The sequence below is a fragment of the Mobula birostris genome, chromosome 4, assembly GCF_030028105.1.
Source record: "Mobula birostris isolate sMobBir1 chromosome 4, sMobBir1.hap1, whole genome shotgun sequence".
Classification (NCBI taxonomy): Eukaryota; Metazoa; Chordata; class Chondrichthyes; order Myliobatiformes; family Myliobatidae; genus Mobula; species Mobula birostris.
Genome location: NC_092373.1, coordinates 116123544 through 116195632, shown reverse-complemented (window position 1 = coordinate 116195632; position 72089 = coordinate 116123544). Strand labels below are relative to the sequence as shown.

At 42.2% G+C, this 72089-nt stretch overlaps 1 protein-coding gene across 1 annotated transcript; it reads left to right on the top strand.

The window, feature by feature from the left end:
- The first annotated feature begins 14068 nt into the window (after positions 1-14068).
- On the top strand, positions 14069-55017 carry htra3b (HtrA serine peptidase 3b). Its single transcript, XM_072254689.1, has 10 exons — positions 14069-14244; positions 14414-14896; positions 20623-20722; positions 24450-24675; positions 26236-26430; positions 33162-33194; positions 33413-33527; positions 42137-42194; positions 51587-51682; positions 53316-55017. Exons 2-10 carry the CDS (start codon positions 14449-14451, stop codon positions 53479-53481), a joined length of 1437 nt encoding a protein of 478 aa, XP_072110790.1. The 5' UTR covers positions 14069-14244; positions 14414-14448; the 3' UTR covers positions 53482-55017.
- Positions 55018-72089: the final 17072 nt, after the last annotated feature.

The following is a 72089-nucleotide window of genomic DNA, read 5'->3' as shown; positions in this document are numbered from 1 at the left end:
AAGGAAGGCGCGGAGAGTCCAATATGTGGGTGTATACAGCATCTGAACTTTAAGCAAGGCGCGCACGAATCACATGGGATAGTGTGGTTTCTTTATGCAGTTAATGTATTTTTCCATATAACCCGCAACAAATTATTTAAACAAACAAGAATATTTGATCAAACAATATATGTACAATACTATTGAAATATTAAATACACAACAGTTATGATTTAAGAAGATGCAGAAATGGACAATGCTGGTGCCTCATAGTTCCAACACCTATTTCCTTGCTGTTTCTATGTTTTCATTCTTTTATTTGCATCTTCTCTAGAGAAATCAGCTGTGACTCTCTCAGCCAGCGTCACCACCCTTCTGTCATTTAGTTTCTCTTGATCGCTCTCTCATCGCCGCATTGCTTTTATTCTCTCCGTCCCTTTCCTTCCTCTGCAATTTAGGACATGATCGATTTGTAACTTTTTGTATGAATACGCGGTCATTAATCTGAAACCATACCCCTGCTCCTGTTTCCACACCTACTGTATGATCTGTTGAGTTATTTGTTCATTTTCTGTCCTTATTTCGGAATTCCAGCATCTGCAGAACTTTGCTGTAGGCATGATCTGACATTGGTAGATTTCTTAGTACTTTTTATTTTCAGCATACCTTGCTTTTTTTAAAAATTATTCTTTCAGTTAGTCCTGATGAAGGGTCTCGGCCTGAAACGTCGACTGTGCTTCTTCCTATGGAAGTTGTCTGGCCTGCTGTGTTCCATCAGCATTTTGTGTGTGTTGCTTTCTCTTAACTGATATCCTTTATAAACCTATTGGTTATCTCGACTATACCTCCTCCCACCCTATCATCTGTAAAAATGCTGTTCCCTTTTCTCAGTTTTTTACCCCTGCCACATCTGTTCCCAGGATGAGGCTTTCAGTTCCAGGAGATAAAAGATGTCCTCCTTCTTTAAAGAATGGGGTTTCCCTTCCTCCAAAACTGATGCTGCCCTCACCCGTATCTCCTCCATTTCCCATCTATCCACGCTCACCCCATCTTCCCGCCGCCTTAACAGTGATAGAGTTCCTCTTGTCCTTACCTACCACCCTATCAGCTTCTGCATCCAACACGTTATCCTTCACAACCTTAGGCATCTCCAAAGGGATCCTACTCCTAAACATATCCTTATCTCCCCCCTTCTCTGCTCTCCACAGGGATTGCTCCCTCCACAATTCCATTGTCCATTCGTCCCTCCCCACTAATCTCCCTCCTGACACCTATCCCTGCAAGTGGCCAAAGTGCTACACCTGCCCCTACACCTCCTCCCTCACCTCCATTTAGGACCACAAGCAGTCCTCCTAGCTGAGGCACCGCTTCACCTGTGAATCTGCCAGGGTCATCTATTGTGTTCAGGTGCTCCCGTTGTGGCCTCCTCTACAATGAAGAGACCCGTTGTAAATTGAGAGATCACTTTGTTGAGCACCTCTGCACCATCTGTCACAAGTGGGACTTTCTGGTGGCCAAACATTTTAATTCCGATTCCCATTCCCGTTCCAACATGTTAATTCATTGCCTCCTTTTGTGCCAAGGTGAGGCCACCCTCAGGGCAGAGGAACAACACCTTATATTCCCTCTGAATATCGATTTTTCCTTCTGTTAAACAAACATTCCCCTTCCCCTCTTCCTCTGTTCTCCATCCTGATCTTTTACCTCTTCTCATCTGCCTATTACTTCCTCCCAGGTGCCCTCCTCCTTCCCTTTCTCATATTGTCCACTCTCCTGTCCTATCAGATCCCTTCTTCTCCAGTCTCTGGCCAATCCCAGCCACCTGGCTTCACCCATCACCTTCCAGCTAGCCTCCATCCCCTGCCCCCCAACTTTTTATTCTGGCATCTTCCCCTTCCTTCTCAGCCCTGAAGAAGGGTCTCAGCCTGAAATGTCAACTACCTATTCATTTCCAGAGATGCTGCCTGACCTGCTGAGCTGATCCTGCCTTGATTGTACAAATAGGCATATAGTTCACACTATGACTTTCACATTTGGTTAGCTTTTCAATTATTTCATAGATGGAGAATTTTGGATAGCAGAATTAATGATAACTCCAGCAGCTTGTCATTGCAATGTGAGTTGGAAGATGGAATATCTAACATACAGGTCTGTGATTTACAGAATGCATTCCATTTCCTAAGCATAATATTAAAAAGGAAACTATAAAATTGTACTATAATAATATATTTGCTGTAACACAATAGCTCTGTGGTTTAGTATTCCAACATACTGAATCCAGGATTATTCGGAGATAACTGTAACCAGGTTCAGCGCTCTTCCTGCAGTCCAAAGAAAGCATTAAATGAAAGGTGTGCTCCATATATGTTCGAAACGCTTAAAGATTCTTTTTTGATAGGTAAGTTACCTCCCACATTTAATGAAGCTTCTATTTCTTTAATTCTTAAGAAAGATAAAGACCTTACTGACTGTGCTTCATATAGACCTATTTCATTATTAAATGTGGATGCTAAAATTCTTTCAAAAATAATGGCTAATTGACTGGAGAATATCCTAGCTAAAATTATCTCTCAGGACCAAACAGGTTTTGTAAAGGGCCGTTATTCCTTCTCTAATACTCGGAGACTGTTAAATGTTATATACTTATCCCTTTCTAAGACTCCCCAATGTGTTGTTTCTCTCAATGCTGAAAAGGCATTTTACGGAGTTGAATGGAAATACTTATTTAACGTTTTAGAGAAATTCAACTTTGGTATTAATTTTAGTAAGTGGATTGGAATGATATACAAAAGCTCTATTGCTACTGTTATTACTAATAATTGCAGATCTCTTTTTTTTGACTCTTGCGGGGTACGAGACAAGGATGTCGGTTAAGTCCCTTGTTATTTAATTTGTGTTGGAACCCTTGGCCATTGCACTTCATGAAGCTAAAGATATCCATGGAATTTTCATAAATGGGACTATTCATAAGATCTCCCTTTATGCTGACGATCTCTTAGTTTATGTTTCAAATCCTGAAGTATCCATTCCCAGTTTATTGAAATTATTAAATGAATTTGGAAAGTTTTCGGGATATAAACTAAACCTTCATAAAAGTGAATTATTTCCTCTAAATGATTCTGCTTCTATATATGATGACATTCCTTTTAAAGTTGACCCTTTTAAATATTACGTATTATTATCACTAAAAATCACAGAGACCTTTATAGAGCTAATTTGGTTCCTTTAGTGGATTTTATGAAGCAATTATTTTGTGGATGGAATCCACTTACACTTTCGATAGTCGGCCGAATTCATGCAGTTAACATGATGATTTTACCAAAATTTTTATATGTATTTCAAAATATTCCTTTTTTTTAACTAAGAAGTTTTTTGATCAGGTTGATTCTATTATTTCATCTTTTGTTTGGAATAATAAAAGACCAAGAATTAGAAAATATCATTTACAAAACTTAAAAAATGATGGAAGTATTGCCCTGCCTAATTTAAGAATATACTATTAGGCTGATGTTATATGTTATATGTGTTCTTGGTTATATTGCACTGATAAAAATGAATAACCACCTTGGGCTGATTTGGAATTGAAAGCTGTGAAACAGTTTTACTTAACCTCATTATTAGGAGCTTCTTTACTTGTACAACTGGCCAAAATTTCTAATCTAAATGTATATCCTATGATTAAGCAGTCATTACAAATTTGGTACCAGTTTCATAATTCTTTTAATCTCAAAAAATTTAACCTTCTTAGTTTAATTTATCAAAATTATTTATTTAAACCTTCATTAAGTGATCCTACCTTTCTTCTTTGAAGGAATAAAGGAGTCTATTCCTTCATAGCTCTGTTCCAAGAAGGCCGATTGATGTCTTTTGAGAAATTAGTAACTAAATACTCTCTCTCGTATTCACATTTCCTGCAATATCTTCAGGTCAGACATTTCTTACAAGAATATTTAAGTAATTTTCCATATATACAGGATTCTGACCTGTTAGATATTATTTTAAAAATGAACCCCTTAGTGAAAGGTTTTATTGGGAAAATTTATAATTTACTGTTACAACAGTACAATTACCCTTCACTTAAGATTAAGCAAGATTGGGAGAGAGAGCTTAACATGACTTTGATAACAGAGGATTGGTTGCGAATTTTGAGGTTGGATAATTCTTCGATCTGTGCCAGTTACTCTTTAATTCAATTTAAAATTGTGTATCATTACTATTTGACAAAGGAGAGACTGTCTAAAATGTTTCCTAATGTTGTTAGTCAGTGTGATAGATGTAAAACCGAGACAGCTACATTGACACATATGTTTTGGTCGTGTTCTGTATTGAAACATTTTTAGAAATCTATTTTCTCTACAATTTCTAAAGCTTTAAAAATTAATTTACAACCTAATAAATTGACAGTTTTGTTCGGTATAATCCCTCAATATATTCATGGTATTTCTATATCCGACCAACATGTAATTGTATTTGTTACATTATTGGCCAGAAGGGCTATTTTACTGAAATGGACAGAAGCCTCTGCTCCCACTTCGATACAATGGTTCTCTTAGGTGATGCTATGTCTTAGTTTGGAGAAAATTAGAAGTGGAACTTTTGATCCTTGATTTGACTTTGAGAAAAGGTGAGGTTCATTTGCCCGCTACTATCATCTGATTTGAGTTAATTAAGATGGTTTCCTTCTGATTCTTGTTTAAATGGATTTGAGTTGGCGGATTGGTGTTTTTCTTTTATGGAAGCTTGTATGGCGTATAGCTCTGGGGTTGTGCTCCCAATGGGTTTTTCTTTCTTTTTTTTTGTTAGCAGGGTTTTTTTGTTTTAGTTAGTAGGGTTCTTTTTTTCCTTCTTTTTTCCTTAAAAAATTCTTAACCCTTTATTTTTTCTCCTTATTATTGATATATTGTCTTTGTTAATCAGTTATTTGGTAATTTAATTCTTCATTGTACATATTGACACGTTGACTTGATTACCTTAATGTATTTTTTTGGTTGATCTTTAATAATAATTAATAAAAAAGATTTTTTAAATTAAGCATATGGTGTTTTGAAAAGAGTACTCAGCACCCAACCCTTTGTACACATAAATGACTATTACGACTAGGGATTTTTGATCAATTTAACTGAGAATTTTATTTGTGAATATCTCACTCACTTTTTTCACAGTAGAGTGTAAAAAACAGGGAAAATTGTAAAGCGTGAAGATCTAAAAATTCAAAAACTGAAATGTCAGCAGTTAAAAAGTATTCAACCTCCTTCGCTTAGAATTTAGTTGAACCACCTCTCACAGCTATTACAGCCAGTAGTCTTTTTGGTTAAGTCTCTATTCACTTAGCACAACATGATAGAACAAGATTTGCCTATTCCTCTTTGCAAGATTGCTCAAGCTGTGCCATATTAGTAGGGGAGTGATGGTGGACAGCTATCTGAAGTCTTGCCAGAGCTGTACAATCAGGTTAAGGTCAGGACTCTTACTGGGCAAATCAAGGGCATCAATTTTCTTTATTTGAAACTCTGGTTGCTCTGTCAGTATGCTTTTAGTCATTGTCCTGCTGAAAGATGAAATTTCTCCCCAGTTTAAGCTTCCAGGCAGAGGCTAGCAGGTTTTTACCCAGGATCTTTCTGTATTTAGCAGCATTCACCTTTCCATCAATTCTGATCAGATTTCCAGTCCGTGCTGCTGGAAGTGTCCCCATAGCATGATGCTACCTCCACCATACTTTACAGTGGGGATGGCGTTATCTGGCTGATGCACAGTATTAGATTTATGCCACATATACTGCTTGGTGTTGAGGCCAAAAAGTTCCACTTTAGCCTCATCCGACCACAAGGTCTTCTTCCATGTCTTTACAGTATCTTGTAAGTGACGCTTTGCAAAGTCTTTACAGGCAAGGATATGCTTTTTAAAGCCAGGGTTGCTTCTTTGCCATTCTTCCATATATACCCATTTTGTGCAAGGCCTTAGAGATTGTGGAGCCATGAACTCCATCTCCAATGGCAGTCACTGACCTTTGCAGCTCACACAGAGTGACTGTTGCCATCACAGTAGCCTCCCTTACAAGTGCTATTCTGCTCTGGTGATGAAGTTCAGAGAGGCGTCCTGACCTAGACAGTGTGGCTTTTTCCACTTCTTCCCGATGGACTGCACTGACCTCTGAGGTATGTTCAGCGCCTTTGAGATGGTCTTGCAACCTTCCCAGATTTGTGCTTCTCTGTTATCATTTCCTGACTTGCCTTGAATGTTCTTTTGTTTTCATTTTGAGTTGGTCTGTTGAAAATCTACCGTACTGTTGGACCTTACAGGGAGCAGGGGGTATTTATTCTTACGAATTCATTGAAAACAGGTGATCCTCCAATTTTCTACATCAACAAATTGGGTGAGTTGGTAAGGTAATATACAGTATTGCCCTTGAGGAGAGTTAGCGTAGTAATTACAAAGAGGATGAATTCTTTCTCAGGCTCACAAATTTGATTTTTAAGTTTTAGTAAATTGTTGAGAAGTTTTGGTATTTTCCTTCTGAATTGACATGATGCTTTGTAGTTTAGCTCAAAAAAATCCTACTTCAATTTATTTTAAATTTAGAAATTGAGACAGTAAAATGTGAAAATAGTTGTGGGGGCTGAATAGTTTTTGAAGGCACTGTACTTAATGACCAGTTGCAGGTTGTTGCAATTCACTGACAGAAGTCTTTGAAAACCACAAACTACCAAAGTTTATGATAAAGAAGGAGAGGAAAAATAGCATGAAAATAAACATAAAATTAAAATACTTATCTTGTATCTTTACTTATCAATGTACACATAAAGTTGGGAGAAACTTTCCTATTAATTATATTCATTAACACATTCAATAAGGAATATGCTTATGGATTGGTTGTGTAAAAGCCAGAGAGTACTTCTTCATGTTCTAAGCAATATTAAACAAAAATCTTAAATCAATATTCCTTTTATAGGATGAAGAAGAAACAGGTTTAAATAAACAGTAGTATCTTTGTAAATATAATCCAAATGCCCTAAATAAACAATGTAATACTTAACCAGAAGATGTAATGAATGCCTTCCTTTCAGTCTAACCACTTTTTTCTCTATTACTGGTATATTGTGTGATCCACCAGAAACTGTCTATATTGATTCTAACCTCAACATCCTCTGACCTGTCACTGTCTGAAAGTTCGAGCTGAAATTCGCATTTCTATGTTATAAGTAAGGGAAAATTCCACCTACATATTGAGTCCACGCTCACCACTTCGTAGAGTTTATTTTCCAATAGTAGAAATATATGTAAAGAAAATGACAGAAATTTGTCTGATCAGTTCCACCAAAGAGGTCAGGTTTTGAATTTATATCAAACATCTGCAAATAAATTTTACATTTTCAACAGATCGTTTTACATGTTTTACAAGATAGTTTTAAGAGTTTTGATCATTAACAATAATTGTTCATCCCTATTGTTGATTTTACAAAACTGGGTATTCTCCACCACTTTTTCTGCTTTAAGTCTGTAGGAAATCAATGTTAAACGAAGTCATTCACTTGAGTCACAAACAAGAGAAAATCTGCAGATGCTGGAAATGCAAGTAACACATACAAACTTTTCGGTGTGTTGCTCTCATTCAATTTATTGTTTCTTTCCGAGCACTCTTGTGATATATTTCACAAGAAGTGGGCAATAGCTTCCACAAAACTTGGCTGTCTGTTGTAACAATTGCAGAGCATTCATTAATATACGTTTGCACTTTGCTCATTTTGAGACAAGAGTCAAATTTCCCCACAGTCCCCTCCTCAGTGCATCGAACCATTTTGGGATCAAAGGGGTAGTCTTTGAATACATAGGAGATGACCTCATCAGATGCCAGTGTATTTTCAACATTGTGGGCATGTTGCCTCTATTTCATTTCTGCCAGTGATTTCAACGGACTGGAAGCCCCCAAAAAATCGTTTTTCAATATGCATTCCAGCCAAATCAAACCTTCTGTTGCAGCCTGTGCTTGAAAATTTACTACCGGGCTCTCTTTGAGATTTCTTTCTGATTTTATTCCCAGGGTCCAAAAACAATGGAGCTTTATGCTTCCTTCACTGTTTCCTTTGTTTTTAATTGTAGATAAATTTGATGTTTTCTGATCAAAATGCTTTGCTTTACATTTTATATTTTCCTAATCTTGGTAATGTCAATCTGTGGCTCTTTAGCTTTCCTTCTCAGTGATTACTGAAATTGTCAAAAGATCAAATTATTCTGCAATTTTACGAGCAACCATTGATCTACTCTAGATACGACTTAATGAGGAATATCTACTTATAATTTATAAATTAATATCATTGCTAAAAATTATACAATGTCATTTCATTCAGTCCAATTGGAATGCTAACATTTCTCAAAACAACCTATATTTCATTAGGAGTTTGAGGAGATTTGGTATGTCACCAAAGTCACTCACAAATTTCTACAGATATGCCGTGGACAGCATTCTGACTGGCTGCATTACTATCTGGTATGGCGGGGGGAGCGGCTCCTGCTCAGCATTGAAATAAGCTGAAAAATTGTAAACTTAGTCAACTCTATCATGGACACGAACATCCGTAGTATCCAGGACATCTTCAAGGAGTGATGTCTCAAAAAAGTGGCTTCCATCATTAAGGACCCCCATCATCCAGGACATGTCCTGTTATTATTGCTACCATCGGGAAGGAGGTACACGAGCCTGAAGGCACACACACAATGATTCAGGAATCACTTCTTCCCCTCTGCCATCCGATTCCTGAATGGATATATATATATACACACACAGTGTTTCTAGTAGCATATGAATTTTAAATCTAGCATATTAAGCAGAAAATGTCGATATGATAAAAGCATGCTTGTATAAAGAAACACCATGTTAGTATTTTCTTGCGTAAGATATAACATATAATTTTACAACTTTTCTATACACGAAACTTAAAATTCAGATAATATTCCTTCTGCCATTAGCATTTGCAAAAGAAATCATGATCTTGATTTGACAGGAGAAATTTCATCTTCACCCTGTGGATAACATCTGGTTTCATATTCAGTTATATATTCACATAATACTTTTTTTAAATGACACATGGAAGCTTCATGCAAATATATAGTTGAGAATTGATATAAGAGAAGAGAAAATGAAAGTATAGGATGATTCTATGTGAAATTAGAGGCACAATCAGATGCATGACAGGCCAGCTGTGGCAGGTTTTGCATGCCAATATTTCCAAAAAGGCAAAACTGAACAGCATCAATGCCAGTATTGCTTCATCCCCAAATGGGCTGAATACCATTTCTACATACTTTGAAAGGGAGAGTAATACTACACCTGTGCAAATCCCCATAGCCGCTGGCAACCCTGTGATCTCTGTCTCAGGGGCAACGTCAGAATATCTTTCAAGAGACTAAACCTTTGCAAGGCCACAAGCCACAGTGGTATACCTAGCCAGGTACTGAAAGCTGGTGTGGAGCATGGTGAGCTCCCTTACTGACTACTGACAGGTAGTACATACATCCAATGTAAAGAAGTGCTTTAAAGTGTTGATGCCAGCTAGAATTAACTCCTGCCTGGGCAAGGGCACTAGGCCTGATGCCATTCAGCTACTGCTGCACAGGTCTGCAGCAGACACAGTCTCACTAGCTCACTGCTCCGCTTTAGTGCACCTAAACAATAGCAACGCATACAGACGTTAGGCTGCTGTTTATCAGATGCAGCTTTTTGTTCAATAGCATCATCCTCTCAGCGGTAATCCCAGAATTTTTAAAATTGGTCTTCTGTCTGCAACTGGATCCTCAGCCTCCTTGCTGGGAATGACATATCCTCCTCGCTGATAATGAAGGATGTGTATTTAGCCCACTGCTTTGTCTGGAAGACTGGATGGCGTCTACTCTATGAACTAAGAAGTATTTTGAAGCAAACAAAATAGCTGATGAAAAATGAGTGCCAGTGTTGCTGCATGCAATGGGTGGAAAAACATGCAGTTTGATGAGAAGTTTAACTGCTCCAACCAAACCAGCCAAATGAGATATACTCATATTGTAAATGCAATGCAGGAACATTTAGAACCAAAACCATTGTTGATTGCAGAATGCTTTAGGTTTCATAAATGGAATCAAAAGGAAGTGGAGTCAATTTCAGCTTATGTGGCTGAATTGAAGAAATTGTCCAAGTATTCAGTTCAATGTTGGGCTTAATGATGCACTGAGAGATTGTTTAGTTTGTCAAATCTTACAGAAAGCATTCAAAAATGGTTCCTAACTAAAACACAACCCACATTTTAAAGAGCAGTCACTGTATCAATGGAAACAGTAGCCAGAGTTACAGTCAGGAATGAAAGTGAGCGTGAACAAAATTGCAACGTCTAAACAGAAATCTGCCCGAATCTGTCTCCACTTGGCTGAACAAATTGCAAATTGTGTTACCACTGTTGCAGGCACTCACATACACCAAATCAGTGCAGTTTTAAAGGTGAAACCTGCAGAAAGCACAACAAAGTAAGACACATACATAGAACATGTCAGGCAAACAAAAATAAATGGACTGCAGTGGAAAGAGAATAAAGGTAGTTTCTGGAGGTACAAAACATAACAATATTACTTACTGATACTTAGTCTCATTCAGAATCAATATACTGTCACACAGCATGGAAACAGACTTTTCAGACCATTGAGATTAATCCTTTGTTAATCCCATGTTTAAAAATGTTCCCATATTCTTTGCAACCTCCTCCAGATTTGACCAATCAAATAGAAACTGAGTCCTATGAAGGTTCTCAGCCTGAAACATCGACTGCTTATTCATTTTCATAGACGCTGCCTGACCTGCTGAGTTCCTCCTGAATTTTGTGTGTGTCAGAATCAGAATCAGGTTTAATATCACCAGTGTATGTTGTGAAATTTGTTGTCTTTGCGGCAGCAGTACAAAGCAATGCATAATAATAGAAAAAATGTGAATTGCAGTCAGTATATATGTATTAACTAGTTAAATTAAATAAGTAGTGCAAGAATAGAAATAAAAGAGTGGTGAGGTAGTGTTCACAGGTTCAATGTCCATTCAGAAATCGACTGGTAGAGGGGAAGAAGCTGTTCCTGAATCATTGAACATGTGCCTTCAGACTTCGGTATCTCCTTCCTGATGGTTTCAATGAGACACGGGTGTGTCCTAGGTGATGGGCTTCTTAATGATGGACATCGCCTTTATAAGGCATCGCTCCTTGAAGATGTCCTGAATACTATGGAGGCTAGTGCCCAAGATGGAGCTGAGTACGTTTACAAGTCTCTGCAGCTTATTTTGATCCAGTACAGTAGCCCCCCCCCATCCCCTCCCATACCAGATGGTGATGCAGCCAGTTAAAATGTTCTCCACGGTGCATCTGTAGAGAGTTGTGAGCGTTTTTGGTAACATACTAAATCTCCTTAAACTTCAAATGAAATATAGCCACTGTTTTGCCTTCCTTTTTGCTGCATCAATGGATTGAATCCAGGTTAGATCCTCAGAGATATTGACACCCAGGAACTTGAAATTGCTCACTCGATCCCTCAAACAGGACTAGTGTGTGTTCCCTCATTTTACCCTTCCTGAAGTCCACAATCAGCTCTTTGGTCTTACTGACGTTGAGTGCCAGGTTGTTGTTGCAACACCACTCAACCAGCTGATCTGTCTCACTCCTGTACACCCTCTCGTCACCATCTGAAATTCTGCCAACAATAGTTGTGACATCAGCAAATTTATAGATGGTGTTTGAGCTGTGCCTAGCCACACAGTCGTGCGTGTAGAAAGAGTAGAGCAGTGGGTTAAGCACACATCCCTGAGGCGTACCGGTGTTGATTGTCAGCAAGGTGGAGATGTTACTTCCGATCTGCACAGATTGTGCTGGATTTCCAGCATCTGCGAGATCTGTGGCATTTAAAATAAACACTAAAGGCAATTTATAGTGGCCACTGAATCTACTTTAGAATATGGGAGATAATTGAAGGGCCCAGGGAAAACTTGCAGACTTCATACACAGTCAGGATTGAGGATTGAACCCAGGTCTCTGGTAGCTGCTCTACTCCATTGCCCTGCAGTTTCTGGTTTTAAGTATTTTGCTGCTTGTGCGAGTTTGCCATCTAGAAAAAGACTGCTGTGTTCCTACATTAGCCTCAAAACATTTTGGGACATCCTAAACTCTGAAAAGCTTGACCAAAATGGAAGTCTTTTTCCTGGAGCTGGCAGTGGTGGGAATTAGTTCATTTCTGAATTTTCTATCTATCTGAATAGTAAATCCATTTTCAATAAGTTGCTTCTGGCTGTGATCACCAACTGTGTATTCAATATCAAAGCCTTAAGATTTAAAATTATGCTGCTGAAGTTTTTTTTATTCTGCATATGACGAACAAAGAAACTGCTTGAATTATTTCCATGTGGTTGCACAAAATGTGTCAATTTGAGTTAAACTGTGTGATCACGCATGTGGTAATGTTATCTTAGTAAACGATATCTGCATTTGGGATTCCCTTTCTCTCTCTCTGACTGTCAGAGCCTACAACCTTGTCCCTTGCAAGTGGAGTTTAGAATCAGTTTCTATCTTCTTGTGGGCGGACAGAAAAATATTTTCCAGCATTTAAACTATAATCTTGAAGATCCCCAGGAATCTGTCCTTGCAACACTCTCCCCATTCCTTTTTCTCATCTCTAAATGTAACATTGTTCAACTCTCCCTCTGCCCAGATTCACTTGTTGCTGAAATATTCATTCATGCCTTTCTTAATTCTAGACAGCATGTAGGCAAAGGCACAGAAGTTATTTCTGTTACAAGTAGAAGTAAATGCAAGTTGTAAGAATTTCTTTGGTAATTCTTGGGAAGACCCTCAAGTTGTTTAATGATGCTAAAATACAAGTTGTTGTAATATATTTGCATGGAAAATCAAAAATTTTGGTGCTTATATTGTATTCTGGGATATCTAGAACTGATTTCTTTTATTAATTTGCTTTAAAGACCCAGGAGATACGGTAAATAATGCATTACTCCATGTGCAGTTTAAAGGAGCTTTGGTAGTTGTCCGTCGTGTCCAACAATGACAGAACCTCTGTGGGAGAATTTTTAAAGTGGGGAAGTCACTCTCTTTACCCAGAAGTCCAAGTCCAGTGGTACAAACAAGCATCACAAACTGGGGTCTTCCTCGGTTGCAGCAGATGACCATGATGTCTTCTGTGCCTTGTTGTGCTCTTCGCCCTCCGCGGAGCGCTGCAGAACCGCCTTCCTGGCCATTGGATGGTACCGTAGATCTCTTCCGCCCAGTCCACCAGAGCTGACTTTGCGTGCTGGGACAGGCATGTCCCTAACTCACCAGGGTAAGAGGCCATCGGCTGCCCTCTCCTGGTTTAGCCCACCTGGTGAAGCAGTGTACCGGGGTGTGGCTGCGGTCACATGCAAACAGCTACCTGGAACCACAGGTGAGGGCTGTGTCCGGGGGGGGGGGGGGGGAACCAAAGGTGAGAGAGCTGCCCCAGAATGGATACGAAAAGCCCCTTCACCAGAGGTGGCACCCCTTCCTGTTCACCCCACACAAGCTAAAAGCAGTAATAAACTGCATATAATAATTTCATTCAGTTACATGTGTAATCCAGATATACTTGCTGCCTAACTTTGGCATTCACTTTCCAAGTTGTTTTGCTCAGTGAACCAGTTTGTATACTAAAATAAGTACAATCAGTATATCAGATTTCTGAATGGAGAATGAACCTCATTATTTTTGCCCACTTTTTAAAATTATATATAATTGTCTTTTGTGTATAAACCTTCCCGAAATTGGTCAAATCTTTAAATGAAAGTTGCATATAAGAGTTGAGCAGTTGGTTTGAGAATTACTTACATATCAGAATTACGCGGATAAATAAAGAGCATGTTCAAGATTATAATTAGATACAAATACTGTATTTGGTATGAGTGTGTTATTGTAGGTTGGGTCAGTCCAGCTGCTGGGATCTGGAATAACGCTCCAATTTCATAAACATTGGCTAAAACTTGGTGAGTCAGCCGGAAATCCCATCAAGGCTTCTTTATTACTACTTGCTTTCAAGGCTTGTACATCATTTTCAGCAGCGGCTCGGAGGCTGATTCCACCCTCGGATAACTGCTTTTTACTTCTGGGGGAGATTAACATTTTACAATTAGAAAAGTTTCTAATGCTTCGAGTTCTCGTTCCGTGTAATTGTTTTGGGTGCAGCGGTTTGACGTCCTTTGTTTACTCGTGCAAATTTTAAATACTGTACTTCTAAAACGCTCAGGTTTTAAACTTTTTTTCAGTCTTTTGCATTATCTTCCACTTTGTAACAACCATTCTTATAGTGTATTTTTAAAGCGTAGTTTGTAATTCGTCGTTTTATCTCAGAAGAATCAATGAAAATATACTTTTGTGAAGTATCTTTTCAGATCAGTCTCCTGTTTTTGTTTCAGCTCTCCCAGTGCACGCAGTAAAGTTTGCTGCTACAATGGCCAGCTACCTTTGGCCTCTGCTGCTGGGCACCTGCTTGCTCCCGTCCAGCTGCAGGGCCGCCCCCGAACCCGTGCACTTCCCGGACACGGACCAGCCCGCGTGCCCGCAGCGCTGCGACGTGTCCACGTGCCCGAGCCCCAGCTGTTTCCATGGTTACGTGCACGACGCCTGCCGCTGCTGCCTGGTGTGCGCCGCCGCCGAGGGACAAGTCTGCGGGAGCGCGCGCGATGTGGCTTGCGGCGACGGTATGGAGTGCAAACCGCTTTTCGGCAAGCGGGCGGCAAAGGGTCCGGGTGTGTGCCGGTGCAAGTTCAACTACAGAGTGTGCGGCAGCGACGGCAAAACCTACGATAACGTATGCAGACTCAAGTCAGCCAGCAGGAGAGCCGTGCAGCTACGGCTGCAGGCGATAGTGCAGGTTAAGAAAGGCGAATGTGAACCAGGTGAGCTCTGCTTTTATATCCCGCAGCCACTGGCTCTGTTAAAGCACCGCTTCCTACCTCCAGCAATTTTTTAAAATGTTCTTAACAGATATCATTTATTAGTGTATTATAATCTTTCAATATCAAATCATTGCATGTAAATAATAAACGGTTCACAATTTGGAACGCCCAGAATAAACCTATGCAAACTTTCATACAAATTTAGGGATGGTTCAAAGCTCATGAAATACCTGTCACTTATTCTGAAGCACTGATCAATTAATCAAAACTACAGCTTGAATTTCCTATGTATTTACTATAATTGGTTAATTTGAAAATAGTATAGGGTATGGTTTATCTAATGGACATTTTTAACAAATGAAAGATGTTAAATTTGCATTAAATGTTTTTGTTCACTGCTATGTATTAGATCTGCTGCCAGTTTCCTATAAATACTAAATACATATTGAAACTCTCCATATTTGAGATCCTTTTATTGTTAGGTTCTGTCAGTTTAATGATATTTCCTCATTTGCTACTTGATTGAAATGCAGCTGTTTACTACATTAAAGTGCATCATTGTTGTAATACCAGATGTTGTAAGTAGTTTATAACGTCTTCAGCAGGAATGCCAAAGTGGGAATGTAATTGGCACAGCAAAATGTTCTCGCTCTCTACAGTGCGATTCCGTAATTCCTAAAACAGTTGTGCCTAAATGGATTTATTATGGAATTCTGAAGGAACTTTATACTGATTGCAAGAAGTCGCCGTGGGTTATTATTTTTTGCAGAATGTAATCCATTGTTGTGTGAGGAAGGTTTTTTGCTCATAGGTAGTTATTATTGGAGTAAGGTTGCTTCCTGTTTCTTTCAGGGCCAAGATAATGCTAAGAAAGGATCTCTTCAGTGAGAGAAAATTGATGCATTTTCCCACCGACTTTGACACTTAGCATTAAAATATTGGAATTCCTTGCTCTCACAGTGATAGAAGAATATTAGTACACTAAAACTCTTGCTTCTGATTAATGAAAAATGTTAAACTCCTATCAATTTACCAAAAACTTTACATCTACCACCAGACAGGTAAATAAGTAGCCAGCTGTAATTCATACGCACAAATTGCTGGAGGAGCTCAGCAGGTTAGGTAGCGTCTTTCGGGGGAAATAAACAGTCAAAGTTTTGGGCTGAGACCTGTTATCGGGACTGGAAAGGAAGGGGGCAGAAACCAGAATGAGAAGGTGGGGGAGGGGTTGAAGTGGGAGGTGATAGATGAGACCAGGTGAAGGTTGGTGGAGGGTGGGAGAGAGGGGGATATGATCCAAGAAGCTGGGAGGTGATAGGTTCAATGGTTAAAGGGCTGCTGAATAAGAAGCAATCTGAAAGGTTAGGACAATGGACCAAAGGGAGGTGATGGGCAGGTCATGAAGGCAAGGGAGGGGAAGAGAAGAGGTGAGAGGCCCCCAGAATTGGAAAAGAAAAAGTGGAAGTGGGAGAAGAGGGGAATGGTGACTGGAACTTGGGAAGGTCAACCTTTCTGCCATGAGTTTATTAATAAATGATTGAATTTCACAATGAAAGTGGAGGTGGATTCACCATGAAGGCAAAATCCAATACTTGAAAGGTGTAATTGAGCTTGTTGCCTTGAAGGCTGTGAAATTAATTCCATAATGGAACAGAATTTCAGAAGCAGAATAGCATGCAGCTGTTGTTGTAATATGCACTTAGCAGACGGACAAAGAATGATTATCTACCCCAGGATAAGTTGTGTTTTGACGATTATCCGTAGAGGTTGCAGAATGCTCTTCGGAAAGTAGATCATCTTACAAACTTGGAATTGTGTTATATTGGTGTTTCAGTGAAGCTGCATTTTTAGGAGACAGCTCATTCAAGTGGTGTTCCCAGGTGGTATAATGTCTCCGTTACATTTGAAGAACTGTATATAAGGCAGCAACTGGAATGTTATAGCTGATGTTCGGACCTTTGATAAAGAGTGGGTTTTTATTTCCAGTCACCATTCCTGGTCCCTCTCCTGGAAGTACAAGCATGCTCATAACAGTGAATTGATTTGATTTGGCTTTTATAGTCCACTTCTTTGGCAAGAATTCCCCACCCTACTTGAGGACTTCTCCAGTCTCCAGCCTTCCTCCTCCTCTTGGACACCCCACACCAGATCTTTTCGTCTCGACTTGCCAACGAGACATTAACCTTCGGCACTTCTCCGCCCTCGTTGAAACTTACCCCCTCTAGATGCTCTGCCCCCCTACTCTCTCTGCACCGATACCAACCTTACCATCAAACCCACAAACAAAGGGGGAGTTGTTGTAATGTGGCGGACTGACCTCTACCTTGTTGAGGCCAGGCGGCAGCTCTCAGACACCTCCTCTTCCTTGCCCCTTGAAAAGGACCTCACTCTGGACCGTCAGGCCACTGTCACTTAGCTCATCAAATCAGGAGATCTCCCATCCACTGCCACCAAACTCATAACTCCCTTACCCACAATATTCCTTGCTAGCTCCTACCCAAAATCAGTAAACCTGATTGTCTATGTAGACCTATTGTCTGTGCTGGTTCCTGCTCCTCTGAACTGATGTCTTCATAACTTGACTCCATTCTACCCCCCCTTGAATCAGTCCCTTCCCAGCTACATACATTCGTGGTGCCTCACGTGCTCTCGATCTCTTTTAACAACCTTCAATTCCCTGGCTCTGCCTTTCACTGTGGATGTCCAGTCCCTTTGCTATTTTATCCCCCACCAAGAAGGGCTTAAAGCTCTCTGCTTCTTTCTCAACAAAAGACCCAACCAGTTCCCCAGCACCACCCTCCTCCATCTGGCAGAACTGGTCCTCACCCTCATCAATTTCTTCAGCTCCTCCCACTTTCTCCTGACTCACGGGGTAGCCATGGGCACCCCTAAGGGCCCCAGCTATGCCTGCCTTTTCATTGGCTAGGTAGAACAGCCCATGTTCCAAGCCTTTCCTGGTTTTGCTCCTCAACACTTCCTCCACTACATCGATGACTGCATTGGTGCTGCTTCATACACCCATGCTGAGCTCATCAATTTCATCAATTTTGCCTCCAGCTTCCACCCTGCCCTTAAATACACCAGTCCATTTCTGACACCTCCCTTTCCTGTCTAGATCTCTTTGGTCTCCATCTCTGGAGACAAACTGTCGATTGACATCTTTCATAAACCTACTTATTCTCATGGTTATCTTGTCACCCTGTCTCCTGTAAAAATGCTATTCCATTTTCTCAGTTCCTTCACCTCTGCTGCATCAGTTCCCAGGATGAGGCTTTCCTTTCCAGGATATCAGAGATGTCTTCTTTCTTCAGATAAAAGGGCTTCCCTTCTCCCAGCATTGATGCTGCCCTCACCTGCATCTCCTCCGGATGTCAGCGCTCACCCCATCTTCCCACCGCCTTAGCAGAGATAGAGTTCCTCTTGTCCTCACCTACCACCCCAAGAGCCTCTGCATCAAACACATCATTCTCCACAATTTCCGCCACCTTCGATGGGATCCTACCATCAAACACATCTTTACTTCTTCCACTCTCCGCGTTTTTTCTATAGATTGCTCCATCGTTGATTCCCTTGTCCATTCGTCCCTCCCCACTAATCTCCCTCCCAGTACTTATCCTTGCACATGGGAGAAATGCCACACCTGCCTATTTATCTACTCCCTCAGCTCCATTCTGGGCCCCAAACAATCCTTCCAAGTGGGGCAACACTTCACCTGCGAATCCGTTGGGGTCAACTATTCTATCTGGTGCTCCTGATGTGGTCTCCTCTACATTGATAACACTCAACATAAACTGGGGACAGTTTTGTTGAGCACCTCTGCTCTATCCATCAAAAGTGTTATTTCCCAGTGGCCTAATTCATATCCCCATTCCCATTTTGATCTGTGGTCCATGGCCCTCTCTTGTGCCACGATGAGGACACTCTCCGGGAGGAGGATCAACACCATCTAGCCTCCATTCTGATGGCATGAATATTGATTTCTCCTTCTGGTAGTCTTTTTCCTTTTTTTTCTTTCGCCTGCCCCTTCCCTCAGCTTCTACTCCCCACTCTGCCTCTTACCTCTTATCCATACCTTCCTATTGCCTCTCCCTGGTGCCACTCCTTTTTCTTTTCTCCCATAGTCCACTCTTGTCTCCTATCAGACTTTTTTTCTCCAGCCCTTTACCTTTCCTACCAGCAGTCACATCTGTCACCTTCCAGCCTATCCTCTTCTCCCCTGCCCCCAAACCTTCTTATTTGGGCTTCTTTCCCCTTCCTCTCCAGTCCTGATGATGGGCCTCGGCCCAATATGTCAACAATTCATTCATTTCCATGGATGCTGCCTGACCTGCTGAGTTCCTCCTGCATTTGGTGTGTGTTGCTCTGGATTTCCAGCATCTGCAGAATCTCCTGTGTCCCTGATGTATTGTCCAGCTTTTCTGCTCCAGTGAAGTGCATTCATATTTCCAATCAAGACTAAAGAGGCAGAGTTTTCGATGCTAAACTCCAAAATATTCACTGCACCCTTTCCTTTATTCCAAATATTTTCCTGTAGTGGAGAGTGACTAGAGCCAAACTCGGAATGTTCACTTGGCTACTAAAAGTAACTGGGTGAAACTCCAGGATGCAAGTTCAATATTTCCAGGAATACTCAGTCCTGACCATCTGCATTGCATGAGTGATCCTTTCTCAGTCTGAACAGTACTAGGAAATTGATCCTTTAATTATCTGTGATCAGCTGTTCTTTTACCCTCCCGTTTGAATTCCAAATCAGATACAGTATTTAGTAGCACTTGAAGGTTACACTGAGCTATTATCTCAGAAAAATAAATTGTGATATTTCAGATCCAAACCACCCAGTGGAAAGAAAGCATATTTTCTCAATGTTGTCACTCTTGAGAACTACCAATTTACTCTCATCTTTTGGTTGTGTATGTACCCTTTTGGCAAATGATCTTCCCTAATGGACTATACAGCATACCGCTGCATCACAGAGGGTTTGCGGTCCTTGAAAATTGTCTGTATTGTAATTTTCCGTGATGCAAATATTTACAAAATTTTATGTTTCTTTTTTACTTTGTGTTTAAACATTGTAAGAGTAGACTGTCAGTCTGTATTTCAAATTTTTTTGGTAGTGATTTAGATTTCTTTAAGGCTGAATTTCTCTTGTATGAACTGCAGTAATGCAAGGGATTACTTACCGCCTGTTACAGCACTGGTGTTTAGGGCAGCAATGAAGGTCCCCCATCTCTAGCGGTGTTCAGGGCTTCCTTCATCCCATCAGTAGCTTTCTCTCAGTTTTCACTGTTGTCGGCCATTCAAATCCCAGGTGGAGTCTCAGGAATACCGTCACACTCAGATCTAGAAGGAATCTTCATTGCTGTTTCCATAACAATTTTGTTTTACCAGTCAGCGTTGTTAGCCCTGAACTGAACCCCTGAACCTGGAGGACTGATGGTCTGTCCTTTACCCTTTGACCTGCCTGGTATGGGTTACCAAGAGCCAAAGCATAAAGCCCTGACTCCAGCCAGCATCGCTCGCTGGGTCATTGAGGCACAGAAGCCTCCAAACTACGACAAGGCTGTGGTCCTCCTGGAGGACTGCAGTGGGTACATTCCCAGAAAAGTGTCATCTTAGCATATAGACAGTAGCTCCTCTTGCTACTTAAATGGGTGTGTCTGACTTTAGATGTCAGGATTATTGCGAATTTCAGAAATAATATCCAACATTTCTTCTGATTAGTATAGATCATTCACATCCAAACAGTCCAAGATATAAATTCAATTTTATCGCGGATGTTGTGGAAAAGATCGCACCTGCAGTTGTTCACATTGAACTAGTTTTAAGGTAAGCATCATGAGAATAAAGTGCTTTGAAACTGGCATATGAAGGTATGATAGAGGAACAATGGCAGTAATTTCTGGGAGTAATTCAGAATACACAGGATCATTTCATCCCAGAGAAGCATTCTAAAGCGAGGATGATGTCGTTGTGGCTGATAAGAGAGGTCAAGGACAGTACAAAAACAAAAAAGAAGCATGCAATATTGCAAAAACTAGAGGGAAGCTAGAGGGTTGGGAAGCACTTAAAAGCCATGAGAAAGCAACTAAAAGACACTAAGGGAAGTAAAGATAAATTATGAAGGTAAGCTGGCCAATAGTATGAGATACCAAGAGTTTTCTCAGATATATAAAGTTAAAGAGAGGCAAGGGTGAACATCAGATCACTGGAATTGGACGCTGAAGAGGTAGTAATGGGGAACAAAGAAATGGCATAGGAACCGAATAAGTATTTTGTGTCAGTGTTCAGTGTGGAAGACACCAGCTGTATGCCAGAAATTCCGGTGGTGGTGGGGGGCGGGGGGGGGGGAGCGCAGAAGTGAGTGTAGTCACTATTATTAAGAAGAAGGTGCTTGGGAAGTTGAAAGGTCTGAAGGTAGATTAGTCCCCTGGACCAGATGGACTACACCCCAGGGTTCTGAAAGAGGTAGCTGAAGAGATTGTGAAGGCATTAGTAGTGGTCTTTCAAGAATCATTACTCAAGAATGGATCCAGAGGACTGGAGAATGTGAATGTCACTCCATTCTTTAAGCAGGGAGGGAGGTAAAAGACAAGGAATTATAGGCCAATTAGCCTGACTTCAGTAATTGGTTAGATGTTAGAATCCATTATTGAAGATGAATTTTCAAGGTACTTTGAGGCACAAAATAAAGTAGGCTGAAGTCAGCATAGTTTCCTTAAGGGGAAATCTTTCCTGATAAATCTGTTGGAATTATTTCAGGAAATAACAGGTAGGACGGATAAAGGTGCATCAGTGGATTTTGTTTACTAGGATTTTCAGAAGGCCTTTGACAAGGTTGCTAAAGGAGAAAGGGACCCTGAGCATTACACGAAAGGTACCAGTATGGATAGAAGATTGGCTGATTAGCAGGAGGCAAAGAGTGGAACTAAAGCGGGCCTTTTGGCTGATGGTGACCAATGTTGTTCCATGGAGTCGGTGTTGGGTCCACTACTTTTCACACTTTATGTTAACGATCTGAATGATAGAGCTGATGGTATTGCAGCCAAGTTTGCAGATGATAAAAAAAAGTGGAGGGGCAAGTAACACTGGGGAAATGGAGTTTGCAGATCAACCTGGACAACTTGAGAGAATGGGCAATGAAGTGACAAATGGAATACACCTTGGGAAATGTAAGGTCATAGACTTTGCTCGATGAAATAAAGGTATAATCTGCTTTCTAAATGGGGAGGGAATTCAGAAATCACAGGTACAAATCAAGGACTTGATAAGAATTTATAAGCCATTGGCCAAACATTTGGAGTATGGTGAGCATTTTTGGACCTTGTATATTTTTGGACCCTGTATATATAAAGAAGAATGTGTTGGTGTTGGAGAGGGTCCAGAGATGGTTGACCAGAATGATCCCAGACACGAAAGGGTTAATGTATGAGGAGCGTTTGATAGCTCTGGGCCTGTGTTCACTGGAGTTTAGAAGAATGAGGGGGGAATCTCATTGGACGATACTGAACATTGAATGGATTGAAGATGGAGAGGATGTTTCCAGTAGTGGGAGTTCCTATGACCAGAGGGTGCAGCCTCTAAGTACTTCTTTTAGAACAGAGATGAGGAGGAATTTATTTAGCCAGATGTTGGTAAATTCATTAATGCTTTTAACTGTGGAGACCAAGTCTTTGGATCTACTTAAAGCAGAGGCGAACCTTATGGGGAGAAGGGAGGAACCAAGTTGCTGTCTGTAAAGAGTTTGCACGTTCTCCCAGTGACCGCACAGGTTTCCTCCAGTTACTCTGGTTTCCTCCCACTGTTCCAAAGACCTGTGGGTTAGTAGGTTAGTTGGTCAGATGGGTTTAATAGGTTGGTGTGGACTCGCTGGACTAGAAGGCCCTGTTACCGTGCTGTCCCTATAAATGATAAATACATCATAGAATGCTGTTGAGATGGAACGATCAAATGACAGAGCAGACTTGATGGGCAAAATGGCCTGATTTTGGTCCCGTGTTTTATGCTCTTACCCAAGGCACAGTATACTTGATTAAATTCATTAATACCTTTTTTCTCCTGGGACATGAGAATACCTTGAAAGAGCGAAGTTCTGTTCTGTTTCCATTTCCAGGTGCCCAAAGGAGGGGGTTGATAGATAAATGTTAAACATTATAACCTTTTGGATAGCCTTCTAAGTTATGTTAGTGCATTGTTCATGAATATAATCTGAGTTTTAGTATGAAGTGGACTTGAATTCAGCACCACTAATTATTACTCCTATTAGCATTTATTGCACTTATTGTAATGTCTTCCCACTTTCCCAGTTTTTCCAGTTGTCAGCTCTGTAGAAATTGAAATGTCTCTCCCCATGCACATCAGTGGGAGCTCAAGGTGATCCAATTAAAGCTTCTTACAAATGCCCAAATATGGGAAATAAAGTCATACACTCAGTGGCCACTTTATTAGGTACACATACCTGTACACCTCATTAATGCAAATATCTAACCAGCAACTTGACACATAAAAGCACGTGGACATGGTCGAGAGGTTCAGTTGTTTTTCAGACCAAAGTCAGAATGAGGAAGACATGTAATCTAAGTGGCTGTGACCATTCTAGATGGAGTAGCTTGAGTATTTTAGAAACAGCTGGTTGCTTGAGTTCCTCATGCATACTAGTTTCTAGTGTTTACAGAGAATTGTGCAAAAAGCAAAAAAAAAACATTCAGAGATTTGTAGTTCTGTAGATGAAAAATGCCTTGTTAATCAGAGAGGTCAGAGGAGAATGGCCAGACTGGTTCAAGATTGACAGGAAGGTGACAGTAACTCATGTAACCACGTGTTACAACAGTGGTGAGCAGAAGAGCATCTCTGAATGCACGATGCGTTCAACCTTGAAGTGGATGGACTACAGCAGCAGAAGACCACAAACATACACTCAGTGGCCACTTTATTAGGTGTATATGAGGTCCACGTGCTTCACTGAACAGAACATTACAGGAAAAGACTTTTCTTCATTTGCTTCACCATTGCAAAAAATTCAGATAAAGCTATATCTGGTTTGTGCAAGGGTTAGAGACTAACAAATTTTGGGTGGAAGCAGAGAGGCTGGGCAGTAGGCTACAGATCAGGAATTGCAGGAGGAGTCATTGCGCAGGGGTTGTTTGCAAGAGGTTTGAACGATGAGGTCTAAAAACACTTTCTAAGGATAAAAATGTTGAAATGCTCCTTGTTGATTCATTCTTTCCACTGAGTTCCTTATTGTCCAAAAAACTATCAATTTCAACACATATACTCAGAAAGTGTACAGAATTCCAAGTATTCCTTGTATATTTTTTACTTTGTGGTGGAATAAGTGACAATTACAATTGAATCAAATGTGAAATTTGAAGAAATATGTTATTTCTTGTCAAAATCTAGTACTTTTCTCGCACTTCGATGTTTAACACATTAAGATGTTGGCAAGCATGAAGATTTAGTGAAGTTTGAATGTTGGCAACATAAAAAGTTCATTGCTTTCTTGAAAAAATGTAAAGAAAAAGTCCTGACGCTGTTTCAATTTTCCTCATTTGTTTAGGCATCCTCTGCTAAGACGAAACATCCCACTGTCGAGTGGCTCTGGCTTTATAATATCAGATAGTGGGCTGATTGTGACCAATGCCCATGTAGTAGTATCCAAAAACAATGCATTATCAGGTCAGCAACTGCTGAAGGTCCAGGTACACAATGGAAAAGTCTACGAGGCAACAATAAAAGATCTTGACACAAAGTCAGATATAGCAACAATAAAGATTGATCCTAAGGTGAGTAAACCTTTTAATTGGAAAATAAGTTTTATATTAGTACTTTTATTCTTAATTATCACCAGAGAGAGAGAATTTTTTTTCTGCCTGGAGGGCTGGATCAGAATCCATACCTGTAATACCTGCGTGAAGCTAACTGTGGAAATGCAAATCAGAGAAGTGAATCATGTGAGATATCTCCCAAGGCAAACTTCACCCTCAGTATTTAAACTAGACATCTAAGCTAAAATAAATAAATTAAATTTAAGAAAGTAGTTGCTAACCCAATCCTCATCTCAAGTGGACACAACAATTAGAGAATCACAATTACAGATTCTGGTTAAAGCCCAAGGGGAGTGCACTTTCCAACAATGCATATCAGGCACAGTTGATCCACGTTTTCACAGGCTGACACCAGTTGTGTGTTCGTTGGGTCTCTAGTGGAGAAGTGCCAGCTGCATTGAAAGTGATAACTTGGGTTTTTTTAGTGCTTAAAATATATAGCAAAGTGTATCTGATCTTCTCAAGTCTTAACAAGCGTCTCACTTATCAGATCATAGGAACAGGTCATGAGTAAGCAGAATGTACTTAATTTCTTATCTCCTCCGAGGTTTCTGTCAATTGCCCTTTTCTTCCATATAGACAGTAGCAGGACCCATGTAGCTGCATGTCAGGAAGGTGCTTTTTGCTGACAGTATTTGTGCTGCAGCTTCCATCTCTCACTTTAAAGACAATCAGCTGTCTTTAAGGTGATGCGACCATTTGCTTTGTGCACTTTGTGCTGAGAACTGTGCCGGAATGTGAAGAAGTTATCCTTATTTTGTCCACAAGGTGTTGTGTTGCATATTCACACCCTACCCAGACAATTTCCACTGTGCCAGAACAACAGTATTACTCCTATAAATTATATGGAAGTAATATTGTTGTTCTAGCTGCATGGAGAAATCAGTAATTTTATAAGAAATAGTCCTGAAAATGAAGATAGACTTTTGAATGATGTTTTTTGTAACCAAATTGCTGAACTCAATTCCTGTTTTACAATCAGAATCCATCAAAAGGCTTTGATTGTAAATGGTAGTTACTTAGAGTAAGATGCAGCAAAAGATGTAAACAAGCAGATGGTTTTGGATTTTCCCAAATGGGCTGAACTTGGGTCTATCAAAGTCAAACCCAAGAAACTTCAGAAATTGGGAAGATCAATTTTAATGTTATTATTTACCATTTAGACCATAGGAAATAAGATGTTATTTGTTAAAATAACATACTTGTATATCAGTATATATAAATAGCTGTTAGCATGACACTATTACATTGGGGATCCTTTCAATCCCAGCATCCTTTCTAAGGAGTCTCTGTACATCCTTCCCATGGAATACATGGGTTTTCTCTGGGTCCTCTGGTTTCATCCCACAGTCCAAACACATACCAGGTTGGTTCATTAGTCATTGTAAATCGTCCCATGATTAGGTTAGGATTAATCAGGGTCATTGGGGGTTGCTGGGTGGTGTGGCTTGAAAAGGCAGAAAGGCCTATTCTGCAGCGTATCTCTAAATAAAAAAATAAATGTATGATATTTTGCAGAGAAAACTACCCGTGCTGCCACTGGGTCGCTCAGTTGACCTCCGACCAGGAGAATTTGTAGTCGCAATTGGAAGTCCTTTTGCTTTGCAAAATACAGTAACAACAGGAATTGTCAGCAGTGCTCAGAGAGATGGGAAGGAACTGGGTCTAAGAGACTCAGACATGGACTACATCCAAACCGATGCTATAATCAATGTAAGCACAATATGTCAGAGTACTTTCATAGCATGATGAGTACAGCCTGTGGCATTCAGCTTACAACATTTGTGGTGGTGCAAGTGCAGATTTAGTTCATTAATTATATCTGCTCCCTGAGCTATTGTCAGTAAGAGCAGCTGCATTTGCCAGTGTGAATGGACTGGATTGGGGAGCATGCCTTATGAGAGTAGATTGAGTGAACTCGGCCTTTTCTCCTTGAAGCGACGGAGGATGAGAGGTGACCTGATAGAGGTGTATGGATAGTCAGAGGCTTTTTCCCAGGACTGAAATGGCTAGCATGAGAGGGCACAGTTTTAAGGTGCTTGGAAGTAGGTACAGAGGAGAAGTCAGGGGTAAGTTTTTTTACGCAGAGAGTGGTGAGTACGTGGAATGGGCTGCCGACGATGGTGGTGGAGGCGGATACAATAGGGTCTTTAAGAGACTCCTGGATAGATACATGGAGCTTAGAAAAATAGAGGGCTATAGGTAACCCTAGGTAATTTCTAAAGTAAGGACACGTTCGGCATACTGTATGGTGCTGTAGGTTTCTATGTGAAATCAACCATATCAAAAAGAAATTAGATGCAGGGAATCAAAAAGAGACATTGAGAAGTGTAGCTTACCTAGCACTGCCTTTTAGGATTCTGTGTCCTTTGGTCAAAGCAAAGAATTTTAACGTTAAATATAACTTCTGACACTCTTAATGTTATTACCGTTATAATTAAGAATGATCATTAGGTAATCAATTCTAACAGTAAATCCTAGCCTAAGCTAACATTTACTCAATTTTAAAGTTCAAAGTAATTGCAAGAGGAACTGGTTAGATTCACGTAAAGGTTACTGGTTTTCTCTGAGCTCCATATTTGGCATCCACTTTTTATGCAGAAACTGCAATTTGAAGTTACAGACTCCTACAGGTATTCCTATATGCATTGTTTTCACCTTCCTCTGCAGTGCCCTTGCCTCGGCCTCCTCTGCAATTCACGTCAGATGCTCTCAGTTTCACATCATGTCCTTTTCTTCTTGTTACCGCTTCCAGACAGCTGGTTCTAAATGAGCAACTACTGGTCTCAATATTCTTAAATCTGTCCTTAGTGAACCCTTCTTTATGATTAGGAATGTCCTTTAACATATTGGGTACTGAACAGGTTTCACTTTTTATAGAAAATACACAAATATAGAAGATGCATTTGTAACCTGGGAGTAACTTGTAAATTGATGCTCGCATAAGTTTGTCCTTTTTCTGCTACATCTGGAAGTTTAAAGGCTAGCCATACTGTCATCAGTATTCATGGCACAGGGAAGGTTAATATAAATGCTTACTGTTCTCAGTTTTAGACATAAACCATGGAACAGTACAGCACGGGACAGGGCCTTCAGCCCACAATGCTGTGCCAAACCAGCTAAAGAGTAAAACAGAGACTAATCCCTCCTACCTACACAAATCCATATGTCATGTGCCTATCTATACGTCTCTTAAAAGCCTCTAATGTATTTGCCTCTCCCATCATACCAGGCAGTGCATTCCAGGCATCCACCAGTCTCTGGGTAAAAAACTTGCCCCTTACATCACCTTTGAACCTACCCTCCCCCCACCTTCAATGCATGCCCTCTGGTATTAGACATTTCAACCCTGGGAAACAGATACTCCCTGTGTGATCTATCTATGTCTCTCATAATCTTATAAACCTCTATCAGATCTCCCCTCAGTCTCTGCTGCTCCAGAGAAAACAACCCAAGTTTATCCAGCCTCTCATGTTAGCGCATGCCCTCTAAACTGGGCAGCATCCTGATAAACATCTTCTGCACCCTCTCCAAAGCCTCAACAGTAGGGTGACCAGAATTGTATGCAATACTCCAGATGTGTCCTAACCAGAGTTTTTTTAAAGTTGCAACATAACTTCTTGACTTTTGACTTCAACGCCTTTTTCCAGAATATCTCTCCAAATATTCATAGCTACTATTCTTTCGAGAACATTTACTTTCCACAATTGCTTTTGTTTCCTTGGACAGCCAGAGATTACCTGGCTCGAAGTTACCTGATTCACACTGGTGGGCATGTAAACCCACACATTACGTTATAATAATCACATGCTTATATGGGATTCACAACAGATTCTACATATTTTATATAACTTCATTTTTGTTAAAGTAGAAGGAACTTTTGGTAATAAATTCCATGGAATAGAGATTAGATAAGGGATCCAAAAATGCTCACAACACAAGTGAGGTTCAACAATGCCTTATAAAGCCACAGCATTACATCTTTGTTTTTATAACCTATTCCTTTCAAAATAAATGCTAGCATTGCATTTCCCTTCTTCACCACCAACTCGACCTGCGAGTTAACATTTACTGAATCCTGCATGAGGACTCCCAAGTTCCTTTGCACCTTTGAATTTTCTCCCCATTTAGAAAACACTCCTTCTACTAAAGTGCATGACCATACACTTCCCTATGCTATATTCCATCTGCCATTTCGTTGCCCATTCTCTCTATCTGTCTAAATCCTTCTCCAGACTCCCTAATTCCTCAACATTACACGTCCCTCCACCTATCTTCATATCGTCCCCAAAAGCGGTAACAAAACTTTCGGTTCCTTTATCCAAATCATTGACATACAATGTAAAAAGAAGTGGTTTCAACACCAACCACTATGGAACACCACTAGTCACTGGCAGCCAATCAGAAAAGGCTCCCTTTTATTCCCTCTCTTTGCCTCCTACAGGTATTCCTATATGCATTGTTTTCACCTTTCCCTGCAGTGCCCTTGCCTCGGGCTCCTCTGCAATTCATGTCAGATGCTCTCAGTTTCACATCATGTCCTTTTCACATCATGTCCAGCCAGTGCTTTATCTGAGCTAGTATCTTTTCTATAATACCATGGGCTCTTACCTTGCTAAGCAGTCCCAAGTGCAGCATCTTGTCAAAGGCCTTTTGAAAAGCCACTGATTCTCCTTTCTGTCCTGCTTGTTATTTCTTCAAAGAACTCCAAGAAGTTTGTCAGGCAAGATTTTCCCTTGAGAAAACCATGATGACTTTGGCCTATTTTATCCTGTGCCTCCAAGTACCCTGAAAACACATCTTTAACAATCAACCCCAACATTTTCCCAAACACTGAGGTCAGACTAACTGGTCTATAATATCCTTTCTTTTGCCTCCCTCCCTTCTTGAAGAGTGGAGTGACATTTGCAATTTTCCAGTCCTCTGGGACCATTCGGCAATCTAGCGATTCCTGAAAGATCATTACTAATGCCTCCACAATCTCTTCAGTTACCCCTTTCAGAACCCTGGAGTGTAGTCCACCTAGTGTAGGTGACTTAACTACCTTCAGACCTTTCAGCTTCCCAAGCACCATCTCCCTCGTAATAGTAACTACATTCACTTTTGCCACTTGACCTCTCAAATGTCCAGATATTGCTAGTGTTTTTCACAGTAAAGGCTGATGCAAAATACTTATTCAGTTTCTCTGCCATTTCCTTCTCCCACATTTCTACCTCCAGCACCATTTTCCAGTAGTCCGATATCTACTGTTGCCTCTTCCATTCTTTATAGATATGAAAAAAAAACTTTTGGTATCTTCCTTGATATTATTTGCTAGCTCATCTTCATATTTTATCTTTTCTCTCCTTATTGCTTTTTAGTTGCCTTCTATTGATTTTTAAAAGCTTCTCAATCCTCTAACCACACTCATTTTTGCTGTATTCCCTCGCTTTTGCTTTTATGTTGCCTTCTGAATTGCTCCCAAAAATTCCAGCTATTGCGGCTCTGCCCCATCCCTGCTAGGGCCATCTGACTCTCTCATGCCTCTGCAATTCCCTTTATTCCACTGTAATATTGACACATCTGACTTTAGCTCTCCCCCTCAAATCGCAAGGTGAATTCCATGATATTATGATGTCGGTCTCCTAAGGTTTCCTGTACCTCAAGCTCCCAAACCAAATCCAGTTTATTACACAACACCCATTCCAGATTAGCTGATCTTCTGGTGGGCTCAACTACAAGCTGCTCTAAAAATCCATCTCCTAGACATTCTACATATTCTCTCTCTAGGGATTGAAAATCAGCATCTAATTGTTTTTTTCCAATCTACCTGCATATTGAAATTCCCTGTAACTATTGTAACATTGACCCTTTGACATGCATTTTCTATCTCTGGTTGTAACTTGTATTCCATATCCTGGCTACTGTCTGAGGGCCTGTATATAACTCCCATCAGAGTTTTTTTTTTACCCTTGCAGTTTCTTAACTCACCCACAACAATTGTACATCTCCTGATCCTATGTCACTTCTTGGTAAGTATTTGATTTCATTTTTACCACACCACTCCCTCTGCCTACATGCCTGTCCTCTCAATACACTGTGTATCCTTGGATGTTAAGTTCCCAACTATGATCCTCTTTCAGTCACGTTTCAGTGATGCCCACATCATACCTGCCAATCTCTAACTGCCCTACAAGGTCATCTGTCTTATTCCGTATACTCCATGCATGAAAATATATAAGACCTTCAGTCCTGTATTCATCACCCTTTTCAATTCTGTCCCCCGTTGCACTGCAACTCATCCCACTGATAGCAATTTAGCCCTATCATCTGCCTGTCCTTCCTGACAGTCTCATTACACACTGCCTCTGTTTGTATATCATCTACCCCATCCTCAGCCCTAACACTGAGTTTCCCATCCTGCTGCCAAATTACTTTAAAACATTACCAACAGTTCTAGCCAACCTGCCTGCAACGATATTAGAATCCACATCAGTAGTTAGTAGTCAGTCCTGATGAAGGGTCTGGGCCCGAAACGCCGACTGTACCTCTTCCTAGAGATGCTGCCTGGCCTGATGCGTTGACCAGCAACTTTGATGTGTGTTGCAGTAGTTAGTAGTCTGCTTGAAATGAGTGGCTTTTACCTCAATAATAGTGAAAGATTTCAGTTCTCTGGAGAGAAATCTTAAACTGGTCCTAGACTGATTAGATTGTTGGGACAGTTGTTATCCAGTGTTGACGACTCGAACATTAAAGTGGGGGAGCAAACCTGCAGGTGTGATAGTGAACCTGTGACTGATTAGAACTGAAAGCCTAATCATCCCGCTGAATTCTGTGGGTAAAATTGATTGGAAAGATAAGATTAAGTCGAAGGTAATGTCAAAGATGTTCTGAGATACTCAATCATCTTAACAGTGTTGATAGCTAGGGAATCTGGGATTGGGCTACAAAAAGAGTAAGTCTCCCCCCCTCCCACCACCATTGAGCACATTTACATGAATCGCTGTTGCAGGAAAGCAGCATCCATCATCAAGGACCCCCACCACCCAGGATATGCTCTCTTCTCACTGCTGCCATCAAGAAGACGGCACAAGAGCCACAGGACTCTCCCCACCAAGGTTCAGGAACACTTACTACCCCTCAACTATCAGGCTCTTGAACCAAAGGGGATAACTTCACTCAACTTCAATTGCCCCGTCATTGAAATGTTCCACAACCAATAGACTCACCTTCAAGGACCCTTCATCTCATGCTCTTGTTATTTATTCCTTATAGATAAAGAATAAATAAAAGGCACCCGAGTTCGAATCCAAGTCGCACCCACCCCCCCGAGCATGCTTTCCATCCGTGCCGGGTTGGGCGTCGAGCTAGCCACTCGGCCTCGTAAAAAAAAAAAAGGGTCAAGTCAGGAATGTTCATAACGTGACCCATTTAATCTGAAAGGAGACCAATCCTAACACTACGCACCAGACAAGAACGGCTGACTGTCCGGTGTGACACGCTAAAAAAATTATTTATTAATATTATTTATTTCTTTTTGTATTTGCACAGTTTGTTGTCTTTTGCAGACTGGTTGAACGTCCATTTTGAGTGGTCTTTCATTGATTCTGTTACAGTTATTATTCTATAGATTTATTGTGTATGCCCACAAGAAAATGAATCTCTGGGTTGTATATAGTGACACATTTGTACTTTGATAATGAAGTTTACTTTGAAATTTGAACTCCCGGGCTGGGGCTACCTGTTGAAATTAGGCCTCTGCACCACTGGTATCTGGCTTCCAGGTGGAAGGCTATGCTTGGGGAACAGCAAAAACAAAGGGGTGAGTGTCGAGGCCGTGTATCTGGAAAGTTTGGGCAACTCATCAGTGTTTTTGATGTAGTCAATGGATGTTAATTTGAACTTTTGTCCTGAATTTACTGTTCTAAGTATTACTTTGCAAAGGTTAAACCTTTGTAACAGATGTTAGTGCTCTGAATGAAGGTGAATGGAAGATCAGTTTTGTGTTTGCATGTTGTCTTTATTCATGCATTTAACATTAAATAATGTATTAACATGCTGCTTATCAACTGATATGAACTGTTCTGCTATTTAATCAGTTACTGTTGAGGCAAATTTGCACAAAGGTTAACGACAGATAAAGGCAGGATAGGAATTAAACCAGATGCCTATTCAGTTTTCAAATAGTGAATTCTACAAGGAAATACCAGGGAGGTCAGCTGTTAGGGAACAATACTGTAAATCACTGGCATAAAGTAGTAAGAAGAGAAAACTAGGAGAGTGAAATAATAGTCCTTTTAATAAATTCTTATTTATGCTGGTCTAAAATGGTATTTGAGATAATGGCAGTTAACAGTAACTTGTGCATAGAGCCACATAATTTAGTACTATTAAATCTTCCAAATCTACAATGTGATAAATGTTGTTTATCTATTCTCTTTTCTGCTTATCGCACGTACTCAAAGTATGGGAACTCTGGAGGCCCGCTGGTGAATTTGGTAAGTCGGATTCTGTTTGGTTCTATCTTCCTTTACATTCTAAACTAACATTTGTAAGTTGTTAAATTGTTTTCTTAAATAACCATAAAAGTAAGTGTTCTGCAAAACCTGAAAACGCATTTCTTTCTCCAAATCTAACCAGCATATACAGCAAATAGTAACGTGCATAATACATGCTGACAATGTTTTCATATGTTTAAAATACATCTAAACTGCAGGATGGGGAAGTGATTGGAATAAATACACTGAAGGTGACTGCAGGAATTTCATTTGCCATTCCTTCAGATCGCATCACAACGTTTCTTTCTGATTTTCTGGATAAAGAAGCCAAAGGTACGAGGTTTTCATCGCACAAATTAAGGCAATTTATTTTAAAATCAGAGTCCGGTTCAATATCACCAGCAAATGTCATGAAATTTGTTGCTATGCAGCAGCACTACATTGCAATACATAACAATAAAAACTGAATTACAGTAAGAAGTGTGTCTCCGCCGCATCTGCTCTCAGGATGAGGCTTTTCATTCTAGGACGAGGGAGATGTCTTCCTTTTTTAAGGGAAGGGGCTTCCCTTCCTCCACTATCAACTCTGCTCTTAAACGCATCTCCCCCATTTCACGTACATCTGCTCTCACTCCATCCTCCCGCCACTCCACTAGGAATAGGGTTCCCCTGGTCCTCAGCTACCACCCCACCAGCCTCCGGGTCCAACATATTATTCTCCATAACTTCCACCACCTCCAACGGAATCCCACCACTAAGCACATCTTTCCCTCCCCCCTTCCCCCCCTCTCTCTGCTTTCTGCAGGGATCGTTCCCTACGCGACTCCCTTGTCCATTTGTCCCCCCCATCCCTCCCCACTGATCTCCCTCCTGGCACTTATCCGTGTAAGCGGAACAAGTGCTACACATGCCCTTACACTTCCTCCCTTACCACCATTCAGGGCCCCAAACAGTCCTTCCAGGTGAGGCAACACCTCACCTGTGAGTCGACTGGGGTGATATACTGCGTCCGGTGCTCCCGATGTGGCCTTTTATATATTGGCGAGACCTGACGCAGACTGGGAGACCACTTTGCTGAACATCTACGCTCTGTCCGCCAGAGAAAGCAGGATCTCCCAGTGGCCACACATTTTAATTCCACATCCCATTCCCATTCTGACATGTCCATCCACGGCCTCCTCTACTGTAAAGATGAAGCCACACTCAGGTTGGAGGAACAACACCTTATATTCCGTCTGGGTAGCCTCCAACCTGATGGCATGAACATCGACTTCTCCAACTTCCGCTAAGGCCCCACCTCCCCCTTGTACCCCATCTGTTACTCATTTTTATGCACACATTCTTTCTCTCACTCTCCTTTTTCTCCCTCTGTCCCTCTGAATATACCTCTTGCCCATCCTCTGGGTCCCCCCCCCCCGTCTTTCTTCCCGGACCTCCTGTCCCATGATCCTCTCGTATCCCCTTTTGCCAATCACCTGTCCAGCTCTTGGCTCTATCCCTCCACCTCCTGTCTTCTCCTATCATTTTGGATCTCCCCCTCCCCCTCCAACTTTCAAATCCCTCACTCACTCTTCCTTCAGTTAGTCCTGACGAAGGGTCTTGGCCTGAAACGTCGACGGCACCTCTTCCTACAGATGCTGCCTGGCCTGCTGCGTTCACCAGCAACTTTGATGTGTGTTGCTTGAATTTCCAGCATCTGCAGAATTCCTGTTGTTTGCGTTTAAATTCACTACTGCGAAGCCTCTTCTGGTGATGCCTACACCGAAGAAGTTTAGATCCTCTCTTCGACGGGAGTTCAGTGAAACCATCTCTCACTGCTCCCCATCTGTAATTTCTTCGGCTCTTCAACTTTTCGACCACACTTTGACTCAGACTCGCTATCACAGCCATATATCCTTTCTTGGAACGTGCCTCCGTCGCCAACTTACTCCAGTTGGCTTTAGGATTTGTTTCCAAGCCTCTCAATTTGGACCTTCTGAGGATCCCAGGTACTCACATTTTATTGACTCTGCCTCTCGCCGCTTCTCCCGTCAAGCTCTGAAGGCGACTCTCTCCGCCATGGGGAGGTACTTGGTGTCCCTATCCCAGACCCTTCCACACCTTCGGGACACTTTCTTCGCCGTCTGTAATGGTCCTACCCGTTATTTCATCATCTGTCGGATCCTTGCCTGCAATCGCAGTTTTTTTGACTTTGTCATGTTAGGCAAAGATCGCAAGATCTTACAACTGCAGACCCCAGAGCCTGCTGGCCCTGATGCTAGCAGGCATGAACTTCAGATTGCAGCCCCAGCCATTGATCTCGCCGGCTCCAACACCTCAGGGCATATTCAAAACCCGGACTCCCGCAACGACCATGGACACCTTCACAGTGATTGCGCAACCACCAACTGCGACTCCAGCCTTGAACTCCAGGCCGGGTCTTTATGTGCTGCTATTGTGACTCCCGTCTCCCCTTCCCCCACCAATACCCTGCAATCCCGTCTCCTTCAGATCCCACCATCAGCTCCTGGGTCCTCAGAGGCTCCTTCTTCCTCTCACCCCAACCCTCCCCTCTCCATTTACACCCCCAGCCTCCTTGCTCCCCCCTCTGATCCCAGCTGTCAAGATTCCAGCCTTGAACTCCAGGCCGAGTCTTTATGTGCTGCTGTTGTGACTCCCGTCTCCCCTTCCCCCACCACCACTCCGCAGCCCCGTCTTCCTCAGATCCCACCGTCAACTCCTGGGCCCTCGGAGGCTCCATCTTCCTCTCACCCCAACCCTCCCCTCTCCATTGACACCCTCAGCCTCGCCCCTCCCCCCCGATCCCAGCTCTCATCTTTACCATCCCCTCCGACCTTCAACTGTCAGAGGCAGAACGCTCCGTTCTCAGTAAGGGCCTCACGTTTGTCCCCCTTCGCCCACACCTCAGCGAGTTCCGTGTTCGCCATGATGTGGAACTTCTCTTCCGCCGTCTCCGAGCCTACTTCTTCGGCAACGACTCTTCCACCCCCACCGATGACCCCTTCTCCCGTCTTCAACCCTCCTCTTCTTCATGGACACCCCGCCCTGGTCTTCTGCCTGCTCTGGATCTCTTTATCGCTAACTGCTGACGGGACATCAACCGTCTCAACTTCACCACACCTTGTTCCCATTCCAACCTCACTCCTTACGAACGCTCTGCTCTCTACTCCTTCCGCACTAATCCTAACCTTATTATTAAACCCGCCGATAAGGGGGGTGCTGTTGTAGTCTGGCGTACTGACCTCTACCTTGCCGAGGCACAGCGACAACTCGCGGATACCTCCTCTTATTTACCCCTCGATCGTGACCCCACTAAGGAGCACCAGGCCATTGTCTCCCACACCATCACCGACTTTATCCGCTCAGGGGATCTCCCATCCACTGCTACCAACCTTATAGTTCCCACACCCCGCACTTCCCGTTTCTACCTCCTACCCAAGATCCACAAACCTGCCTGTCCTGGCCGACCTATTGTCTCAGCTTGCTCCTGCCCCACCGAACTCATTTCTGCATACCTCGACACTGTTTTATCCCCCCTTGTTCAATCCCTTCCGACCTATGTTCGTGACACTTCTCACGCTCTTAAACTTTTCGATGATTTTAAGTTCCCTGGCCCCCACTGCTTTATTTTCACCATGGATGTCCAGTCCTTATATACTTCCATCCCCCATCAGAAAGGTCTCAAAGTTCTACGCTTCTTTTTGGATTCCAGACCTAATCAGTTCCCCTCTACCACCACTCTGCTCTGTCTAGCGGAATTAGTCCTTACTCTTAATAATTTCTCCTTTGGCTCCTCCCACTTTCTCCAAACTAAAGGTGTAGCTATGGGCACCCGTATGGGTCCTAGCTATGCCTGCCTTTTTGTTGGGTTTGTGGAACAATCTATGTTCCGTGCCTATTCTGGTATCTGTCCCCCACTTTTCCTTCGCTACATCGATGACTGCATTGGTGCTGCTTCCTGCACGCATGCAGAACTCGTTGACTTTATTAACTTTGCCTCCAACTTTCACCCTGCCCTCAAGTTTACCTGGTCCATTTCCGACACCTCCCTCCCCTTTCTAGATCTTTCTGTCTCTGTCTCTGGAGACAGCTTATCCACTGATGTCTACTATAAGCCTACTGATTCTCACAGCTATCTGGACTATTCTTCTTCTCACCCTGTCTCTTGCAAAAACGCCATCCCCTTCTCGCAATTCCTCCGTCTCCGCCGCATCTGCTCTCAGGATGAGGCTTTTCATTCTAGGACGAGGGAGATGTCTTCCTTTTTTAAAGAAAGGGGCTTCCCTTCCTCCACTATCAACTCTGCTCTTAAACGCATCTCCCCCATTTCACGTACACCTGCTCTCACTCCATCCTCTCGCCACCCCACTAGGAATAGGGTTCCCCTGGTCCTCACCTACCACCCCACCAGCCTCCGGGTCCAACATATTATTCTCCGTAACTTCCGCCACCTCCAACGGGATCCCACCACTAAGCACATCTCCCCCCCCCCCTGCATTCCGCAGGGATCGCTCCCTACACAACTCCCTTGTCCATTTGTCCCCCCCATCCCTCCCCACTGATCTCCCTCCTGGCACTTATCCGTGTAAGCGGAACAAGTGCTACACATGCCCTTACACTTCCTCCCTTACCACCATTCAGGGCCCCAAACAGTCCTTCCAGGTGAGGCAACACTTCACCTGTGAGTCGACTGGGGTGATATACTGCGTCCGGTGCTCCCGATGTGGCCTTTTATATATTGGCGAGACCCGACGCAGACTGGGAGACCGCTTTGCTGAACATCTACGCTCTGTCCGCCAGAGAAAGCAGGATCTCCCAGTGGCCACACATTTTAATTCCACATCCCATTCCCATTCTGACATGTCCATCCACGGCCTCCTCTACTGTAAAGATGAAGCCACACTCAGGTTGGAGGAACAACACCTTATATTCCGTCTGGGTAGCCTCCAACCTGATGGCATGAACATCGACTTCTCCAACTTCTGCTAAGGCCCCACCTCCCCCTCGTACCCCATCTGTTACTCATTTTTATGCACACATTCTTTCTCTCACTCTCCTTTTTCTCCCTCTGTCCCTCTGAATATACCTCTTTCCCATCCTCTGGGTCCCCCCCCCTTGTCTTTCTTCCTGGACCTCGTGTCCCATGACCTCTCGTATCCCCTTTTGCCAATCGCCTGTCCAGCTCTTGGCTCCATCCCTCCCCCTCCTGTCTTCTCCTATCATTTTGGATCTCCCCCTCCCCCTCCAACTTTCAAATCCCTCACTCACTCTTCCTTCAGTTAGTCCTGACGAAGGGTCTCGGCCTGAAACGTCGACTGCACCTCTTCCTACAGATGCTGCCTGGCCTGCTGCATTCACCAGCAACTTTGATGTGTGTTACTTGAATTTCCAGCATCTGCAGAATTCCTGTTGTTTTTTGTGTGTGTATATATGTTTATCTGTGTGTGTGTGTGTGTGTGTGCACATATACACCAGAAGGTGATGCAGCCAGTTAGAATGCTCTACTGGGTACATCTGTAGAAGTGTGGTACATACTGCAGTATAAACATATTATCCCAAGCATAGCAAAAAAAAAGTAGGATGTTTGTAATGTGTATGATAATGTAGAAGCTCCATGGCCCAGACCAGCATGAACAGCTGGGTCTGAGTTATGTGCATTTCAATCCGGCAGTTATAATTGATTATATCCACAGTTACAATCGTTTATACTTTGGTAAATGACGCAACCATGCTAATGCCTCATATCTCTCATCAAACGGCCAAACAAGTTTTCTTCAAATAGCAGCATTAGCATCGTCATGAATAGAGATTAGGGCACAAAAGTAATAAACTGGTCCAGCAACTCAGCGGGTTCGACTGCATCTGTGGAGAGAAATGGACAGTCGACATGTTGGGCCAAGACTCTTCATCTGATCTGAAAGAGTTGAGGGGGGAAAGCTGGGTTAAAGAGGTGGAGCAGGAACTGGCGAGCAGTAGGTGGATCCAGCTGAGGAGTGGTGATTGGCTGCTGGCGGAGAGAATAGTACCAATAGCAACAGAGGCTGGGAGGTGACAAAGCCTACAGGGGTTGGGATTTGATAGGAAAGGGAGACGAAGCATGGAAGCAAACAAGGGAGGTGGGGATAGAATCCATTGGCTGGAGTATATGGGTGATGGGCAGATGCTATGGGAGAGACAGGGTGATCAGGGGCTGAGGTGGTGGCATTGGCTGTGTGTAGGAACTGACCAGACCAGGAGGAGAGAGAAAAGGGACAGATGGTGAGCAGGTCATCTGCAAGGGGTTGTGGACCACCTAGGTGGCATATGAGTTGCTGTTCTTCTGTTCATTTGGCCTCACACTGGCTGTGGAGGAGACAGGCCAGTGTGGGGATGGGGAGAGGAGTTAAGATGTACGGCAACTGAGAGCGCCTGGTGGGTGGAGAACAATAGACAATAGGCGCAGGAGTAGGCCATTCGGCCCTTTGAGCCAGCACTGCCATTCACTGTGATCATGACTGATCATCCACAATCAGTACCCTGTTCCTGCCTCCTCCCCCATATCCCTTCACTCCGCTATCTTTAAGAGCTCTATCTAACTCTTTCTTGAAAGAATCCAGAGACTTGGCCTCCACTGCCTTCTGGGCAGAGCATTCCACAGATCCACAACCCCCTGTGTGAAAAAGTTTTTCCTCAACTCCGTTCTAAATCGTCTACCCCTTATTTTTAAACTGTGGCCTCTGGTTCTGAACTCCCCCAACATCGGAAACATGTTTCCTGCCTCTAGCATGTCCAATCCCTTAATAATCTTATATGTTTCAATCAGATCCCCTCTCATCTTTCTAAATTCCAGAGTATACAAGTCCAGTCACTCCAATCTTTCAACATGTGACATTCTCGCCATCCCGGGAATTAACCCAGTGAACTTACGCTGCACTCCCTCCATAGCAAGAATGTCCTTCCTCAAATTTGGAGACCAAACCTGTGCACAATACTCCAGGTGTGGTCCCACCAGGGCCTTACAACTGCAGAAGGACTTCTTTGCTCCTATACTCAACTCCCCTTGTTATGAAGGCCAACATGCCATTAGCTTTCTTCACTGCCTGCTGTACCTGCATGCTTGCTTTCAGTGACTGATGAAGAAGATTACCCAGATCTCATTGTACTTCCCCTTTTCCTAACTTGACACCATTCAGATTGTAATCTGCCTTCCTGTTCTTGCCACCAAAGTGGATAACCTCACATTTATCCACATTAAACTGCATCTGCCCACCCACCTAACCTGTCCAAGTCACCCTGTATTCTCATAACATCCTCCTCACATTTCCCACTGTCACCCAACAGATGCTGGGCAAAGCAATTGCCTAGTTTGTGTCTGGTCTCACTCACAGAGGAGGTCTCTTCATGTCTTTATAATGGCTGTCTCCTATCTATGAAGGGTCTCAAATTGAAATGTCAATTGCCCCTTTCCCTCCACAGTTATGGCCTGCCCTGTTGAGTTCCTCCCTCACTGTTTCTTTTTGCTACAGTTTCTAGCATCAGCCATCTCTTGTCTCCAGAAGTTTTGTAAAACTGGTCACTATTTTGATTATATAATTGTCCTGTTGAAGCTGCTGACAACAGCTGTTTTTTTGGAAGAGAAGTTTTTCTACACACTAATCCTCTTTGAAAGTGTGAAGCTGATCTATTGACAAGCAACTTCACAATATCTCTATCCACTTTAGACAAGAGATCATAGATCATAGGAGTACAGGCCAATCTAACCCTTCTACTCCATTGTAATCTATCAGTTGGTCCCTCACTTCCTCCAGAAAGATGATTCACACCGGGCAAACTCCAAGGTGGTAGTTTAAGTAAGAGTGTGAGTGTGTGTCTGTTTACAGTATTGTGCAGAAGTCTTAGGCAGATATACTGTACATGTGAGCTGTGAACAGTAAAAAAACAAAATCAAATCAATATTTGATGTGACCACCCTTTACCTTTAAAACTGCAACAATTCTCTCAGGTACACTGTCATGCAGTTTTATAAGAACTGGTAGGTTGTTCCAAGCATCTTGGAAAACTTGCCACAGTTCTTCTGCAGACCTTGCCTTTCTCACTTGAGAATATTACATATACATATATGTATGCACATGCACACATGTACCATAGACACACAAACGCACGTGTGTGTGTATACAGTATGCATATGTGTGCGTATGCATACATAAACAGTCACTCCCACCAAGTTAGATCTTGGACCTCGTTTTAGTAATGTATTACTTCTGTGCCCAGCAGTACGTAGTAGGAGAAGGGCAACAGATACATGGGGATAGCATCTCCTATTTGCCTTTTCAAGAAATCCACTATCCTGCTTTATATGTACCATTGTTCCTTCATTACTGGGTGACAAAGGTAGCGGTACCCTACTTACCAGCCCCATGGGAGCACCTTCACCATTCCAGCATGCAGCTCGCCAACACACCGCCAGTGGCAATAAATGCTGATTTGTTAAAAATACTTTTATACTAAGGATAGAACAACAATGCTTAAAGTAAAAGAAAGGTGAATAATAGTTTTTATTAGTCCAGAAGAAGGTGAAGTGAAAATATGAACTTTTTATTGAGTTATTACCTCTCGGTGTGGTACAGTATTCTGAAACTGATAGCTTGGAGCACAGTGAACCCGTACTGATAATGCAGCCAAACCGGGACGTCTGATGGGTGCCAGCACTAATCATTCAGAAACTGTACAGCATAAAACAGCTGAAAAAAAAAACTCATTCAGTTCTCTGAGGAGATCAATCCTAGTCAGATCCCTTCAGTCTAATTGATATTCTGAAATAATAACATGATAAAGATAATTGTCACTTGTAAGTGTGACAGCGATGTTATTGTAAATATTGGTTTGTAATAAAAAGTAGCTATTAATTTATTTCAGCATTATAATTCACTGTAATTGTAACTTTATCTGTGCTTATAATTAAGATGTCAGAGGTGTGAAGAAACGTTTCATTGGTGTGAGGATGCTGACAGTAACACCTAAGTAAGTTTGTTTTATTGCTGCAGCTACTAGCCTTTCTAAATCCATTCCATCGGCTCAATTCAGTAGCTTCTTGATTTAAGAATACTTGACTTAATAACTTTCACTGTAACACCTTCCTATAGTACTTGAATTGCACACTCTGCTATGCTATTTTATAAAACTATACCAAACTTATTTTTCTTCCCCTAGCCCTGGCTAACAAAAGCAAGTTTCCCATGGGTCTTTTTAACTGCCTTGCTTATTTTATTGCCTGCAGAGATTTGTGAACATGTACACCAAAGCCTTTCAGTTCCTCAGTACTTCCTGGGGTCCCACCATATATTGTGTATATCTTAGTCTGTTAGACCTCGCAAAATATAACATCTTGTGGCTTTCAGAAATAAACTCCATCTATTTCTCTTTCTTTCCTACTGTTGTTCTAACATTGTTCAGATGCTGAAGGCAGCATCTTCACTAACAATGCTACTACCCAACTTCATGTCATCTACAAACTTTCTACTCTTTCTTCTGTGTTCAAATCCAGATTGTTAATGACCTCAACAACCAGCAAGGATAACTGCTCAATCTCTGTAGTACTCAACTGATCATAGACCTTCAATCATAAAAACAACCTCTAATCATTATGTCAGTTTCAGATCCAGTTTGCCAAATTGTCATGGATACTATGGACTTTAGCCATTTGGACTTGGCTTCCATATGGGAGCTTGTCAAAGGCCTTACTGAAATCATCTGCATTACCCTCATCAATACACCTGCCAACTCATTCAAATATTCACTCTCAGTAGCAGTAAATGGTAACTTGGCAAAGAAATTTGTTGTTGAGTAAACTATTAATATTTACTTTTAAGCATAAATTAGTCTTGTTAAAGAACTCTCAGTGAAAATCTCAGACACTTGTTTGCTGAGTTATAGTCATTGGAAACAAATCTGCTTTAGTGGGCTGAGCATCCTGTGCACCACACTGAGAACTGTATGTTAGATCTGCACAAATGATGTGATTTTAACATTTATTAATGATATACAGACATCAAAATATTTTGCACTGAGAGGAACTTTATATCTATAAATGTTTACTTTTCATTTTTGCTGCTGCCTTGCTCTTTTGCTGTTTATAAATCCCCGTGTATGCTGTGAAAATGAAATAGCTGTGTAAACTTGTCAGCCTATGATTATACATCTACAGCCAGTCGTGGGGGTGTCATAGCACAGACTATTTCCCAGACTGGGTGACCACTTTGCAGACTTCTGTCCGTAAAGGTGATCTTGAGTTTCCATTTTCCTGTCTATTTCTTTAACCCATTCCCACTCTGACCTTTCTTTGGCCTCTTAAACTGTTCCAATGAAGCCCCATATAAGCTCTTCATCTTCCCTTTAGGAGCTAATGGTATGGTGAGTAATACCCAGGGCCCGATGAGGTTGTATGGAGGCAAGGGAAGGTATTTCTGGCACTCTGATAGATTTTCCATTCTTCACTTGCCACAGGTGAGATGCTAGATGACTGGAGGACAGCAGATGTGTATTTTTATTCAAAAAGTGCTAGAGGGATAAACAAGGTTGTTATGGGCCATAATAATAAGTGGGTGGGAAATTAATGAAAAAAAATCTGAGGAACAAGTAAAATGTGCTTTTGGAGAGGCAGATATTGATCAGGGATAGTTGGTATGGCTTTAAAGGTTTGGAGCTGTCTGACTGACATTTTTTTTTCTGCAAGACCTTGTATTGATGAGTGTGGCATGATGGATGCAAAGGGCCCCTGTGAGGTACTGACCCAAAAAGAGCTTGCGGAATCCAAAGCAATTTGGCAAACTGGATTTAACGTTGGCTTAGTGATAAGAGGTTGGGGGTCGTGTTTTGTTATAAATGTTAATGATCTGGACGTGAGTATAAAGGGTTTGAATGCAGAGGGCACAAAGTTTGGTGAGGTTGTGGATACTGAGGGTAGTCCTTGGCTGCAGAGTGATATTCATCAGTGGATAAGATGGACATAATTCAAAAGGTATGAAGTAATACGTTTCGGGAACAGTGAGGTTAGGATGAGGATAGGTACTGAAGACACACTGAGGAACAGCAAGTCCTTGGTGAGGTGAACATGGCCAAGAATCTCTGAAGGCAGCAGCACAGCTGGGTGACGGTTAATGTTCTGTTTTGTAACTTCAAAACATTAATCTGGTACAACACAGGAGTCCAAAATATGGGACTAACTTCATGTTTACTTTAAGCGAGGCACATGCATATCAGGTGGGAGAATTATGATGTATTAAACTCATGTATTTTAATATATAACCTGCAGTGAATTATTTAAACAAACAGGAATGCTTAATCAATGACATAGTTACAAGATTATTCAAATATTACTGAGATTGTAAATACACAACACTCCTCCCTGCTTAGCTAAAAACTCCAACTCAACATAGAATGCATCTCATTTATATACACAGGATACTATATAATGCATCTGCTATATACAGACATCCACAGCAGAGTACATTTTAAAGTGTCCCATTTTCAGCCTAAAGATTTAATCACTGTGGAGGCTTTCTTACTCTTGTGGGGTACTGTCTTTCCTGACAAGGGTGATCATTCTACTTGGCAGGTGAGAGCTGTGGCTGTGAAGCAATCTCAGGTTCAGGTTCCGGGGGTTCCACCTTCCTCTGGAGGTTGTAGGAGTAGACTCCGGGACTGCAGGAAGTGGTTCTGATGGCTCTGGACAGCTTTCTTCTCCTTTTCTCTCTGGATCTACTTTGATGCTCTTTGTTTTTCTTTTTCTTCTTTCTAGTATGTGCATCTTGATCTCGGGAAGGCCCATTTAGTTCACTGACATATTCTCTTATTAATCCGTCTATTGCTCTTTTTACGATCTGATCTCTCCACAATATCATCTAACAAATCCTCTGTTTTCATATCTCCATTGACTCCTCTCTTTTTGGGCTTCCATTTATCCGGCTGGGCTTTGGCCTTTGTATCTACTTTTACAAGCAGCTTTTTGTCTCCCACTTGAAGTTCATGCAATAACCTTAATGCACACAGAGTACATTCCTGTTCTTTATACTCACAAAAGCTGAATGCTTGCAACTTTCCTAAATCTCCCTGAAATCTCATCCAACTTAAAACCAACCCACATTTCACAAGTAACTGTCTGATTAACATATCAGCAGCTTTTTCTCAGCTGTGTTTCTACAAAAACTGTTGTAGTCGGATCGCTGGTTTTGTTACTTCCATGATTCCACTGAGCAACATGATCCTTCCTTGTTCCAATATGCTTTCAAACCAGGGGCACAGAGCTTGGCACCAACACTTGTTTTCCCTCTATTGGGCCACGGTTCATGGTGTACAGTATGGAGACAGTTGTGGCATCATCCAGTATGTTTCTTAATTTGCTTTCAGTTGGCTTCATTGCAGGGGATATGACATGCAAATGGTGGATGGATCTCCAGTCAAGTTGTAATTGAATCAGCCAATCACGACCCCACAATGATAGTCCTTCTGCTTTATCCACATACTAGCAAATATAGTTTCTTGATTGTATTTCACTGTTATAAATGTCATTCCCCCAGGAGTTATCTTTCCTCCAGTATAAGTTCTTAGTGGGATATCTGCGGGCTTCACTTTACTATCTTTGAAATGGTGTTCAAACTTATTTTGTGAAATGACTGAAATAGCTGAACCAGGGTCCAATTCCATTTAAATTAATTACCGTTCACTTGCGCTGCCTGTTGTTAGCTTTCCCATTATAAATCTCAAGAGTGCCCAGTCCTGTTTCACTCTCGTCATTACCGGATTTTTCATCAACACCCATGCCAAACAGGTCAAAGGGTAGGGGCCAGGCTAAGAGTGTTCCACTGGTCCCCCAGCTTCAGGGGTTCAGCTCAGGGCTAACAACACTGACTGGTCAAAAAAAATTGTTACAGAAAACAGCAGTCTGTTATCTGTGTGTGATGGTATTCCCGAGTCTTCACATGGGTACGAATGACAGTAGTGAAAACTGAAACAAAGCTACTGTCATGATGAAGGAAGCCCTAAACACTGTCAAAACCAAGACCAAAATAATGTTTTGGAATGTATGAACCATGCACAACACTGGCAGGCTAGCACAAATAACTGCAGAAATGTGTCATTACAACCTACATTACAACTGGGCATCAGTGAAAGCAGATGGGCAGGGTCTGGCAGACTAAGGGCAGAAACTAGTGAAACAGTTTTATACTCGGGAAGGGAAGGTGCTCAGCATCATGATGGTGTAGCTGTCACTCTGAAGAAGGACAATGATTGAAAAGTGCTTGTTGGAGTGGAAACCAATCAACAGTAGGCTGATGAGAGTCAGGCTGAAAGGGAGGCAAGTGAACATGACTGTGATCCAGTGCTATGATCCAACTAGCAATAGTGACGGTGATGAAAAGGACGTTTTCTTTGAGAGCTGCAACTGGAGTTAGAGGTAACGTCACGCCATGACATAATCATCATCGTGGGAGATCTAAACGCCAAAGTGGGAGATAACAACCCACACCACTAGGGTCATGGGCACACATGGAGATGTGGAATGATGAATAACAGTGATGAAAGACTGGTAGAATTCTGTGCCATGAACAATCTGGTCATAGGAGGACCTCTTTCCACACAGTGAAATCCACAAACTGACATGGTGCTCACCCAATGGACATGGTCAGAGCCAGACTGACCATTTAATAATCAAAGGTACGTGGCGACGATCCTTGCAGAATGTACAGGAGTCTTGTTGTAGCAGTGATGAAACTCAAGCTGAGAAGCACTGGGACCAGAGCACATGTATAAAGACGTTTTGACATTGAGAAGCTCAGAGACACCAGTGTGAGATCTGCCTTCACCTTTCAACTTAAGAACAGATTCCAGGCCTTGAAAGACTTTAATGAGGATATGCCAGTAGACGGGATCAACACAATGTGGAAACGGATTGCCTCAGTCCTCAAGGAGAGCAGTAAGGCTTGTCCAGGAAAAGAGAACAAAGAATGGATACAGCCGGAAACATGGACAGCCTTACAAAAAAAGACAAAAAATTAATAAGAAAGTGTTTAATGCAAAGTCAACATGAATTAAGGAGAAACTTCCAACTAGCATATATTGAAGCTAACATGAAAGTGAAAAGGCTTGTAAGAAAGGATAAGAGGCTCTATATAGAAGACCTTGCAGAGGAGGCCAAAGCAGCAGCCAATCGAGGTGATCAGGGAAATGTAATCAAGATTACAAAATCGGTATGTGGAAAGTTCCAGGCCTGATCCAGTGGTCTAATGAGAGATAAGAATGGTCTGCTTTTGACAACTGAGAAAGAAGCAAGAATCACGATGGACAGAATATTTCAGAGAATTACTGAATAGACCACCACCAAATGATGAACCGGACATACAAGAGGCAGCAGAGGACCCCAACATCAACAGAGATCCACCCAAGAAAGAAGAGATTGGTGCTGTGATTAAATCATTCGTAAACAGGATATGACAACCTGAACACTGAACTGTTCAAAGCTTAGCCAAAATTTGCAGCAGCCACCCTGCAACCACTGTTTACAATAAACACACACAAAATGCTGGAGGAACTCAGCAAGCCAGGCAGCAGCTGTGGAAAAGAGTATAGCCGATGTTTTGGGCTGAGACTCTTCATGTGTCCTGATGAAGGGTTTCAGCCCAAAACGCCAACTGTACTCGTTTCTATAGATGCTGGCTGTCCTGCTGAGTTCCTCCAGCATTTTGTGTGTGTTGCTTGGATTTCCAGCATATGCAGATTTTGTTTTGTTTGTGACTGTTTACAATAATCTGGGAATGGGGACAAGCACCCAAGAACTGGATAAAGGGAGTTATTGTTGGGATTCCCAAGAAAAGAGCGCTAAGTGATTGCAACAACTGGTGTTACATCACACTTTTGTCAGTGCCCAGCAAGATTCTCACCAATGTCATTGTCCAATGGATTACAGATGTTGTCGATGTGTGCTTGAGGAAAGAGCAAGCTGGCTTCAGGAGAAACAGAGGCTGTGTCAACCAGATCTTCACACTGCATAACATCACAGAGTGGCAGAGACAACTGCGTGTGAGTTTTGTGGACTTTGAAAAGGCTTTTGTTAGCATTGACAGGGAGAGCCTCTGGCGAATTCTCAGATCACGGGGGATCCCTGCCAAAATTGTCCAGAGCTTCTCTGCTAGCTTCACCTGCACAGTTGGTGACTACAATTTGAATTTTGAACTTAAGACAGGAGTCAGGCAAGGCTGTGTGATGACGGCGATATTATTTAACCTGGTGATTGATTGGGTTCTGAGGCAAACAACGAAAGATAAGCTGAGAGGCTTTAGGTGGACTCTATTCTCTACTTTAGAAGACCCTGACTTGGCAGATGACCTCACATTACTGTCACATTCACACCAGCACATGCAAGAGAAAACTCAGTGCCTGTGCACCCTTTGTGGACAGGCTGGACTCTGAGTCAGCCAGAGGAAGACCGAGATCATGACCTTCAATGTAGAGTCTTCCCCTCCTTTCAGGACTTGTGGCATTGACTTACCCAGCACCATCAGGTTCACCTGCCTGGGCTGCATCATTCAGCAGGATGGTGGGGCCAAGGATGGCATCCAGTACAGACTCAGCAAAGCTGGAAACGTCTTCAGATCCATGAGCAACATATGGGAATCTACCAAGTACAGTGTACACACCAAGGTGAAGCTGTACCAGAGCTGTGTTCTGTCCACACTCTTGTACAGGTCCCCGTGTTGGTGTGTGACAGAGAACGATCTTGCCAAGCTGTTGTCATTCCACACCATTTGCCTCTGGAAGAACCTCACTATTTCTGGGTGGAGAAAGATCTCCAACACACTCTACTTCTTCAGTGTCACCAGGATGGCATGGCCACAATCATCATGAGGATGTGTTGGAGATAGATTGGGCATGTGATGAGGAGAGAAGCCAAACTCCATCATCAAGACCACCCTTCATTGGACCCCTGAAGGGCAGAGGAAATGCAGGAGACCAAAGACAACTTGGCACTGTACCGTAGAGGCAGGAATGAGGATGCCTGAACCACACCTGGGGCACAGTAGAGAAGATGGCCAAGGACAGAGAGATGGAGGACCTTCATTGCTGCTCTAAACGCCAGCAGCGCAAAAGAAGATAATAAAAATATGCTTCAGTTAGGAGCTGTTTTTGAATGCTTTCTTGTAAGATTCCACAAACTAAATAATCACTCTATTATTAAGCTCATCACTGAACTGGCACTGCTCAGACAATCTCTTCAATGCAGTCACATACACTGAAATGGACTACACTTCCTTTTGATTCTGTTTATGAAATCTAAAGCGCTTTGCAATCAACAATGGCTTTGGTTCAAGTGTTCCTGCATTACTTTCACAGTATCTGCAAAGCTCATTTCTGCGAGTTTAGTTGCAGCAGTCAAACTTTGAAGCAAACCATGTGCCAGTAAACCCAATGCACTCTGCAAACTTGGTATGTGTTTCTTATTGGCTCTTTCATTTGCAACAAAATACTGTCTAATTAGCTTAGGTATACATGAGCCAGTTATCTGTTGAGCAATAAAACACCTCTATCTGATGTAGCCAGCCATTTCTGCTCTTTTTTCAGTGCTTATTAACAGTCAGCACTCTCTTCATGAACCCATGATTTGATCTGTTATCTGCCCTGGTAATGCAGCTGCTCTAGTCTGGACTGACAGAACCTGCAGAGAGTCACTGCCCAGTCCATCACTGGCTTGTTACTTTCTCCAGCGATGTTCATCTTTGTGGTGTGTTGTTTCAGGAAAGCTAATAGCATTGTCACAGTTGTCACCTTTACCTTCTGGGTGAAGGTACAAGATCTTGAACACCCAGATGACAGGCTCAAGAACAGTTTTTTCCTCTCTACTATCAGACATCTGAACCATCTCCCTCATTTACGTTCCCTTCCTGGCGGGGCTGCAACAGTTATTTATTTATTTTTGTTTGGAGATGCAGTGTGGAACAGGCCCTTCGCCCAATGAGCCGCACTGCCCAGCAAAACACCAACTAACACCAGTCTAATCACAAGGCAATTTACAATGACCAATTAACCTACTAACCTGTATGTTTTTGGACTGTGGGAGGAAACCAGAGCACCCAGAGGAAACCCACACGGCCACGGGGAAGAATGTACAAACTTCTTGCAGCCGGCAGTGGGAACTGAACACTGAACTCTGATGCCCTGAGCTGTTGCAGCAATGTGCTGTTACACTACTGTGGCACCCCATGCTTTCTCAGTCATTCCACTGTCACTTCTGCATTTCTTTTTGCACTAACATCTTCGTACCACCCTGTTGTTAAGCACACGGCACTGTATATATAGTTATATTCATGATTATCATGTGGACTGTTTGTGTGCTACAAATGACTGAGGCATTCTGGTGTGTGAGTGTGAGTGAGATCTGAGGGTGCAGACGAGATTGAAAATTCCATCCCAAACGAGGAGAGAGAGAGTTGATGGGTCAGGTTTGTTTCCCTCCGAGCTGAAGAAGCGGAGGGCGAATCTGATTGGGTGTATAAACTTTGAAGGTTATCGATGGAGTACTGTATATAGTCCAAAGCCTGCTCCTAACAAAGATGCCTCTTCCAGAAGGCATGTGTTTAAGATATAGGGCTTGGAATTTTAGAGAGGGTATGAGGAAGAATATTTTATGCCATTAAACTATCAAGCTGACAGGGTGGCTGAGGCTGGTACTCCCCCTACATCTATTTAAATGAGCAATTGAAGAGCCATGGCAAAGAGGACCTATTGAAGTAGATGGGATCTTTATGGCTGGAATGGCCTCTTTATGTTCTATACGACACAAATGAGGGTGGCAGCTTGGGGGTAAGTGGGAACGCAATGTTGCACAGGTACTCTGGAGACATGATTGTGGAGGGCTTAGCAAGTGCTGGGAATGCCAGCTGGACGTGACGGAGGGTGAGCCTACTGAACTGTGATGTTTACTTTGATTTCAGGTTACAAGAGGAAATCCGAGAAACAGTTGATTTTTCCCTTTTTGGGACCTCTCCCAAAGCTGATTACACTTCCTTTTGGGTTGATCTGTTGGTAAACCAACAACACTCTCTTCACTGCTTCTTTCTTGCTTGCTCAGATAAGCAGATGAAGGCCACAGAGTTATTGGTGAGACTGGAGGCATTGGCAGGAAGGAATCCTGCACTTCTCAGCACATAGTTAGAGTTGTACATTAACAACATAAATGGTGCCAATATACTAAAAATGATAACTGGTAAATTTTAATCAGAGAGCCTTTGGACTCCATTGACACTAATTTTGTACATTCTGAAGACTTGTTTCTCATAGATTTAAAAGGAAGTTGGACGAAAAGTCAATGATTTATTTGTTCTCTGTGTATTTTAGTTATTTCTGATTTTATTTTTCTCCAGTCTAATAGAAGAATTGAAGGAAAGAAACCCTGACTTCCCCGATGTCAATTCTGGCATCTATGTACATGAAGTGATACCAGATTCACCAGCATACAGGTACGGTTAGAGTTCAATGTAAAATTACCTATGGTAAAGGATGGAGAAATGGAACGGATAGTCTGGCAGATGCAGCCCCTGCTTACTTGTTCTAATTGTGGAATTATTCTTTAAACATGCTTGAAAAATTCCATTTCAAGTTGTCAGGTTGTTTTATTGGTTCACTGAATGGATAGAAATTTCCCCCAACTAAACATGGTCTTTGTTCCCACCTCCTTCCAGGCCCTTGCATGCATCCTTTTTCATGAGATTCTGCCTGAATTTGAACTGTTTTGGACCACATGCTCACATGCTCCATCATTAAGTTTGCATTTTTTTTTTCCCACCTCTGTAATGTCCCTTGCATTTGGACCAGGGATACTTTTCTTGCTGTTGAAATGCTCACCCATTGCCTTTGCTAGCTGCAGATGTCCTGGTTAGGTTCTCTCACTTTACCTTCCATAAATCTGAAGTCATTCAAAATACCTAACTTAGTTTTCCTTTTACCCATTTCTGCTGTACTTTCCAGCTCTACGATGAAAGTAGGGGGCATGGGAAGTGACCAATCGCTTTTAAAGATTGTAGGAGCCCTTGTTACTCAGTATGAGTGGGGTGGGGATGCAAGATTGACATTAGAATCTCTGAGGCAAATAGATGGCCATACCTTTGGTCCAGCTGGTAGCTGGAAGCCCCAGCCAGAGATGTGCAAGTTTGGAGCTATCAAAACAAACTGGTGTCTGGACTGAGATCAGGATTGAGGAGACTGATGGGCATAAGTGAGCCATTATCAAAGAAGTAGGATATCGGAGCTAAATTTGGTTTGGAGAAGGCCTACGGGAGCACTCTTTCTGCTGGCACATAAAGGGCATTGGGGAGATCTTCAGTGCTTGTGTTTGCCAGATTCATCTTCCTGCCTCAGGGATTGACAGACAGTGGGCCACCTTTACATATTCTTCGATTGAGAAGTCTGTGGAATGAAGTGGTCTGTGTTTGAAAAACTTAAGCAAGAGGAATTGGGATTGGTCTGCTTGATCTCCCGCTCGCTGCCACCGCCTGGGGAGGTTAGCTTGTTGACTGTTGAAATCAAGGCCATGGTGTCTGCTCGTACCCATGAAACTGCATTAACGAGCAACAGAATTATACCACTGTCCGTACAGCAAGCTCGGTTGTGCTGTTGAACCTGTAACACCAAGCGTGAGATGTGCCACTGTACATGTAAAGTACTCTGGCATATCGCATGGCGGTACATTAGCGTAGTGGTTAGCACAACACTTTACAGTACAGATGACCCAGGTTCAATTCCCGCTGCTGCCTGTAAGGAGTTTGTACGTTCTCGTGACCATGTGGGTTTCCTCCGGGTGCTCCGATTTCTTCCCACAGTGAAAGACGTACTGGTTGGTAGGTAAATTGTTCCGTGATTAGGCGAGCATTAAATTGGGGGATTACTGAGTGGCCCGCCTTGAAGACCCAACTCCACGCTGTATCTCAATAAATAAGTAAATCACTTGAGTGATATTATTAGCATGAATCTCAGTGTCCACTAGGATTGAACTTCATGTCGAATGTCTACACATTAAGATCTCGTTCCAGTTGAAGTAAATGTTTAACAATAGGCTTGTTGTAGCTTCCTAATCTGTTATTCTCTTACTATCAGGGGTGGAATCGAAGATGGAGATGTGATTGTCAAAGTAAACGGAATCCCAATGAAGACAACAAATGATTTGCAGGAAGCTGTGATGAACGAATTTCCCCTGCTGCTTGAAGTCCGTAGGGGAAATGAAGACATACTTTTCAACATTGAACCTGAAATAATTATGTGACTGAAACATGGCCAATATATTTAACCCTTTCCAGCCTGAAGTAATCACAGTAACTGTTTTCTTTATTAAAGTTACTGGAACAGAGAGCTAAGTGGAGCAAAACAGCTGTTTACAATGGTACAAGTCATCCACAGAGAAAGGCACCCTTCTAGATTACATCCGCTAGAAGGGGCTGATCAAAAGTATCTTAGATTTAAAATCTTTAGTGCTTCCAAGTGATAAATGCTATTCTTTGCATTCTTGTCTTAGTTTGTATGAATGCTTTAGTACTTATTACTAGAGAGAAATTGCTTAACTGCAAACTTATGTCACTTGGTGCAGTTAAAGCTGCACTTTTTTAATAAGAGCATCAAAATTCTTCCATATCTGCCGTGAAAATCAAGGAGCCCAATTTATAACTGCCCCTGCCTAGTGGAAACCAAATGGCAGAGTTTAAGATGTAGTTAAAATGTGAGCTGCCACTTAATTCCTTGGAGCACACTATTTTACTGTCTTGTCCCAATCCTAACCCATTTTTTGAGTAGAAAACTCTTAGAACTTTGTGTAGGTTTGATGACATTTGTGATTTTACTTTAAAAAAAACACATGCAGAGAAGTAGTGCCGGATTTCCTCTTCAGTAAACCAATCAAGAAATAGATTATGGACCAGATTTTGCCAATAGAAAAGTTTGAGGTTAGTCTTGGACTTCCTTGTGGATCTGAAACAGGATTGTTATTCTAGACATCACAAAGAAACCATTTGAAAGCCAGGGCCTTCATATCCTATCCCTGATAGTATACAGCAATACTACAACTCCTTGCCCGACCTAATCATCTCAATGGGTTCCCACTGATTGTTCCTAGTTAACACTGCACTGACTGATAACAACCATTCACATGGAATTTACATGGAATTCTGCCATTGCTTCTCGCACCAAATTCCACTCTTGTCCACACTCCCCATGTTCAGCTGGGTTATCTTGTCTCTGAGCAAGCAGGCACCCTGACTAGTTTGGGGCATTTGTGGACCTGCCTTTAGAATCAGTTTTTCTGCCTTAATACAAAATGGAAGATGGAATTGGCCTTGGAGTGGAATCAGTTTTTTGACTAGCTGAAAGTTCACTAACCTTAAAATTCTAGTTTATTAACTTAAGAACACTTGTAAAGCACTAAGTTGATGCAGGCTACAAAGGATTAAACTCGCATTCCTCAGGCAACCCATAGATTTATAAAACGTGTTTTAAAATGTTATGTTAAATAATGATCATACTGTATTTTATATTGAAACACTGATTGAATTGTTAATTGTAACTGAAAGTTGTGTATACGGAAGTACAGCATCTACAGAAAGCATGTGAAGTATTTGTAAGCATCCATAAAGAAGCATGTTTTTGAGTAACAAATCGATACTGCAGTGCATAGAGCAGATATACTATCTGATGTGATGGTGCAGTAATCAGATAACATGACAGGTTTAAATTGTGATAGAGTTATTTGTGAACAATTGAACTGCCACAGTTTTGAAAATCATTAACCATAAATAATAAATCTGTAGTGACTGGAGAATTTGCCATGCATATTTATACTCACATTTATTCCTTTGACATGTTACAGGGAAAACTCATGTACAAGTAACTGCCTTTAGCTTCAAACATCCTCATTTTCTATTTTTGGGTCATGCATCTTTGAGTCTTGCTGTGAAGAGGAGTTAGAATTGGAAGATAACCCCTGTGTCACCTGAAAATGAGAAAGATTGGCCAAGAAAGGAAACTTGCAGTCTTCAGCTCTGGGGGGAGTTGGTCTCTCTAAATCAAGTGGTCCAAACTTGGGGCCCACAGACTGCTTGGTTAATGGTAGAGGCCCATGATGTATAAAAGGTTGGTAACCCTTGCTCAAGAGGAAAAGCAATCAATCACTTCCACAAATGATTACTTGAGATCAAGCTAGATAGCCTTTCAAAGGCCTCAACTATGTTTGAGAACCATTCGTACTTTTGGCCAAGCTGGTCTGGTTTCAGTACAACACATGCATTCATAACAAGTTGAAAATTATACAGGTGAGATCTGTTCACAAAAGGCAGGAGATGCCTAAACTGACCAGTTACCAATTGCTCATTGCTTTCTCCCAGCTGTCACCAAATTGATTGACGATATAATTGAGAGTGTCACTAAGCAGCATGTCACCAATAATCTTTCCATGGGTGATCAGTTTTGGTTCCATGACAACAACATGGTCCCAAGGTGAATGGAAGCTGAATTCCAGAGGTATAGTAAGAATATACATATACATATTGCAAAAAGAGAGCAAAGAAAGAAAAAAAATATTGAGGTGGTGTACATGCCTTTCAAGGTCCATTCTGAAATCTGATGGCAGAGGAGAAGAAGTTCTTGAAACATAAAGTGCTTGTCTTCAGGCATCTGTTTTTCCTTGATGGTAGCAATGAGAAGAGGTTATGTCTTAAGTGACAGGGGCCACTCAATGATAGATGCTGCCTTTTTGAGGCATCGCCTTTTGAAGATGTTCTGGATGCTGGGAGACTAGTGTCCATGATAGAGCTGGCTGAGTTTGCAACTTCCTGCAGCTTTTTCCTATCCAGTACAGTGCTTCCCCACCAGATGGTGATGCAACCAGTTAGAAAACTGTCCACAGTACATCTGTAGAAATTTGAGAGTGTCTTTGGCGACATACCAAGTCTCCTCAAACTCCTATTGAAATGTAGCTGCTGTCATGCCTTCTTTGTAATTGCATCAATATGTTGGGCCCAGGATAGATCTTCAGGGATGTTGACACCCAGGAACTTGTCTCTGCTCCCCCTTTCCTCTAGTGATCACTGGCTAAGGACTGGTCTGTGTTCCCTTGACTTCCTGTTCCTGAAGTCCACAATCCATTCCTTGATCATTCTGATGTTGAGTGTAAGGTTGTTGTTGCTACACCACTCAACCAGCTGATCTGTCTCACTCCTGTACGCCTCCTCATCACCATCTGAGAATCTACCTCAATTATTATTATTAGCAATGGCATTTGAGCTGGGCCTAGCCACATAGTCATGGGTGTGGAGTACAGTAGTGGGCTAAGCACACATCCTTGAGGTGCACCAGTGCTCATTGTCAGCAAGGAGGCGATGTTATTTCCAATCTTCACTAACTATAGTCTCCTAATGAGGAAGTCAAGGATCCAATTGCAGAAGGATGTACAGAGGTCAGATTTTTCAGCTGGATGATTAGTACTGAGGGTATGCTCACAAGAAAATGAATCTCAGGTTTGTATATGGTGACATATATGTACGAGGGGTGATTGATAAGTTTGTGGCCTAAGGTAGAAGGAGTCAATTTTAGAAAACCTAGCACATTTATTTTCGAACATAGTCCCCTCCTACATTTACACACTCAGTCCAGCGGTCGTGGAGCATACGGATCCCTTCTTTGTAGAAGTGGGCATCTTGGACCTCCAGAAAGTGGTCCACAGCTGGGGTGATTGATAAGTTCGTGGCCTAAGGCAGAAGATGAGTTATTAATAGTAATAAAACCATAAATAATTAAATAGTAATATGTAAATTATACCAGGAAATGTCCAGGATGAGCCTATTGGCTCAGGGTGTCTGACCCTCCAAGGGGGGAGTTGTATAACTCATCTCCTTCTACCTTATCAATCACCCCTTGTACTTTGATAATAAAATTCACTTTGAACTCCGATAATGTTGAACGGAGATCTGTAATCAATAAACAACAGCCCTGATGTAGGTATTGCTTATTGTCCAGGTGATCCAAGGCCAAGTGGAGAGTCAGTGAGATTGCATCCTATGTAGACCTATTGTGGCAATATGCAAATTGCCGTGGGTCCAGGTTCTTCATAGGCAGGATTTAATTCTGGCCAAGACCAACCTCTCAAAGCACTAAATCACAATAGATGTCCAAGCTGCATGCCATCTTGGACAATATCTCCCATCCACTACATAATGTACTGACTGGGCACAGGAGTACATTCAGCCAGAGACTCATTCCACCAAGATGCTACACAGAGCGTCGTAGGAAGTCATTCCTGCCTGTGGCCATCAAACTTTACAACTCCTCCCTTGGAAGGTCAGACACCCTGAACCAATAGGCTGGTCCTGGACTTATTTCCTGGCATAATTTACATATTACTATTTAATTATTTGTGGTGCAATTGTAACAAAAAACAATTTCCCCCGGGATCAATAAAGTATGACTATGACTATGACTATGACTAGATGTGAGAGCAGCTGCACAACAATTGTTGAGGCAGCTTACCTTGTTCTTCTTGAGCCTGGTATCATTGTCACCCTTTTGAACCAGCTGGCAATCTCCAACTGCAGTAGTGAGAGATTGTAGATGTCTTTGAACACTCCTACCAGTTGATTGGCACAGGTTTTCAGTGTTCTACCAGGTACACCACCAGGAGCTGATGCCTTGCAGAGATTCACCTTTTTGAAAGAGATTCTGATGTCGGCCTCCCAAGACAGTGATTACCAAGTCACCAGATGCTGCAGGGATTCACAGAGGTGTGGTTTTGTTCTCCCTTGGAAAACAAGCATAGGAGGGATTGCAGTCATCTGGGAATGAAGCATCACAGCCATTCATGATGTTAGGTTTTGCCTTGTAGGAAGTAATTGCCTGCAACTCCTGCCAGAGCTGATGTGCATCCGATTCTGTCTCTAACTTCAATCAGAATTTTTTTCTCACTCTTAAAATAGCCGTCCCTAGGTTGTACCTGGACTACTTGTACAGTTCGGATCATCGGTCTTAAGTGCTGCAGATTTACCCCTCAGCACACGAGGAATCTCCTGGATCATCCGTAGCTTCTGGTTTGGACATGTCCAGCATGTTCTTGGAGGCATGCACTCATCTACACAAGTCTTGATGGAGTTGAAGAATACAACTGTGGTGTAATTGTTCAGATTTGAAAAAGAAAAACTGAATATTTTCCAGTCTATTGACTCAAAGCAGCCCTATAAGCATTCCTTCACCTCCCTTGACCATACTTACTTGAACCTCACCACTGGTGCTGTGGTCTTCAGTCTCTGCCTATACACTGGGAGCGGAAGTACAGCCAGGTGATTGGACTTTCCAAGGAGTGGGTGTGGGGTGGCACAGTAAGCGTTCTTCATAGTGGTGTAACAGGGTACAAGTGTCTTGGCTCCTCTGGTTCCACAGTGATAAGTTGGTGGTAGTTGTTCAGAGACTTCTTCACATTGGCCCTGTTGAAATTCCTCATAATGATCAGAACAGCATCAGAGTGCACAGTTTCATGACTGCCGATCATGGTACTCAGCTCCTTCAGTGCCTGCCTGATGTTGACTAGAGGTGGAATCTATACCGCTACCAGGATAATGGCAGAAAACTCCCTTGGCTGATTAAATGGACAACTCTTGACAGCTAGATGTTCCAGCTTTGGTGAGCAGGACTGAGACAGATCTGCCATGTCTGTGCACCATAATGAGTTAATTGTGAAGCAAGTTCCACCTCCTTAACATTTAAAAGACTGAGCTATTCTGTCTTTACGGTAGATAGTTCAAAATGGCCGAGGTGAGCCATATTTCCTTTAAACAAAGTACAGCACAGTCCCTGTTGTCCCTCTGGTATTCTAATCTTGCTCTGAGGTCTAAAATTTTATTTTTTAAAGACTGTACAATCGCCAGTCAGGAGTTGTGGTCTAATGGCTTTGCTTTTCAATCGTACCTGGAACTCAGCATACTTTCCTCAGTTCCGTTTCCTCATTCTTCTCCCCGTAACCTTTGGCACTCTGACTAACCAAGAACCTATCAATCTCTGTTTAAAATGTACTCAATAACTTGGCCTCCAGAGCCATCCGTGGCACTTAATTCTACAGATTCACCAGTCTCTGGCTAAAAGAATCTCTTCTTATCTCCGTTCTAATTGGATGTCCCTCTATTCTGAGGCTGTGGCCTTTGGTCCTAGATTCTCCCACTATAAGAAACATCTAGCTGGTTAAAGTGCAAATTGTCCCTCTGTACAGGTGACACCTTCTCTGGAAGAGAGCCCAATGGTCCAAAAATCTGATGCCATCTCTCCTACACCAACACGTTAAACTGTATCACCTTCCTACTTCTGGCCTCACTAGCACGTCGAACTGGTAGCAAACCTGAGGTCACAACACTGGAGGTCCTGCCCTTTAATTTAGCACCTAACTACCTGAACTCACTTTGCAGAACCTTGTTACCTCTTCCTACCAATGTCATTGGTACCTACATTCTCTACAACTGTAGGCTGTTAACCCTCCCACTCAAGAAAGCTGAGGTCTCGATCCAAGATGTTCTGGACCCTGGCACCCAGAATGCAACATACCATCCAGGGATCTCATTCTCGTCCACAGAACCTCATTTCTGTTCCTGTAACTAACAAATCCCCTATCACCACAGCTTATCTCTTCTCCCCACTTCCCTTCTGAGTCACAAATCCAGACTCAGTGCCAGAGACCTGACTGCTGTGACTTTCCTCTGCTAGGTCATTCCCCCCAACAGTACCCAAAGTCATCATCATAGCTTGTCACACCAGACAGCCAGCCACTCTAGTGTTGTTTGGTTGATGTTGAGCAGGACAGTATCAGCTAAATCAGGTGAGAGTGGGCAGATGTGCAGAACGTGCTCAATGTTCTGCACCATTTCACCACACTCACAAGATTCGCTGATCTTTAAACCCCACTTCACCATATTGTCTCCCGTCCTACAAACTCCCGCTGTCGCTCTGTTGAGAGTTCACCACTTCCATCTGTCAAGCAGTTTCCCGTCTGGTAACATTTCTGTGGGGTCCTGCACTGTATTGTTTTGTGGGGTTCTGGGTTTGTTGCCAGAGGTCAATCCTGGATGCTCCGTGTGGTAGTTCCTCCACTGTAGCAAAGCTTTTCCTCGATCTTAGGCCGTTGGAAACTGGCACATGATGATGTAGTGGGGGTCGTGAATCCGAGTTCTGTTTAACCCTTTTCAATTTTTGTTGTAGTGTGTCTTCCAATCTCTGGGGGAGCAATGCCTGCAAGTCTGTAAATGATGTTAGTGGATGTGGGGCGCAGTGTGCCCGTGATTATTCGGCAGGCTTTGTTAAGCAATGGGCCTTTTTTTTTCGCATGGGCTGATCTGCCCCACGCAGGTGCACGGTGTCCTGCAGGTGCATAGCACAGTGCTAGGGCCGTTGATCTAAGTGTGTGAGCATTAGCTCCCCATTTCATGCCTGCTAATTTTTTCAAGAGGGAATTGCGACAGCCGACTTTCCCTCGGAGTTTTTGGATGTGGGTGGCAAATGAGAGTGTCTATCCAGTATCATGCCCAGGTAAATTGGAGTTGGATGGTGTTTTAGCTCCTTCCCACACCAGAAGATCTTGGATATTTGGTCCATGCAACAGACCAAGAATCCAAAGTGATGTACTTGTTGTTGTGGGGGATGGCCACAGGCTGTTTAAACCCCTTTCCCCTTCCTGACTGTCACCCAGTCTCCCGTGCCCTTGGGTGTAACTGCCTCTCTATCTATGTCGAATTTATCAACCCTTTAGGATGCTTGTTATAGTCTGGACAAATTTACCACTTTTCCATTCTATTTATAAGACAGCATTATGGTAACTGCAGAGGAAGAGATTGGCAAGACATATTTTAGTTCTGGAGTACACATTTTCAGCACATTGGATTTCTCTTGAAGCTCAAAGGTATTGCAAAGCCTGAAAGAATTTAGGAGCCTGAAAAATTCTAAGCCATCATATTTATTCTTCTGGGAAAGAATTGAATCACTTAAGGCATCTTATCTGCTCCATTGTAAATTAAGAAATGTACTTTGCTAGCCAGTGCAGTTGTTTTCCAGTTACTAACAAGATATTAGACAATTTCAGATACTATGTGATGGGCATCCCTTTAGAAGATTACCAACAACAATGTGAAATAGAATATCTATTGCATAATCATATTCTGCAATACTGATAATCATCCCACTTCATATAAGGAAGAAAATTGAACAAAAGGAGTTTTATTTTTGTGTCTGATCTTGGACTTTCAGAACGAAGCCAAGATTGTGTGCACAACAAGCCAACTGAGTTGGCCCAGAGCATAAATAGTTTTGGCACAGTTTGCACTTTAGACTAGAATTTGAAATAAGTGCTGTGTTTTTTAAATGCAAATTAGTCAACATGCAAGGATTAACAGCTGTAAGTGTAGCCATTCCCCACTCCGACCCCCACACCACACACATATTTTCAAGGCAGATGGAGTTCAATCCAGGTAAGTGTGAGGTGGTTCATTTTGGAAGGTCAAATATGACGGCAGAATATAGTATTAATGGTAAGACTCTTGGCAGTGTGGAGGACCAGAAGGATCTTGGGGTCAGAGTCCACAGGACGCTCAAAGCTGCTGCTGCGCAGGTTGACTCTGTGGTTAAGAAAGCATACAGTGCATTGGCCTTCATCAATCGTGGAACTGAATTTAGGAGCCGAGAGGTAATGTTATAGCTATATAGGATCCTGGTCAGACCTCACTTGGAGTACTGTGCTCAGTTCTGGTCACCTCACTACAGGAAGGATGTGGAAACCATAGAGAGGGTGCAGAGGAGATTTACAAGTATGTTGCCTGGATTGGGAAGATGCCTTATGAAAATAGGTTGAGTGAACTTGACCTTTTCTCCTTGGAGTGGCGGGGGATGAGAGGTGACCTGATAGAGGTGTATAAGATGATGAGAGGCATTGATCATGTGGATAGTCAGAGGCTTTTCCCCAGGGCTGAAATGGCTGCCACAAGAGGGCACAGGTTTAAGGTGTTTGGGAGTAGGTACAGAGGAGATGTCAGGGGTAAGTTTTTTTATGCAGAGAGTGGTGAGTGCATGGAATGGGCTGCCGGCAACGGTGGTGGAAGTGGATACGATAGTGTCTTTTAAGAGACTCCTGGATAGATACATGGAGATTAGAAAAATATGGGTAAAGCCTAGGTAATTTCTAGGGTAGGGACATGTTCGGCACAACTTTGTGGGCCGCAGGGCCTGTATTGTGCTGTAGGTTTTCTATGTTTCTATATTTCTAAGACAGAAGCATCTTGAAGAAAACTGATGAAAAATTTCTTCAGCTTGTACTTGTATGTTCTTGTATTTCTTTTGCAGGAGTCTAGAAGGTGAATAACTCTGTCCATTATCACATCAGATTGTGGAGTCACAGATGTGTGACTTTTGCTTAAATGGATCAAGTCGCACAGGGTAATTGCCTCCTTTGTTACAGAAAATGGAAAAAGGCTCTCATCAGCTTCACTCTGTTATGTCCACATTAGTCAATCAGAACTTTGATCGTTTCCCTGGAGCTAGATCAACTGCAAAAGAAATGCAACATCCAGGCTGATACTTCAGTAGTCTTTAGTAAAAGTTGAAGTTGCTTTGCAGGATGCTCATTTTAAGGAAAACTATTACTGTCTTCTAGCTGCACTGGCACTATTTAAGGACCGGTGATTGTCCCTTGCTGATTTGCTGCATTCTTGTGTGTGAAATAAGCCTTACTTGGGCTACATAAAAGTAATGATTATACTTCCAGGGAACAGATTCCTAACTTGTGTACTCTCTCTGCAGCTGGAATTACATTGCATTCCAGGATGGATATAGCCTGCCTTTAATGTGTTACCAAGCGAAGAACATTACATTCAAGTTTTACATTCAAGTTGTAGTTAAATGGAGCTTTGTAATTTCTAACATCTTGCATGACAGTCCTCTGTCTATAAGGGACAGCAGTCCGTTTATTTTTTGATTAGTTTTTACATTTATCATGCAATTGTAATGATCTATACATACTGATGTACTGTACAAAACTGGTATATCAGTGGCTAAGGGAGATATGATAGAATCTCATAAAAGTACAAGAGGCAGATATAGGGTGGACAGAACCTTTCTGGCCAGAAGTGGAACCTTTAGATACTACAAGTCATAGCTTTAAGGAAACAGGGGAGAGCTGAAAGTAATTTTCAAGGCAGGATTTTTTAAAATATGCACAGTGAGTGGTAGATGGCAGGAACATATTGCAGGAAGCGGTAGAATGCGTTAAGATCGCGACATAATAGAGGCATTTAGATAGAGATATGACCAGGCAATGGATGGAGGGTTATGGATTTTGTGCAGGCAGATGGGACTAGTTTAATTTAACATCGTTTTTGTGCAGATATTGTGAGTCCTGTACTGTACTATTCCATATTCTATTCAGGACAGCAATGGCTGGAGTTTCTGGAGGTGCTGGATAGATGCATCACAAAGATGAAGAAGTATTCTAAAGGGAGGATGAGGTAACCATGGCTGACAAGGGAAGTCAAAGGCTGGAAATAAACAAAAGAGAGGGCATTATAATATAGCAAAAATTAGTGGGAAGTTAGAGGATTGGGAAGCTTTTAACAAACAACAGAAGGCAACTAAAAACAACCATAAGGCAGGGAAGAGATGAAATATGAAGGTAAGCAGGCCACTAATATAAAAGATGATACCAAAACATTTTTCAGAATAAAAGAGAGGTGAGAGTAGATATGGGACCACTGGAAAACGACGCTGCAGTGTAATAATGAGAGACAAAGAAATGGCAGACGTCCTTAATCAGTATTTTGCATCAGTCTTCACTGTGGAAGACACCAGCAGTATGCCAGAAATTCAACAGTGTCAGGGGCAGAAGTGAGTGTAGTTGCTATTAACTAAGGAGACGGTAACTGGGAAGCTGAAAGGTATATTAACGCTGCGCAGTGGGGTTTAAACTAGAGTTGTGGGGGGATGGAAACCAGAGTGCCAGAATAGTTAGTGGAGAGGCTGTGGAGAGAGATTGTGGAGGTCACATCTCAAAGTTAGGAACCAAAAGGTTGAGCATGACGTGGCTAGTGTCCTGAGCTGCATATATTTCAATGCAAGAAGTATTGTAGGAAAGGCAGGTGAGCTCAGGGCATGGATCAACACCTGGAATTATGATATTGTAGACATTAGTGAGACAGGGCTGGCAGCTCAGTAGTCTGGGGTCCTGTTGTTTTAGACGTGATAGAGTGCGAGGGTCGGTGGTGCTACTATTCAGGGAAAATATCATTTCAGTGCTCAGTCAGGACAGACTGGAGAACTCAAGTGGGGGGTTATGGGTGGGATTGAGAAAGAAGAAAAGTATGACCATGTTACTGGTGCTATATTACAGACCACCCAACAATCCAAGGGATTTAGAGGAACAAATCTGCAGAGAGATCACAAGAAACATAAGGTTGTTATAGTAGGTGATTTTAACTTTCCATTTATGGATTGGGACTCCCATACCGTAAAAGGACCAGATGAGATAGAGTTTGTTAAGTGTGTTCAGGAAAGTTAGATAGACAGGAAGTGATTAAGACTAGTCAGTATGGCTTCGTGAATAATAGGGTAGGTCATGTCTAATCAATCTTATAGAGCTTCTCAAGGAAGTTACCAGGAAAGTTCATGAAGGCAAGGCAGTGAATGTTGTCTACGTGGGCTTTAGTAAGGCCTTTGACAAGGTCCCACATGGGAGGTTGGTCATGAAGGTTCAATCACTCAGTATTCAGGATGAGGTAGTAAATTGGATTAACCAGAGAAGCCAGAGGGTGGTAGTAGATGGTTGCCTCTCTGACTGGAGGCCTGTGACAAGTGGAGTGCCAGAGGAATCGGTGCTGGTTCTGTTGTTGTTTTGTCATCTATGTCAACGATTTGGAAAATAATGTGGTTAACTAGATCAGCAAATTTGAGGATGACACCAAGATTGGGGTTGTAGTGGACAGCAAGGAAGACTATCAGAGCTTGCAGCTGTATCTGGACCAGCTGGAAAAATGGGCTTACAGGGTGAGTGGTAGGGCACTGAGGAGGGTGGTAGAACAGAGATCTGGGAATATAGGTACATAATTCATTGAAGGTGGTGTCACAGGTAGTTAGGGCCGTAACAAAAACTTTTGGTGCATTAGCCATCAAAAATCAAAGTACCGAGTGCAGGAGAGGGGACGTTATGTTGAAGTAGAATGTGATATATGTGTGAGGCCTAATATGGATTATTGTGTGCAGTTTTGGTCACCTACCTACAGGAAAGATGTAAATAAAGTTGAAGGAGTACAAAGAAAATTTACAAGGATGTTGCCGTGTCTGGAAGAGCAAAGATTGAATAGGTTAGGACTTTATTCATTGGTACATAGAAGATTGTGAGGGGATTTGTTAGAGATATACAAAATTACAAGGGTATAGATTGGGCAAATGCAAGCAGGCTTTTTCTGAGATTGAGTGGGACTACAATCAGAGGTCATGGGTTAAGGGTGAAAGGTGAAATGTTAAAGGGAAACATAAGGGAAAGCTTCTTCACTCAGAAGGTCGTTAGAGTGTGGAGCGAACTGCCAGCACAAGTAGTGCATGTGAGCTCGATTTCAATGTTTAAAAGAAGTTTGGATAGGTACATGGATGGGAGGGTTATGGAGGGCTATGGTCCCAGTGCAGGTCGATGGGAGGAGGCAGTTTAAATGGTTTGGTAATGACTAGATGGGCTGTTTCTGTGCTGTGCTTTTGTATGATTCGATGACTCCCAGAAGTCCAATCCTGTCATTCTCCATTTGATAAGTCTACTCTTAAACAGTAAAGTGATAGAAGCTGTTGTGCACAGGATGTTCAAGTGACACTAACTCACCAATAACAGCACACTCATGCTTAGGTTTTCTTCCACTGGAGCCATTTAACCCTGACCTAATCAGACACTTGGTCTAAAATAATTTCCAAATGCACATGAGAGTGACTGCCCTTCAATGCAGTATTTGACTGGTTACATCATCAAGATGTCCCAGTGAAAGTGAAATGAATGGCATCAAAGGGAAAATGCTCCAAGGTTGCAGTGAAACCTTACATAATGTAAAAGGTTAGGATGGTGGAAGGCAACTATCTTAGTCCAAGTTCATTGTTGTTTCTTGTTCCTAAGGGCCACCAGGGGAAGTGTAGAAGTAGGTTAAATTACAATGTTGAAAGGACTCTCAGACAAGAACATGGATAGGAATAGATTTGAGAAATGTGGGCCAAAGACAGGCAGATGGGAGCAGTTCGAATAGACTCTGTTTGAATTGGATGAGTTGGGTCGAAGGGCTTGTTTCTCTACTGTACAACTCTATGATGATGACATTCTGATTTTGTTATAGGCCTAACAATCATCTGTTAACTTATCAGTGGCCCTCCATCAATCATAAAAACATAAGTTGGAACATTTAGTAATGGTTGTATAATATGCTGTTCCTAAACAGTTTAGAGAAAATAAAGTAACCCATCCTTGCTTGTAGGAAGACCTGAGTAACACATGGCACAGATTGATCAGTAACACTTGTACAGCAGGTGCTGGGAAACAACCATAGCCAGTGTAAATCAACCAATGCATATGTGGTTTTTATTTTACTGTATAATTATTTTTACTGTATATAATTCTTTATTGAGTTTAATTGTTGAATGTTGTAATTTTTTGTAGCATGTAGCTTCAACACACTGCACACCACAGCAATGTCCTAATACTCTGTAAATACAGTCAGTGGCCACTTTACTATGTACACCTGTACACCAGCTCATTATTGCAAATATCTGATCAGCCAATTATGTGGCAGAAACCTGATGCATAAAAGCATGCAGACTGGCAAAGAGGTTCAGTTGTTGTTCAGACCAAGCACCAGAATGGGGAAGAAGTTTGATCTAAGTGACCTCAACTGTGGAATAATTGTTGGTGTCAGCTGGGGTGGTTAGAATATCTCAGAAACTGCTGACCTCCTGAGGTTTTCATGCACAATGGTCTCTAGAGTTTACAGAGAATGGTGTAAAAGAAAACAAAAAAAACACAATGAGCAGCAGTTCGGTGGGTGAGGACATCTTGGTAATGAGAGAGGTTAGAGGAGAATACCCAGATTGGTTCAAGCTGACCGGAAGACAACAGGAAATTAAATAACAACAGTAGTGTGCAGAAGAACATCTCTGAATGCATAACATGTTGAAGCTTTAAGTAGATATGTTATAACAGCAGAAGTCCTCAAACATATACTCAGCGGCCACTTTATTAGGTACAGGTGGTATCCAATAAAGTGGCCACTTAGTGTATAGATGGCAAATAAAGTTGATCTCTAATGTTCATGCTGAGTCCCTCACCATAAAAATCATGGGAGCACCAATGACCAACATCTTAATTGGACTAGACACAAAGAAACTGTGGCTATGTCAGGGAGCTGGAGCAGGGATCCAATCGCAGACCCAGTAGTGTGCACACAGTGATATTAATTGAGTAACAAACCCTGAGGTAGAAACAAAGTCAGCATCAAAGTTCAGGTAGAGATCAAAGCAGCCAGAGAAATCCAAAAACCTAAATCGGGAAACAGGTAGATTTGATACTCAGACAGACAGTACAGATACAAATGCTGAAAAGGCTCAGGAAAATTCACTGGCACAATCAGGTGAAAACACAGGACTGAAATACACTGAGCAATAAACAGAGAGGCAGATGATAGGTGGAGCACAATGAGACACAGGTGGCAGCAATACAGGTAATAATGAGAAACAGACGAGAGATGGAGTACTCAGTAATACAGGGGCCAGAGTAGAGCAGGAGTGGGGACAGGAGCACATGGCAATACAAAACCACAGACTGACAGCTAGGAGGAAAACACACATAAAGACAGAGTTCAACTGGAGGTACTGACAGGTTACAAGATTGGATATCTTGCAGTAAGTGACTCATTGCCTGACTACCCAGAATCTTTCCAAAATCTGCAGGGCATAAGTCAGTTAGCTGATGAAATAGTCTACAGTACACCCTGTCAGGGAGCGTTTCCTGGGTCTTATAACAAAGAACCAAAAAACACATAGAGTGGAACTGTTCAGAGACATGTTAATTGCTAGCAATAATGAGAAGCATCTCCATCCCCTATGGCTGGAGGCTTTCTCTTATTTGCAGCTTACAAAGTTCATTTTTTATACCAGTTTTCAGGCTATGTTTTGGCTGTAATCTGTTCAGCAGGCAGATTCTCTGCTTCAATAAGCTGTACTTCTCAAGGCCGCAGAAGATCAACCTCCCCTTAGTTACACAATGAATAACAATCAAGGACATTATATAGTTCATGTCATGTAAATACTCAGTGTATAGCAAAGCACTATGGGATATTATAGGTTCCATTTTGTTCCATTATAAGATTAAATACATTAAAAATATCTCAAAGATTTGAATATAATTCCACAACCTGCATGGATCAATGCGGGATTTGGCTGAAGAAACTTGACACCATCCAACCACAAAACAACCCACGATTCGCACATCACAACAATGTTGAGCATTTATTTATTTCACAAACAATGCAAGCTATGGTTATGATGTACACCATTTACAAGATCCATTGCAGATGCCCAACTATTAAAACATAGAATATAGAACAGTACAACACAGAAAAAGGTCCTTCGGCCACAATGTTGTGCTGAACCAGCTAAAAAGTAAATTAAAAAATCCAAAAACGAATCTTTCCTACTTACACAATGTCCATATCTCTTCATCTTCATCATATTCATATACCTATCTAAATGCTTCTTCAAAGCCTCTAATGTATTTGCCTCCATCATTATACCAGGCAGTACATTCCAGTGAACTGAAAATAATATGCCTTTCCTTCGTGAACTAGAAAAGGAGTTACTGAACAAACTCAGCTGAGCAGGCAACGTTTGAGGAGGGAGAAACCAGCTGATGTTTTTCAGGACACTGTGAGGAATAGAAATGATGAGCAGCTCTTGAATGAAGAATTAAGCTCCTTTAAGTGGAAATATCAAAATACTGCAAATGCCAAAATCTACATCAAAAACAGAAAGTTGCTGGAAATATTCAGCAGATCAGATGACATCTATGGGAAGGTAACCATAGACAAAGTTTCAGGTGGGAGAAATGGTTAAAACTTCTTTGTCTGTATAAGGTGTCATTAATGTTATGATTGATGGGTTACTGGGAGGTGCCATTTAAAACTGAAAGAGAAAAAGAGGATGAGAAACTTGGAGTCGTAGAGTCACAGAAAACTACAGCACAGAAACAGGCCTTTCAGCTCATCTCGTCTATGCTTAACAATCTAAACTACCTTGTCCCTGAACCATAGCCCTCCGTACCCCTCCCATATATGTGCCTATACAAACTTCTCTTAAATGTTGAAATCAGAATGCATCCACCACTTGCGCTGGCTGCTTGTTCCACACTCTCACCACCTTCTGAGTGAAGAAGTTTCCTCTCAGGTTCCCCTTAAACTTTTCATCTTTCACCCTTAACCCATGACCTCTAGTTGTAGTCTCACCCAACTTCAGTGGAAAAAGCTTGTTGGCATTTACTCTATCTAGTGCCCTCATAATTTTGTATACCTTTATCAAATCTCCCCTCAATAGAAACATAGAAACATAGAAAATAGGTGCAGGAGTAGGCCATTCGGCCCTTCGAGCCTGCACTGCCATTTATTATGATCATGGCTGATCATCCAACTCAGAACACCGCCCCAGCCTTCCCTCCATACCCCCTGACCCCCGTAGCCACAAGGGCCATATCTAACTCCCTCTTAAATATAGCCAACGAACTGGCCTCAACTGTTTCCTGTGGCAGAGAATTCCACAGATTCAACACTCTCTGTGTGAAGAAGTTTTTCCTAATCTCGGTCCTAAAAGGCTTCCCCTCTATCCTCAAACTGTGACCCCTCGTTCTGGACTTCCCCAACATCGGGAACAATCTTCCTGCATCTAGCCTGTCCAATCCCCTTAGGATCTTATACGTTTCAATCAGATCCCCCCTCAATCTTCTAAATTCCAACGAGTACAAGCCCAGTTCATCCAGTCTTTCTTCATATGAAAGTCCTGCCATCCCAGGAATCAATCTTCTATGTTCTAGGGAATAAAATTCAGTCTCTCCTTCTAACGCAGGTCCTCCAGACCCAACAGCATCCTTGTAAATTTTCTCTGTATTCTTTCATTCTTTTTCACATCTTTCCTGTAGGCAGATGACCAAAACTGCACAAAATACTCCAAGTTAGGCCTCAGCAAAATCGTATACAACTTCAACATAACATCCCAACTGCTAAACTCAATACTTTGATCTATGAAGGCCAATGTACCAAAAACTTTGTTTACAAGCCTATCTACATGTGACACCACTTTCAATGAATTATGGCCCTGTATTCCCAGGTCCCTTTAACTGATCACTCTCCTTGGTGCCTCAGTAAACACTAATTGCTGTTGCAGACACAAGTAGGGAGGGGGGAAAGCAAAACAAGTTATCTGAAGCTGGAGAATTCAGTCTTGAAATCTGCAAGCTGCAGTGTTCCCAGAAGAAAAATGAGCTGTATTTCCTAGAACTTTCATTGGCCTGGCTGCAACTATGCAGGGACGGAGAAGGTGGAGTCAGAGTGAGATAGTGAATGAAAATAGCAGACAACCAGAAGTTCAGTGCCATTCCTGTGGACTGTGATCTGGTGCCCTGCAAAAATGGTCACCTTGGCTGCGATCAGTTTCTCCAGTGTAGAGGAGCCACATTGTGAACACCAAATACAGTTGACTAGATTAGAAAATCTAGTCCAGACTAGACAAGGTCAGCTTGAAACAATAAACTGGATTCACTTTTCACGACTGGCTCAGTTCTTCCAACATTTCGACCCTTGCTTCGGATTCCACCATCCACCGTTTTGTTTGTTTTCCATTTGTTTGCCCTTTCTTCATTGGTGCTGGGTGTAAATCCTGGATCTCCCTCCCAAACACCATGGTGGGAACAGCTTCTTCATGAACTGCCGTCCTTGTCAACATGTCAGTGAGTAAAAAATCCAGTGCATCAGTAACACTTCAGAATTTTTGTTTCCTTATCCCTGTTCAGTGCAGTGACACCAAATGACATAGAAAGCACCCTTTGGTGAGACCTGTATAAAATATTTAAGTGAATCCAAGATTTAAAATTAGCACAGTCTGGCATATTGAGGATTGAGGCTTATTTCTGTATTGCTTAATAGAAGCCTGAGCTGACCTTTGCTGCCATTAAGAAGTCTGGGGTATTCATCACCTTCTCAGTAGCTCTACAATGATCACTTGCAATGCACACAAAATGCTGGAGGAACTCTGCAGGTCAGGAAGTATCTACGCAAAAGAGTAAATAGTCTTCATTTTGGGCCGAGATCCTTCTTCAGGACTGAGAAGGAAGGAGGAAGATGTCAGAATAAAAAGGTGGGGGGAGGGGAAATAGGTTAGTTTGGAAGGTGATAGGTGAAGCCAGGTGTGTGGGAAAGATCAAGGACCAGAGAAGAAGGAATCTGATAAGAGAGGAGAGTGGATCATAGGAGAAAGGGAAGGAGGAGGGGACCCAGGGGAAGTAATAGGCAGGTGAGAACAAGTGAAAGGTTTAAATGGGGAATAGAAGGGGGAGGGGAATTAGTTTACTGGAAGGAGATACTGATATTCATGCCATCAGGTTGGAGGCTACCCAATCTTGGCACAAGAGGAGGCCACGGACTGACATGGAACTGGAATGGAAATAGGAATTAAAATGTTTGGCCGCCGTAGACCGACTTGGAACAGGAATGGGAATGGGAATTAAAATGTTTGGCCACCGGGAAGTCCCGTTTGTGGCAGATGGTGCGGAGGTGCTTGAAGAAGTGGTCCCCCAATTTCTGATGAGTC

Coding starts and splice junctions, on each gene's coding strand:
- htra3b (XM_072254689.1), top strand. CDS start 14,449: ATGGCCAGCTACCTTTGGCCTCTGCTGCTGGGCACCTGCTTGCTCCCG. Junction 24,676..26,235: donor CAATAAAGATTGATCCTAAG/GTGAGTAAACCT, acceptor GATATTTTGCAG/AGAAAACTACCCGTGCTGCC. Junction 33,528..42,136: donor TCTGGATAAAGAAGCCAAAG/GTACGAGGTTTT, acceptor CTTATAATTAAG/ATGTCAGAGGTGTGAAGAAA.